The sequence below is a fragment of the Talpa occidentalis genome, unplaced genomic scaffold (genome assembly GCF_014898055.3).
Source record: "Talpa occidentalis isolate TD23 unplaced genomic scaffold, MPIMG_talOcc4v2.1 talOcc4.16, whole genome shotgun sequence".
Taxonomy (NCBI): Eukaryota; Metazoa; Chordata; class Mammalia; order Eulipotyphla; family Talpidae; genus Talpa; species Talpa occidentalis.
In genome coordinates this window covers 728,797-789,744 of record NW_023601653.1, presented here as the reverse complement: position 1 = coordinate 789,744, position 60,948 = coordinate 728,797, and the positions used below count along the sequence as shown (strand labels likewise).

Below are 60,948 nucleotides of genomic sequence, written 5' to 3'. Positions count from 1 at the left end.
TCTGCAAAGGCGGCCTTGACACTGGAGGTGACCGGCTGCATGGGGGAGACCCTGGTGGGCGGGTGTCCCCCTTCACCTGTGCCCCGCTGTGGGGTGCCGATGTCTGGGCTGTGGTCACGCCTCCCCGCTGGCTGCCCGGCCGGCCAGCGCGGCATCCCCGAGGCTCTGCTCGGCCGTGACTGACGCGGAGGGCAGCGTCAGCCTGGAGGCAGCAGCAGGACGGCAGAGTCCTTGGAGGGGAAGGGGCTCTGCTGGGGGTGGGGGTCAAGGCTGCGGCGCCCCGTGGGTGCAGGCCTTGCCCGCCCTGCAGGCTTCAGCCTGCCACCTCCAGTCACCAGAACGCCCCACTTCGTGGGGTCTGTTTATACACAGACACCCTGATTCTGTCCCTCTGGAGACCCTGACACCCCATGCAGAGGCTGCAGCACTGTAGGTGCCCCAGGGCGACCTTCCTGCCACCTGGGCCCGCTCCCCGCGGCCGTCTGCCCCTGAGTGGGGACCAGGCTGGGCCGGGGCTGGTTTTGGCCATGAGATGCCTTGAGGGAATGGCGGCGTTTTCTGGGGTTGGTCCAGGGTCCTCTGACTCCAGGCCAGGACGGGGAAATGAAACGGCGCCAACACCTCGGCGCGTGGCCCTGCCCGGGGCCGTCATGTCCGCCCCTGGGCCACGAGCCGCTCGCCCCACACAGGGACGGAGACGAGCAGCAGACGCTCCGGCACGTGCCGGAAAGTGCCGACCCCTGGAGGCCGCGGGGACACGTCTCCAAAAGCGCCGGGAACGTCCCCCGGAACCAGCACCTCTGAGCTACAGGAGTGTCTCCTGCAGTCCCGGGCACAAAGCAACGGCCGGCACCCTCGGGCCGTGACAGCCCTGGCGACCACAGAGCCGCCTGCCGCTAAACGGCTGCAGGGACGAAAGCAAAAAACGGAATGAAAGGACAGTGACCACGAAGCCCAGACTCCAGGCGCGTGCAGAGGACGGGGCCGGCAGCGAGGAGAGGCCCGGCTGGTGCAGAGGGCCGTGGGCGAAGACGCAGAATCCGGGGGAATGAATGGAGGCTGTGGGGGGAGCCGGGGAGCCCCCAACGCCAGGCTCCCGACCCCGCCCAAGGTCTCGCTCGGGCAGACCGGACGCCCGGCCGGAGAGGCCGGCAGCGCGGGGGAGCGCGGCCCCGAGCGCAGACGCAGCAACGCTCGCGGGAAGCAGCCGTCAGGCCCCAGGATTTATTTTTTAAAAGACAAAATCACTTCGCAAGATTGCAGGCGAATACAGTTAAATGCCCAGAAGAAAGAAACGATTTTCTTGAAAATCGCACATCGCCAAAGCTCGCCGCGGGGGAGGGAGCTCACACGGGCCGGCCCGCGGCCGAGGGGAAGGCGGGAGGGCACGAGGACGCCTTCCGAGGACACGCCGGCCCCGGAGCGCGGGCACAGCCTCGTGGCCGGGTTGCCCCGGAGGCCGGGGATGGCGGGAAACCCCCAAAGTCCTCCTGAGAAGCAGCAGAGCCGCTCCCTGGACGAGCTTCGCCATGAAAGCGGAGCGGGGCCAGCTCGCTGTGGCCCCTGGGGAAGCGGCGTTACCGGGAGCGGCGGCCGCGACAGCGCCGTGTGCTGGCCAAGGCCGCGTGGCCGGGGCGGGAGCGAGGCTCGACGATCGAGACGCGTCAGGGCAGGGACGGCTAAGCAGAAAGGCCATCCGGTCGCGTCAGGAGGAGGAGACGTCCCTGCACCCTCGAACACTCACGTTGACTCTCTCGACAGAACGGCGGTGGGCGGCCCCGGGAGCCGCGCGCTGCCCGGCAAACTCAGCGCCCTGGCCGGCCTGGGGGAGGACCGGCTGCCGCCCCTCCCGGCCCCTTGGCCTGGCCTTGCAAACACCAGACCGGGCGAGGGGTCTGCCCTGCGGGTCAGCTCCCTGGCGGGGATCCAGCTAAGGCTGCAGTGGGGAGGGCCCGGGGGGAGGGTGGGGAGGAGGGCCCAGGGGGGGCCCCTCTGTGGGCTGCCCGCAAACCTGACCCCAGACCCAGCGGCCCCAGAGGCGGGTGAGGGCAGGAGTGAGTCCAGACGAGCAGGCTGCAGCACGGAGGGTGGCCGGCGGCAGCAGGGCCGGGACCGTGGAAGGCCTGGGAGCCGGAGTCGGGGGGCGGGACCGCGGGGCTGCCAGGCAGGGAGGGCCCCGGACTCGACGGGGAGCAGCCAGACCCACGTTACGTTTGGCGGCTTCCACCCCCTCGACGGTCAGCAGCCTGTGGGGCCGGGGCGCTCGGGATGCCCCCGACGGCCCCAAACTCGGCTTCCCGAGGGCACCCAGCCAGCGTGGCCTTGGCCGGGAAGCGAGCCCCAGCGGGTTTGGGGGGACTCGACGTCGCCGGAGCTCTGTCCAGGGTGGACACCGGCGCGCGCCAGCGGGGGAGGGCCAGGGGCTCGTTCCAGGTCACCCCCGGGCTGACGGGGTGTTGCGGGGAAGAAAAACAACCCTGAGCCATGTGGAAACGTGTGTCTGGGCTCCTTGGGGCGGGGGGTCGCTAACACCCCCCGGGTGCCCCAGAAGGCCCGGATCCCAGCTCCCGCCCCGAGGACGAGAAACAGAAAAGCGGAATGAGCCGCGGCCGCGCAGGGGGAAGGAAACTCATCAAGGTGAGGGCAGAGGTTTAAAAAAATAGGGAAGTAGGAGAAAAATGGAAGGACCCAGCATTTGTGGGACCGTTTAAACACGGTTTCAGCTTGGGGGACGGGGGTGTGGGCAGGGATGGGGGTGCTGGGAAGGGATGGGGTGCTGGGTGGGGACGGGGGTGTGGGCAGGGACAGGGGTGCCGGGCAGGGACGGGGGTGCCGGGCAGGGATGGGGGTGCCGGGCGGGGACGGGGGTGCGGCAGGGATGGGGGTGCCGGGCAGGGATGGGGGTGCTGGGTGGGGACAGGGGTGCCGGGCCGGCTGCGCCACATCTCCCCCATCGCTGCCGTGGTGCCGGGGGTGCCCCGAGGCAGGCGCAGGCCGCGGGGGCCGAGAGCTCGTCCTGCGCTCGTGGCCTGGTGGACGCCGTGTCCGGCGTGGCTCCCACCTCGGGCCCCTGGCAGCTTCTGGCGCCGCAGGGAGCAGCCTCCTGGGGGGCAGGACCTCGGGGCTCCGATGTGCGACTCCGAGCTTGAGCGCGTCTGAGCGAGTTTTCACGTGTCCCGGGGCCATTTTAATTCAGTTTTCGCTGAGTTGCCCCTTCGTAGCTTTTCCCACTTCCCTCATTTTTCTGCCCAGGCGCTGGCCCGGTCTGCTCTGGGAGACAGTCCGTCCCGGCTGCCGGCTCCGGCCTGGCCGCCAGTTCCAGCTTCGCCGGCTGCTCCCAGCTGCTGTGACCAATCACCCCCGTTAGTGAGACAGAGTCGGGGTCCGCCTCTCCCGGGCGGCTTCATCCAGCACCTTCCAGGAAGGCTCCGACGCCCCTGCTTCCTCCTGCGCCCCCTTCAACTGTGGGCGGGCCCAGCGACGTGCTTCCAAGGAAACACCCTTCAAGGAAGGTCGGGGAGCGCCCGTCTGCCAGGACCAGGGTGCCCGGAGCCCTGCCGACCCCTGGCTCGACTGGGGGCGCCGTGCAGCAGGGGCCCCAGGAGACGCCTCGGAGGGGAGGGCCTGGGTCTGTGGCCGCCTGGGGGTGCCCCCGGGGCGCACATCTCTGCAGTCGGCCGGGCTCCCCACCCCCACCCCCATCACCTCTTTGTCCAGCCGGCACAGCTGGGCTCCCCTCCAGGCCCGCCCCGAGGCCTCGCTGCTGGATTCAGTCTTTCTGCACGAGTGTGACAGGCGGGCCGGGCCGGCCCGGGGCCCAGGGGGCTGAGGAAACGCTTGCTCCCCTCTCTGCCAAGTGCGTCCTGCTGAGATGCGCCAGCTCATCACTCAGAGCCGCTAAGTGACGTGCCGGGCAAAGGGCCGCGAGGACCCGGCAGATGCGCGACGTGACAGCCCCGTCTGTCACTCTGGACCAGCGTGAGGTTCCTGGAGTCCCTCCGGTTCCGCCCCCGCACCCCCACTCCGGGCTGCAGATGGCGCGGGGGGCAGCCTGACAAGCCCCGTCCAGCCCCCCCGCCCCCCCGGGAGCCCTCGTCGCTCCATCTTTCCGAGGGAGCCAACCACACGGAAGAGCGGGCTGACCGCAGACCGTGCAGCCGCGGGGCGGGGGTGCGTGGGCCCAGAGGGAGGGTGCCGGCCCAGGGCGGAGCTGGCCAGCGGCTGCTGGAAGCGACTCGAGCAGAAGCAGCGCCCTCAGCGCTGAGCAGGCCCGCGGGGGCCGCAGGCGCGGGCAGGTCCGCGCGTCTGTCTTCCTTTGTCTGCTGACGCCCGGTGGCTGCCCCGTCCTGTGCGCTGCGAGTGGGCCCAGCCAAGCGAGGGAGGGGGCCGGTCAGGCTCCGCGTGTGTAGGTTTTCCACGGACAAGTGAGCTCAGAGCAGGGAAGCCAGAGGCAGGGGAGCCGCACCAGGCCGGGCCTGAGGGTGCCGCGTGCCACCAGGACAGCGGAGCGGAGGGCCGGGGCGGGAAGAGGACGTGAGAAATGCTTTGCTGGTACGGCCAGCGGGCGGGGGTGACGGCCAGTGCGTGGTGGGCACCGCCGGGACAGGCACGTCCGGCCTCAGTGTCCTCTTACGATGTGGCCTCCACACCCAGCCGAGGCCGGCGTGGCCCTCACGCCGTCAGCATTTCCTGGGCCCCCAGAGCACCGGTCGCCTCCCAGGAGCCGCCCCGGCTGTCCTCGGAGGACCAGATGTGGGAGGGGTCGGGGAGGGGTGGCCTTGGGGGTCACTCACTGAGGCCGCGCGGCAGGAAGAAGGTGCGGGCCGGGCTGGGGGAGCTCACGCGGGAGTGACCTCCTCGGCCACCCCAGGGCCAGCAGCTGGCTGCGGAGCCCCATCGTCCTTGCGGTGGCCGTGGCTTCAGGTGATTTAGCACATGGAGTGATGGCCCGTGTCATCGGTGATGGACGGCGTCGGGGAGTCCAGGGCTGTGTCCAGTCATGCGGGTTACGGCGACTTCGTCGGGGGTGGGTGGGGGGGAAGGTCACCCTCACTTCATAAGCTTCATTTGAAAGCACAGGGCGTAGAGTGACGAAGGTCGTGTGAGCTGGGACAGCCGCGCGCTCGGGGCTGCGGGGCGGGTGGCGACGAGTCGCGGCGGGGTGGGAGGGAGGTGGTGGCGAGGGTGGCCGAGGCGCCGGGGGGTGAGCGGGCGCGTCCTTCCGCCCGGGCAGCCTGTCCCCAGGAAGGGCGCACCTGAGTCCAACATCTCAAAAGTCCCGGGAATTTTTCTGCACCGGGGAAGGAGTTTGCGCCCACCCATGTCAATGCTATTTTGGGTGTGAAGAGTTTGCTTGACGCCAAACATCTCGGCGACCCCCGAAGCCGCCGTCAAGCCCGCCGCGGCCGCCAGATGCAGGACGCGGGGCCGCGGGCGCGAGCGGGGAGGCGGTTTTTTCCAGTTTCCTGCTGCCGTTTGGCGCGGGCTGGACTTGGGCGCCGTCAGAACAGCTCTCGGGAGGCGCGAGTGTGCACCAGGCACTTGGAAGGGATTCAGGGAGTGGCATGTTGCTGCAGGGATGCGAGCAGCCAGGGGAATGCAGGCAGGGGCGGCGTCTGCAGGGGCTCGCAGCGGGGGGAGGGCCCCGGGCGGCTGCGGCCTCCTGGGTGCGATGCGGCCTAAAAATAGCCGCGCTCTGTGCGGCGTCTGGGGAGTAGCTTGGCTCCAGCTGCTGCCGCCGCAGAGTAATGTGCTTTGGGGGAAGGAATCAGCTGGGGCTTTGTTCTGCCGGCGCTGCCTCGGCCGTGACCCTGCAGCACGCGGCGCCGGCCGTCCTGCGTCCAGTGGGCGGGAGGAGACGGGCGAGGAAGGCCGCGGCCCAGCCGCCCCAGCCCCGCACCTGCACGGGGCGCGAGGAGAGCACCTGTGGGCAGGTGTGCACGTCCCCGGTGCAAACACAGGGCTTCTCTGACACCTTCGACGCTCGCTTGGGGCACGGAGACACGGCTGAGGTTTGCCGTCCTCTCCTCGGCCGCCGCCCCCAGGGCCGGACCTCAAACCCGCGTCCCCAGGACTAGGAGGAGGGGGCGGCACGGGGCGGGCGGGGGCGGGCGTGGGCTGGGCTCCTTGCCCTCAGCTTCGTCCCGGCCGCCACGGCTGCCCCATCAGCAGTGGCTGCCCCGCGGCAGCAGCGGGCCCGGGCGTGAGTGGCCGAGGACAGGGCCAGGCTCCCGCCGAGGACCTTCCCTGCGGCACTCGGGGCCGAGGGGCCGGCAGCTGTTCCCTGAAGCCCTTTATTATGAAGAGGACCTGAGCCCGCCTGGCGCAGGGTCCTCGTGGGCCCGCCTCGCAGAGGGGAGTGCGGGGCCTGCTCACGCGCGGCTCGGCCGCGACCCTCTGTCCCGCTGGGATGCAGCTGCGGCCGAACAGGCGCCCGTGTGCTGGGCCCGCGGTGCCCGGCCCGTCCCGCGTGCCGGGAGCGCTCCCTTCCCTCCCTGCCTCCATTTTTCTGTACTGGACAGAGTCTGTCCCTGGACAGCCGCTGGGCGCCGCGCGCAGCTGCTGCTTGTATCTGCAGATCGCGGCCGATCTGGACGGAGCTCGGGCGGCGGCCGGAATCCCGCGATAGCATCCCCCCGGCTCCGCCAGGATGGTGTGAGCCATGGCTGCCCTGCAGGTCTGGCGTGGGTGGTGGGGAGGAGCGCGAGGAGGAGCAGAGCGAGGAGGGCCTGTGGCCAGGCCGGGGTGCAGGGCGAGGCAGAGTGTGGGGGGGAGCGGCGTTCACTGCGAGCCCTCACGCGCGGGGTGAGTTTTGCTTCGCGGGGTGAATGTTGCATCACTGACGTAAAGGGACAGAGCTCGGATCCCTGGTGGCGGCTCCGAGCCCTGCACAATGGCAGGAGCTACAGCCCCAGAGTAGTCACAGCTTCCCACTGGGTCTGCAGGGACCCCGTCCCCCAGGAGAGGCACCTCCCTTCACCCCGGCTCAGCTCCCAACCTCAGCGGCCCTGGGAATTCGCAGCCGAGCGGCCCCACCAGCTCCTGTCCGGCAGGAGAGGCAACACGGCCACTCGCCCTCGCAGCAGGTTTTCCGAGGAGCGGCTCCTGGCTCCCCACTTGGGAGGATGAAAGGGCGCCACCCCTAAGAGGCAACAGCACCTCCTGAGATGACATTGTCCTCCGCTGAGTAGCCCCCCCAGTCAAGAGGCTCCTAATGGACTCCTTGGAGGCACAGCTGCCCTCCAGGTCTGTGGCCGGGAACCCTCCCAGCATCCAGCCGGGCTCCGGCAAACAAGCAGCCGCCTCTGCTGACTCCAGCGCTGGAAGGAGGAGCCTGGTCTTCGGCACTCGCGTCCACTCCAGGCCACTGGGCCCCAGCGCAGAGGTGAGTGCGGGAGCCCTGTCCACTCCCTCCAGGGGGGCCGGGGCGCCTCTCCGCCATCCATACTCATGAGGGCGCCCGGGGCGGTGGGGCGGCTCCCCTCGCCTGCCGGAGAAGCTCCAGGCCGCTGAGTCAGAGTCTGGCTGGACAGACCAGAGCAGGTTAGAGCCCTTTAGAGCCGGTTGGGCCTATTCAGAGATGGCTGGAGCCTGTTAGCTCTGGTTTGAGCCAGTTATAGCCAATCAAGCCAGTTAAAGCTGGTTGGAGCTGGTTTTAGCTGGTCTGAGCTGGCTTGAACCTGTGCAGGCTGGCTGGAGCCCATCCAGGCTGGTCAGAACTGGTTGAAGCCTGTCAGAAATGGTTGGAGCCAGTTTTAGCTGGTCTGAACCAGTCAGAACCAGGTGGAGTTGGTACAACCTGGTTCCAACTGGTTTTAGTAAGTCTGTGCTGCTTTGAGTCAGTTTGAGCAGGCTGCAGCCGGCTTTAGCTGGCTTGAGTATGTTGGAACCAGTTCCAGCTGGTTAGAACTGGGTTGAGCTGGTTTGAGCTGTTCTGAGCCAATTTGAGACTTTCAGAGCTGCTGGGTCTAGTTGGAGCCTTGAGCCGGTTCTGGTCGGTTACAGCCAGTCAAGGGAGGTGGGAGCTGCTTGGAGCCAGGCAGAAATAATGCTAGTTGGTTAGAACCAATTGGGACTGGTTTTAGCACGTTTGAGCTCATTCTTGCCAGCTGGATTCGTTTTGAGCCAGTTATAACCAGTTCCAGCTGGTTTGAACCAGTTTGTGCAGGTTCACGCTGTCTAGAGACAATCTGTGCTGATAGGAGCCAGATGGTGCAGACTCGGGCCTGGGAGAGCTGTTTGTAGTCATTTGAGACTGTTGGCGCTGGTCAGAGCCAGTTAGAACCGGTTAAAGCCAGTTATGGCCAGTCTGACCTGGTTTGAGATGGTTGGAGCTGTTTTTAGCTGGTCTGAGCGGATTTGGACCTGTTGGAACTGGTTTTAGCAGGTTGGAGCTGGTGGAGACTGGCGCAGAGCAGAGCAGTCCAGCGCCCTCTGGAGCTGTTTGCAGCTGGTTTGAGCCAGTGAGCACCTTCCAACTATTCTGAGCTGGTCTGAGGTGGTTCAAGCAGGTTAGAGCTGACTAAGCCGGTTGGAACTGGCTCGAGCCTGTGTGAGCGGGCAGGAGGCCAGTCATGGAGATGGGGTTGGGGCTGTGGGGGAAGCCCTGACCCTGGAGCAGGAGGCACAGGCGGGGGGCCCAGGGCTTAGCCGTGAATCCACCTTAAACCGTGTGACCTCCAAGGCCGCATCAAGCAGCAACTTCTTGATTCCAAAAGCCGCGGAAGGCGGTGGGAGCCAAGCGCGCTCAGAAATTCTGCAGGCAGCTTCGTTACGGAATTGCTCCTCGTCTAATCTCACACCCGCCATGCAAATGGCTTCGTAAAGCTGGTTATCGGGAAATCTAATTTAATTTCACTGTCTGATGAAGATGATGTCTAGGTAGACTCTATTCTCGACTGCCTTTATTGAACGTACGTTAATGTTAAGTGTCTGAATATCGCATTTCCAGGTACTTGGAGGGCTGCTCTCCGCCGCGAGCCTCAGGTCTGAATGCTAAGAGCTGGGTCCACGTGCGGGGAGCCCGAAGCTCTGCACCGCCGTGAAGTCCCTTGGCTTCCACATGTGGCTTCCTCGCTTACACCGTCAGGAGTAAGCCTGACTCGCCCAAAGTCTCTGGGCGCAGCAGACGCTGGGCACGGGAGAGGAGGCTGACGGTCCTGTTCTGCCGTCCCGGGGAGCCACATGCTCTGCGTCCCTGCCTGCCGTCCCGGGCGCCGTGCCTGCACCTGCTTCCTGGGAGACTTCTGCACCCCCAAGTTATTTCCTTTGGGTCCTGCCTCCCAAGAATAGGAGGAAGACATGGGGCAGAACTTAGAGGCTGTTTTCAGCCACATGGGTGAGAACAGCCTTCCATGGCCAGGCCCGTGTGTCCCCGGGACGGGGCGAGCCAGCTCACGGCCGCCCGGGGCCTGCCTGCTCCGTGGAACTGGAGCCCGGGAGCAGCGTGCGGAGTCCGCCCGAAACTCGGGCCAGAACAGGCTCCCGGTCAGGCAGGGGCCGGTGCGGAGCGCGGCCTGCCCCACGGGGAGAGCTTCCGGGCACGCGGGACGGGACCGCTGTGGGTGCGCGGGTGCAGGGCGGCTTGCCCGGAACAGCGTGTTTGACTGGGGTGGCGCCGCACCCTGAAGTCTGTCACATCCTTCCTGGTCGTGACAAACAAAAATGTCCCCCAGACATTGCAAGGTGTCCCCTGGGAACAAAACTGACCTTGATGGGGAGCTGGAGGCCGGTGGTAACACGCTGCAGGCTGTCACGTCCGCGCTCGCTGCCGGCACCTGCTCGGCAAGTTCTGCTAGAACGTGGGCAGTGAGGCCTTTCCTCGCCAGGGCTGGCCTCCGAGCTCTCGGGGACGGGTCTCCCTTATGGTTACGGAGTAGCTCATGCCAGTCAGACACACTCACACACACACAGACACCCCTCCCCAGACCCCCCCCCCACATCCACAGACACACTCACACAGACACACACAGACACACACACACAGACACACACAGACACCCCCCCACAGACACACACACACAGACACACCCACACACACCTCTGAGTGGGGGTGACAGTGCTAAGGTCGAAGCGAACATGACCCACCATAATACAGCAACATGGGGACCCGCCCAGCATGAGGCCCAGAGGGGTGCTGGGAGGCAGAAGGGACACCCCCGTGTCGCGGGCTTGGCCGCTGGGTGCAGAAGCAACACCTGAGACTGGGGAGCGAGAGTGCGGCACGAGGGCCACAGCCCCGGCCCTGAACACGCGCGGCGGCTTCCTCCCCGCGCCGGGGTGCCGGGGCGGTGGTGGGTGTAGACGAGGCGTCTGAAGGCCCCGTGCCGGCCCTCTGCCCCCTGGGATGAGCGGCCTCTCCGAGACAGGCTGCCAGGACGCCCTGCCCGGCGCGTCCCACCGCCCGGCTGATGGGGAGGCTGTTCTGGCGGAGGCCGGGCCGCCCCCCTGCGCTCGGGGACCCTGCTGGGCTCCGGGGTGAGGCGGGTGGGGGGCCTTCCTGAGCCCCAGCGTCTACACCACGTGTTCCTCTCTTGCCACCCCGTGGGGGGCTGGCTCGCCCGCGTTCCCAGATCCGCGTCCTCCGTGGCCTCTGGGCAGGCGTCGGTGCTTCAGCGCCGGTTCTTGCAGCTCCCAAAGACACATTTCCCCAGAACGTCTCTGAGTTTGTGCGGCTCTAATTGTTTTCTAACGCAGCTCCCGAGCACCTGGGGGCCGAGGCTGCCATCGAGGGGCGCTGGGAGCTGGGGTCACGCCTTCCATACGCAGGCGCTGGCGTCCTCCTTGGTCAGTGTTTTATTTTCTTTCTCTGTTTTTTTTTTTTTAAAGATTTATTTATTTATTTACGCAAGCACTGGGCACAGTCAGAAGCGCGGGAGGGTGAGAGAATCCACCAGAGCCAGAGCGGGGAGCAGAGCAGGCAGAAGGACCGAAGGACACTGCTGAGGGGAGCAGCGGGCGGCAGGAGAGGTCTGCGCGCCATGCGGGACCCTCCTCCGGTGGCCGGGGAGCAGCCGGGGAGCGAACTGGCACTGCAGAGGCTGCGGGCAGCTTCCCAGCCCAGCGCTCAACCACTGTGCCACCGGGGCGGCCCCTTGGTCAGTGTTTTGAAGCCCAAGTGGGGGTCTTTGCTATGGTTTTTTTGGGTGCACGGAGCGGGGGGAGCAGTGGCGGTGAGGCGACAAGGGCGGGCGGGATGTATATGGGGTGGGGTGATGGTAGCCGGGGGTGGGGGCGGCAGCGACACAGAACCCCTGGCGGGCAGGCGAGGGAGGTGACCGGTCAGTTCCTGGCATCTCCCTCCCCGGCAGCCAGGCCCGCGAGGCCTGGGGGTCTCTGACTGTGGGCCAGGGTGAGTCTCCCACAGGCAGCGGCTCTCAAAGGCCCCCTGGTGCGGGCGGCCTGTGCCCAGGGGGGCCGGGGCGGGCACCCTCCAGGAGGCTGCGTTATCTGCAGATGCCCATCGCAGCTTAATGATGAACAGGGATGAGCCTGCGGCGGAATCCTACCGGGCGCCGCTAAGGAGCGGAGCCACCGGCCGCCCCCTGTAAGGCAGCTGCGGGATGAACCGTCACCGCCGTGACTCCGCGTGGCTAATGAAACCAGAGTGTGTGATTGATGGGAGGGATGTTTGCCAAAGGTTAATTCGTTTGTTTTCCTTTTGTAATCAGCCGTGGAGACCACGGACGTGAGGAGACCTTCCCGGTCACAGACAGGCCTCTGAGGACCTCTGCCCCGGAGCCGCCCAGGTGGGAGGCTTGGAGGAGGTTGGTGCATGTGGTGCCAACGTGCGCCTGGCCTTCAGGGGTTCCAGGATGTTGGGGTGCACAGAGCAGCTGTAGGAGAAACTCCGGCCTCTCGGTCATGGGGCTGAGGCCCGCTCAGCCGGCGCTCGCAGGCAGACAAGGGCCCGAGCGAGCCTGGCGCCCATGGCCAGGACGGGGACCCCACTTTTTGGGCGAGGCTGCTGCCCGGGAGGGCCCATTCATGGTCTGAGTGTGGCTGCCGTCTACCCGGGCCAGGCCTGAGGATGGGGCAGGCTCTGCAGGAAGCGTCTTCAGGGGCCTGCCCGGGGCTGCCTGGAGGAGCCTGGGGCGTCCAGCGGCCGACCTCGGCACGGCCGTTTCAGCCTTGCGTTCCAGCAGGTCCCCTGCGTGGTGGCCAGGAGGGGAGGTCACGGAGGGCAGGCCAGGAGCCGCCGGTGAGTGGCGAAGGCCCCGGGCAGGCTGCCCTCGGCCTGAACTGAGCAGGGGGGGAGCGCGTGGAGCAGAAACCAGTGAATTGGGGCAAGGGCGGCCCCACTCAGATGAGCCACTCCTGGAGGCCACAGACACTGACCGCTGGTGCTCTTGGACACGATGCGGCTGCCCCTCGGGATGCATGGGGGTGGCCCTTGTGGTGACACTGTCGCTGGCCCCTGATCTGAGGGGTGGCTGCCTTCTGGGGGCATGGAGGAGGCCCCCCGAGTGTCGCCTTTGGGTCCTCGTCCTGGCCTCTGTGAAGTGGGTGGTCACGACCCATCTGGATGCTCCCGGCAGCAGCCCTTGAAGGGAACTAGGGCTCCCTTCCCCGGGGGCCCGGCAGGCGCTGCACACTGCGGAGGGCATGTACGTTCTCACTCGCCTTCCAGTTACCAGATGGTGCCCCTCGTGCACGCACAGTTTGGCTTATTATTGTGTTTTCTTGTTGGTTTTCGAGAGCTTTTTATATATTGAGGATCCTAAGTGTTGCATATTGCTAGGACTTATTTTTGTCACATTTGTCTGAATTTTATAGCAAAACCTGTTTCCTATTTTTATGCAATCTAATGTATATTTCTATGATTTTTTTTCTCTTAAAGAGCTTGTTTATTCAGAGGGAGATAATCTCCAGCTTTTGTTCTACTATAAGGCTCATGGTTTTATTTTATTTTCCTGGTCACCTCTTTGAGCATCTCAGCCCATCCTGGCTGTCTGCGAGGCAGGTGCGACTCTCACCACCGGAGCAAGTGCAGCCGGGTCTTCCGTCCCGCCTGGGGCCAGCCGCGCCTTCCCTTGGCGCCTGGCCTCGCTCTGCTCTGCTCGTGGCCCAGTCTGCACTCGCCCCGACACCACACAGCTTTCTTGGTTTTGCTTATAACGCTCCCTCAGATGATTCTCCTTTGTCGTCACCCCACTGTCCTCCTAGTTGCCATATGCGGCAAAGTGGTCAACTGCTTATCCCAGGCAAGCCTGAGAGTCTCTGTCTAGCTGCAGAGATGTCCCCATGGGATCCTGACCGCACGAGCAAGGCCAGGAGTGGGCCGGGGAGAGGTCTTGGAGGCAGCAGTGACCTCTCGGCCGGGCGGCCCTCTGGTCAGGATGAGGGGGCAGGTGGCCTGGGGCTCCAGGACCTGTGGGGCTCCCCCCCGCAGCCTCTCCTGTCCGCTGGACTGGGGTGAGGGGCAGATGCAGTGTCAGGTTCTAATTCTCATAAAGGTGTGGGGGTCGCCCAGCTCCCTGGAGTATCTTAGAACTGAGCCCAGAGCCTCCCGGCAGGAGGTGACCCAGGCAGCTGCTGGAAACGCGGGGTGGGGGCCATGAGTCCAGGCCTGGGACCTGCCTCGTGTCCCCGCAAGCACGTCCCCCATCCCAGGCCCACAGGCCACTGCCCTGGGCAGCCTCCGGAGACGGCTGGGCCCTCAGGGGTGAGTCGGGTTTGGGAGACCTTGTACCCGTTCCCCGGGGTCCACACCGCACAGGATGGGGTCCCCGTACCCCTGCCCTGGACACAGAGTCAGCGGAGCCTCTAGGGGACGTGAGGGCCTGACAGTGGACGCGTCGTCCCTGAGCGGCGCTTTGATGCCCTGACATCCAGGGCCACCCGCTGAGCTGTCAGCAAATTAAGGCTGGCCACGGCCCTGCCTGCCTGCAGAGGGCTCAGCCAGGCCAGCCCTGACCTCTGGGGCCTGCGGCTGCCAGAGAGGGCTGCGTGTGGACACCAGGGAGGGCTTGTCCTGCTTCCCCAGGGGAGGCTGTTAACACCTATTCAGAGCTGCTTTCATCCTCTCCCGGGGCTTTGATGGCGGCTTTGAAGAAGAAAGCGCCTGCCTCTGGGCCAGACGCCTTCATCCTCCCAGAGAGCCCACAGTTCTGATCCTGCCGCTAAGTGCCGTCCAGCTTCCCTCCCGCTTCCCTCCCGCACACACTCCCCGCAGGGCTGGGTGGGAGGGACTTCCTGGGGGCCAGGAGGTGCACCTGCCTGCACCCGCCTGCACCACTGGCTCCAGAACGGGGCAGTGGGGGTGCAGACTCCCCGCAGCTGGCCATCCTGGGCTGAGCGGCCGCCCCTTTGGCCTGGGGCCTGCCTCTGGGCAGGGACAACCCGTCTCTGCCCAAACTGTCCGGTGCCCCCCCACCACCTGGGGCAGGCTGCAGGCCCTCCGCCATCGTGGTCATGGGGCCGGGGCCGCATGTCCAGCCCTCGCCCGGCTGTCCAGTGTGTGGGATGGGCGCCCAGACTGGTGGAGCCACTTGGGGGTGTGTGGAGGGAGCCTGCCCCAGCCTGGACAGCCTCTCCCTGGACCGCAATCTGCTGCCGAGGGCGGCGCCTGGTGGCCTCAGCTGGGTGGCTCTGAGCGGACGGCAGGGCCTTGCCTCGCTCTTCAAGGTCGCGTCCTGAGCGGCTCCTTCGAAGCTCAGTGTCGCTGGGGCCGTGTGCTCAGAGGTCAGCCTGGGAGCTGCTTCTAGTCTCCGCAACGCCCTGACTCTGAGGCTGGAGAAATGCCGGGAATCGCCCGTCTGCTCCCGCCACTCGAATGGGGGCGTCTGAGGCCAGAGAGAGGCGTGGTCTGCCCAAGGCCACTTGGGGCCTAGAGGCTGAGTTTGGAGGCTTCTTAGAGCCACACGGCGGAGCGCCAAGGAGACCCGACCGGTCATCGACCGGTCATCGTGATCGTTGCCACCCCTGCCTGCCCGGGGCCGCTGCCTGCGGTGAGTGCGGGTGGCACGGAAGCCCCAGGCGGCGTCTCTGTCCACTCCGGGGGCAGAGCAGGGGGCAGAGCAGGGGGCAGAGCGCAGGCAGCTCCCAGCTGGGCCCCCGCGGCAGGTGGGGCGGAAGGGCATGCGCGGGAAGCGGTGCTGGGGCGCCTGGAGTGCGGTGCTGGGGTGCGGCGGGCCGGGAGGACTTGGAGGGGGGTTGAGCCGCGGACGCTTGGGCCAGGCAGGGACGGCCGCTGCGCCAGGTCACCAAATTAAAGCCAAACCCAAATGTCAGCTCGTGACGCTGGGACCTGCGCTCCGGAGCGGATATAATGGCGTGTGCCGATCACGTGCGTCGGCAACAATGTAATGGAATAAAAGGAGCGGCTCGTGTGTCCGGGGCAGCAAACCCGACCTGCAGGCCTGTCTCCGAGACCCGCGTCCGCTCTGGGCCGGGGCCGCGGGCAGCAAGTGGCTGTGACTCAAAGCAGCTCGACCAGAAGTGACGCCTGGAAGAGTGAGTCTGCATGCGTGTGCACGTGTGTGCGCGTGTGCATGCGTCTGTGCACGCGTGGGGGCTGCTCCTAGACAGGGAGCTGACGCCTGGCTCAGGCTCTCCTGGCTGCCGGGGCTGAGCACCCTGCCCGGTCCCATCTGCAGGCCTGGGCGCGGTGAGGACCTGCGCGGCTGCTGGGCTCTCCCTGCAGTGGGGTGGGCCTGGCCCCTGGGGCTCCTGGCCATGGGTGTGCATGGCACCGGCTGCCTGGGCTGGGTGCTGGGCTGGGCGCCGCAGGGCCTGAGGGCCGGTGCTGACTCACACAGCCACTGTCCACGCTTCCCCGTGCACCTCTGAGCAGCGGCCTGTCCCTGCTGTGTCCCCCAAAGAAGACGCCCTCCGGCCTCACGCTTGCTCTGTCAACAGCCTGTGAAATGGTCTGGAAGACGACCCCTCCGCTCCGGCTGCGGGAGCACGGCCTGCAGACTCTGGTCGGGAAACAGGCCCGCAGAGTCCTCTGCCCGGCTGACCCGGCCTCCCCAGACACCCGGGCGGGGCAGGAAGCCTCAGCCAGGTGGCCTGGCCCTGGGGGCCTCTCCAGGAGGGAGCGGGGCCCACCTCCCTCCAGCTGAGGGGACCGTGGGTGGGGCAGCCCAGAGCCAAAGGCCTCCAGCAGCGAGTCCCCTCCCTCTTGAGGCAGTGTCCTGAAGCCCACCTCTGGGCTAGTCTCCACTGCGTCTGGCTGGACAGCTCCCCCAGGGCGGTCTGTCCCCCTGTGAATCCTTGGTGTGTTCCCAATAAACTGTCATTTACAAAGTGCGCTGAGACCCCGGCAGACGCCGCCTCCCAGCCCTGGCCTGCGGGTCCCTTCCTGCCCCTCCGGACGTGGACACCGGCCCAGCTCTCTTCTGGGGCTTCAGCTCCCCGTGTGGAAACTGGGGGTGGCCTCGGCGGCCCTCGGGGGCTCTGCCAGCAGAGCTGGCCATTAGCAAGGCTCCCGCCTCCCCTCAGTGAGCTGAGCCCGTGGGCACCTCCGGCAGGACGCGGGACCCAGGAAGCCCGACTGCTGCCAGCACCTCCTCCAGGCTCCCATGGAGAGACCCCAGCAGGGCCCCCCAGGACCCGGGCAGGGCCTCCTCCCCAAGGACCCCGGCAGGCTGCCAGGTACGGTGGGCCGGAGCCCTCCTGCGGCCAGAGATAGCCCAGAGATAGCCGTCTGGCAGCTCCTGATTGTTTTTCCTCCTCCCTGATAAGGCTTCAGAGCAATGAAGAGAGGGCGGAGGACAGAGATAACAGGATTACTGTGGGGAGACGAGAGGGGCCAGCAGGCCTCCAGATGCCCCGATGACCTGCAGCAAATCCTTCCTTTTAATTGTCACTAAAGGGATTACACCACCTCCCCTCGAAAGTGCTGTGCCCAGAGCCCAAATTCAAGTGCGCCCCCAGGGTGGACGAGGGCTCAGGCCGTGTCCTCACTGGCCGTGTCCTCCCTAGGCCTGGAGACCAGGGGGGCAGGGGACGAGGAGTCATTAAAACAGCTTTAACTGGAAGGTTCCGCAGTGCCTCCTGCACCGAGGTGCAGAAGGACAGCTGCGCCCGCCGGCCGTGGGGCCAGACCAGGTCCCAGAGTCCTGGGGGGGTAGAGGCCCTGCCCGGGTCCTAGGGGGCCCTGCTGGGGTCTCTCCGTGGGAGCCTGGAGAGACCAGGGGGGTGGGGACCTGGCAGAACAGCCCGCCCAGCTGCCCCACGCCCAAGACCGGGCTCGGGACGCCGGCGGGCGGTGAGGGGCACGTCTCAGGAGGATGCGGAGGCAGAGCAGAGCCCTGGGGGACGCCGGCGGGCGGCAGCCTGGTGACCCCGGCCCTTCCCTCGGTGAGGCCGCCAACCGTGGCTCAAGGCCCAGTCCCCACATGGCCTGGGACAAGTCCAGCAGAGGCCCTGCCAGCTGCCCCTGGGCCCACCCCCCACGGGGACCCTCCCGGTCGCCTGGGTCACCTCCCCTTATCCTGTCTGTGCCCTGCGCCCGCCCCCCGCATCTGCAGACTCCAGGGTGCGGGGCCACAGGTCAGGGTGGGGCTCTGGGCCCAGCTTCCTGCCCACGGGCGCACTGAGGAGGAGCCAGCCATGAAGTGCCACTTGATGGGCCCGGGGCGGGGGAGGAGCAGGCGGTCATGGTCAGCAGCTGCCCGTCCCTTGTCCCTGACAGCGCCCTGGGCACACACGCACGGGACACGCCGAGGCGCGGGTCTGCTCTGGGGGCCTCCGCTCAGCGCTCAGCGTCGGCCCCGGCGCCTCCGCCTCTCCGGAGCTTGCCTCTCCTGGCGGACACTCGGCTGAGGGAGGCCCGCGCTCCGCGGCCCTGGAGTCGGGCCCCGGTGTCCCCCGCAGCGGTCAGCGCCGTCCCCTTGTCCGCGAGCCGCCCGCCCGCCCCTCACGCTGTGAGCAGACCCGTTCCCCGTCCACGCGCCCGTGAGGGCCTCCCAGAGGCTGTGGGCTCCGGCCTCACTCCTGCCCGGGTACCGACTTGGGAGCGAACCCCAGGCCGTCCTAACTCCTGCGCCCCACATGTGTAACAGGGGGGTCCCCAGGAAAGGGGGAGCTGCCAGGTTCCCTGCCCCACCCAGAAGGAGGGTGGAGCGGAGCAGGGAGAAGCTGCTGCAGCGAGACTGAGGACGGAGGGAGCGGGATGCAGCCAGGAGACCTGGGGGAGGCGCCTGGAGCCGGGAGACACGGGGAGACACTGTGCCTGCCTTTGGTCGTGGACGGGGGACACAGATGCGGGCGAGAGACCTGAGGGGAGGGGACAGTGGCGGGTTTCATCTTGATGTTGATTTTGCTCTTTTCCTTCCGGGCTTGTCTGGTTGTTTCTGACCCTTTTCTGGGGGTCCCCCTGGAAGGTGCTTTAGACTGTGGCTGCTTTGGGGCCTTGCTCTGGGCCGATCCCATTGGGATGGACTTTTACCCCCGAGGGGACGGGCAACTGTGGGTGCTGGATTTAGAAACTAGACTCTTGGCCTGTCCTGTGTGGTTTCCTACTTGCACTGAAGTTCCTTCCCGCTAAAGTCTCAGGAGTTTTGTGCTGAGCGGCGGGCGGCAGAGCCCATTCGGAGCAGGCAGGTGTGCGGGGGCTGGGCCGCCCCTCCCCGCCCTGTGACACTGGAGGAGGCGCTTTGCTTCTCACCGGGACCTGGCAAGGCCAGACCCGCCCTGCGCTCACGGGGAGACGCCGGCCGCGGCCCGCACGTCGGGACAGGGTCTCTGCCGAGGTCCAGGCGGGCCCCGGCATTGGGGGTCCTCCGGCAGTTCACCTCCGACTCCCCTGGAGACGGGGCTTCCGACGGGCTGGGCCGCGAGGGCCTTGCTCACACCCCCCCTTGCCGGCCCGCGGCGGGAGAGCGGGCGTCCACCTGGGGTGGTGTGAGGGGCCGGGGGCTGCGGGCCCCTGCGGGACAGCGAGGCGGAGGCTGCACAGGGCTGGGGCCGAGCTGGGGGGGCCGACGCGCCCGGGGTGGGGGGTCCGGCGCCGGCTGCCCTCGCGTGGCGTGTCCAGGAGACCCCGGCGGCTCCGCCCCGCTGAGCCCAGGCCACCCCGGGCCTTCCCGCCTCAGGTCCCGCGTTGATTAAAGTCCCACATTAGACCGAGCGACGTCTTTCTCCCCCGGGCTCCGCGCTGACGCCAGGCTGCTCCTCACTCTCAGCACGGACGACCCAGGCCCGCCAGGCGTTTTAACTGGAATTAACACGGCTAATGTGTTCGCCTTCCCTGGGTTTTTTTGTATTTCTATCGTCTGTCAAACGAACCTCTCAGTTTCTCCACGGCGCTGGCGAATCCAATACGCTGAGGAACAAACAGGGCCGGCCTGGGCTCTGCGGCCACCCGCGCCGGTGGGCGACCCGCCGCCCCCTGCCGAGGAATGTGAGACAGAAAATGAACGTTCATGTCGCGGCGCGGCGGGAGCGTGGGGCCGAGGGACGGCGAGCGCGTGAGGGCGGGCGGGGCCCGCAGGAGGGTAAATGGCCACAGACCTCCTCCTGGCCCCTCCGGGCCTCGCCTCTGCCCCTCCCCTGCCCCCTCCCCCCGCCCCCCAACAGCACCCAGAGGCGCAAGATGGACACTCGCTCTGGACGGTGCCCTGACCTCCCGCGGGCCTCCAGGCCTGGCTGACTCCCTCCCCCCCCGCCCCCCGGCGTGGGTAGTCGCGGTCACACATTTTAAGTAGAGACCGTCTGCGGCTTCTTGCTCCCGGCGGGAATATTGTGCTGTTCCCGAAATGTATCCCTTTTGCCTGTTTTCAAATTTATGTCTTCATTTTCCAAGCGCTCCGCTGTCGTGGCACCCGCCTCCCCTTGGTAGTGTGCGTCCGTGAGTTTGTATCTCTCTCCCGTGTATTGATCTGGCTTCCAGAAGTTTATGTATTTGGCTAATCTTTTAAGGAAACAGCTTTTGTTTTTGCTAATCTTCTCTGTTCCATTGATTCCGCCTTATCTGTTTCCTTTCCTTTCTTCTGCATCTCGGCTGCTCCTCCGTCGGCCTCCATCGCCCACTGATTTGTCCCTCCCTCCCTCCCACTTCCCGGGACGGCGTCTCCTGGACGAGCTCACCTGGCCGCGCCCAGCCGGGTCCGCTGCTGCGGGGCCACCCGCTCGGTGCGGGGCCACCACGCGTTGCAGGTGCCGGCTGCCCCCTCCAGTGTGCGCCCTCCGGCCTGTGGCAGCCTCTGTTTCCTTTGTGTCTGATGTGGCTACTTTGCTGCTGATAAACCTCCTAAATTCTATTTTGCGTTTCCCCGGCGGGGGGTGTCCAGCCGCTGCAGTGCCTGGGCAGTGGGCCGGGCCCCGGGTGTTCTGGCTGGGCCCAGAGCAACGTTTGTTTTTTAAATTTTCGTATAGTTTCTTCTGAAGCACCAACCTTTTTTACTTTTGATGGAGTCCAATGTAGCAAATTCTTTTTTATGTATCATGATTTGGTGTCATACTTAAGAAATGTGTTTCTCACCAAAGATGACAAAGGTTTTCTCCTAGAAGTTTCAAAATTGTAAAGACGGCACTCAGGTGCGGCTGTATTTTGTGTTAATTTTTCATATGGTGTAAAGCAGAGGCCTAAGTTCTCTTCTCCATCCTCTCTCTCTTTTTTCCTTTTATTTCTTCCTCCTCCACATATGGATCCAGTTGTTCCAGCACCATCTTTTGAAAAAACTATTATTTGCTCGTTAAATGTCTTGACACCTGCGCTAAAAATCAATTGACCACAAATATTAAGTTTTATATCTGGACTTTGTTTTCTTCCGTTGTTCTATGTGTTTGTCTTTATGACAAGGTTCTTGATTACTGCAGCTTCAGAGTAAGTTTTCAAATTCTGACTTTAATCTCCTTTTTCAAAATTACCTTTACTATGGAAGACACTTGCTTCGCATACGCATTTTAAGACGAGCACATCACAGTGAGAAGCCTGGCTGTGTTCTACTGGAGACCGCACCGCACCTGTAAATCAATTTGGAGAGGAATTGAAACATGAACAATACTCAGTCTTCCAATTCATCAATGTGAATGTCTTTATTTATTTAGCTCTTTAATTTTTCTTAGTGGCTTAATCGTTTTGAGGGTATAAATACAATAGTTTTCTGTTAATTCTTTTTTGATGCTATTTTTTTAAAAGATTTATTTATTTATTTACACAAGCACTGGGTACAGTCAGAAGGCGGGAGGGTGCGAGGATTCACCAGAGCCAGAGCGGGGAGCAGAGCAGGCAGAGGGACCGAAGGACACTGCCGAGGGGAGCAGCGGGCGGCAGGAGAGGTCTGCGCGCCATGTGGGACCCTCCTCCGGTGGCCGGGGAGCAGCCGGGGATCGAACCGGCGCCGCAGAGGCTGCGGGCAGCTTCGCAACCCAGCGCTCAACCGCTGCGCCACCGGGGAGGCCCCTTGTTGCTACTTTGAACAGAACAACTCTCTTGATTTCATTTTCAGTTAGCTCATTATCAGTAAGCCGAAATAATGCGTTTTTGTATACGGTAGTCGCGTACCGTGACCTTGCTGAATTTATTTATTTGTTCTGTTGGGTTTTTGATGATTTAGTGTTTTATACACGTGGGATGATGTTGCTTATGAATTAACATGAAGCAGGTAAAGCTTAGGGGAGAAATGAGTATATCAACAATCATAACTCACATAATTCAGGATGACGAATAAAAAAAGACACGAAATAACGAGGGATACGAAGATTAAAAAAATAACTCTATTGGTAAACTTGATCTAACTGGCGTTTGCAGGATACACATTCCTCCTGCTGCACAGAAAGAGCGTCATGATAGAATGACCATATGCTGAGGCACAGGCCTCAGTAAATTCTGTAGGCTTGAAATAACAAATAGCGTAGTTTTTGGCTACAATGAATTAAATAGAGGAGAAGGGAATATTTTACCGATAGTTTAGGATGCCACCATGACCATGACACCCGACCTGACCACGACAGTACAACTAATTTAGAAGTTAATAACCATGAAATGTACAAATAGTTGGCACCTGAGACACACACTCATCAGAAGTCAAAGAAAAAAACCACAGTGACGATTAGAAAGTATTTGGAAATGAGTGAAAATGAAAGTACAACATATCAAAATTTATGGGCTGAAGCGAAAACAACGTGTAGAGAGAAATGTCCGTGCTTGAAAGTAAATTTGTAATTTTCATGACAGAATAAGGAGGGAAAATGAAGGTTAATTATCTACCTTAAAAAGCTAGAAAAATAAGACCAAATTAACCTCAAAAAGAGTAGTATATTAAAAAAGTACAGGTTAGAGCAGAATTAAATGAAACGGAAAATCTGCAATTAAGAAATTAACAAAGTGAAGGAAAGTTCTCTAAAAAGGTTAATAAAATTGTAAAATCTCAGCAAGACAGAGGAGAACACACACGCGAGGAGGGGCAGGGCAAGCGGCACGTGGCCAAATGCTCGTGAAAGAGAAGCCAGCGCCGAAGGGCCTGCGGCGTTTGCTGGGCAGTAAGGGCTGTCGCGAACTGCTTTATGTTGATAGTTTTCACAAATTCAATATAATGGACACATTTCTCGAAGAAACAACATATCAAGACAAGAAGAAACAGGAAACCGGGACGGCCTGTATCTGTCACATTGAATTTGTGACGAAATACCTTTTATCACAAAAGCTCCACGCCCTGGCAGCTGAAATGATGAATTTAACATTAAACCCCAAAGCAGAAGTATCAGTGATCTCACACATGTAATTTCAAAATTCAGAGGCAGAGGGAGTGTGTGCTAAGCTACTGCATGATGCCAGTTCTTTCCCTCATATTAACACCCACAGGGACGTAGAAGGGGAGAGAATCACGTGCCAGAGCCTCTCGTGCACACGTAACAATCCGGAACACGAGACCTGGACACAGAACCAGCCCTGTATAAAAATAGGATCTGCTGTGACTCGTGGGGACTTGGCCCGGGAATGCGATGTTTACGGAGCTTTCAAACGCTCACCGGTGTGCTGCATCCCACTCACAAGCGGGGCACACCCGAGAAACACACAGCTCGCGCTGGAGAGCGGGAAAACGCCGGCTCCGAAGTCAGGTGTCCCGCTGGCCTCCCTCTATCTAATACTTGCGGGGAGCCTCACGGGGGGCTGGGGACAAGAAAATGTCCGTCATCATCAGTGTTGTAGCCCACCGCTACCTCCGTGGTAAATACATCAGCAAACTGCAAGCTGTGGACCTCCCCGGTGGCGCAGCGGTTGAGCGCTGGGTTGCGAAGCTGCCCGCAGCCTCTGCGGCGCCGGTTCGATCCCCGGCTGCTCCCCGGCCACCGGAGGAGGGTCCCACATGGCGCGCAGACCCCTCCTGCCGCCCGCTGCTCCCCTCAGCAGTGTCCTTCGGTCCTTCTGCCTGCTCTGCTCCCCGCTCTGGCTCTGGTGAATTCTCTCACCCTCCCGTGCTTGTATAAACAAACAAACAAACAAAAATAAATAAATAAATAAATGAATAAAATACATGCCTCTTAAAAAAAAAAAAAACTGCAAGCTGTTAGGTTGCTGGAAAAGTCACGATGCATTTTTGCTTGAAAAACAGAAGAGATACATCGTGCATTTTCCAACAACCCAAGAAATCCATATATTTTGGACAAAAAAAAAACGTAAATGGCATAAATATTTGCAAAGACAACGTTCCCTGTCTGCACCCAGCATTGTTGTCATGGGGCGGGGAACCCACGGATTGAGTAACTTCAGCATGGGCTCGGGAGCCCGACCCACATGAAGCCAACTGGAGAGATCAATTAGAATGATTTATAAAAAAATTAATTTATGAAAATAAATAAAATTCCTACAGAATAACTTAGAGACATGTGACTGTTTCTTGTGAACATGCAAACGTGGCTTCTAGAGGCAGAGAAGAGTGCAGTCAACGGAGAGCTTGGCCGCGTGGGCAGCGCGGGCCAGCCAGGGAGGGAGACCCCGAAGTGCCTGTACGTGAAATACACGGCCATTCCAAGCCCACCCCGCCCCCCCAGGTGGTCGTGAGGGACTCTGAGATCCACATCTGAAATAGACAGGGTGTTTTTAAGCACCGAGATGGAGGCCTGAGAACAGAATCAGCTACGCGGAGTCACGGGGCCGGGGACCCGAGCCGCGGGCGCGGGCGCAAGGTCAGCAAGAGGGTGGCCGCTGGGGAGGCCGCGCGGGTGAGGCCAGCTGACCTGTTTTGGAAGGAACATGACAGGTGCATGACAGGGCCTGTGACGGCGGTGCCCAGCGTCACAGATCAACATCTGCACATATCATATCATGTTGTCGCCAGAAATGTGGGTTCCTCACGCCACGCAGCTGAGCCTCGTCAGGTGGGTCACGAACGCCGCACCCCCCGCCCGCCGGCACAATCAAGTAATTGACGTGATGGAGCTGGTAAGGGAGTTCCAGGCACAAAGGAAAGTCTTTTCACAATTGCCTAAGCATGCAGGAAAAAAAGAAGACAGAAGCCCGACCCCAATTTCACACCCTTCACAAAAATTAATTGAGATGATAGTTCTACGTGTGAAATCTGTAACTATAAAGCCTTTAGACGAAAACCAAAGAATCTAATGTGATTTTGGAACAGGCAAAGGTTCCTTAGCAGGATACGAAAAGCAATAACCATAAAGGAAAATAAATTGACAATCTGAGCTTCCTCAAAATTAAAAGCTTTTTCTCATCAAAAGACACCATTAAGAAAATGAAAAGGCAAACCACAGACTGGGAGGAAATATCGACAACACAATGTGGCAACACAATACAAATTTTTGTGTGAAGACAAATAGCTCATTTTCTAGAAGTACAGGACACCCGGCCAGTCAGCTCGGCAGGCGTGTGGGGCGGGGCAGGGCCAGCGCCAGGCAGGGCCAGCGCCGGGCAGGGCCAGCGCCGGGCAGGGCGCCACCAGCGGGCCACGCCCGTGAGCATCAGGAAGCGCGTGGCGGGGTTCGGCCTTCAGTGATGGGGGATCTGCCCACTTGGGCGCGGCCCCTAGACCCGACATCAGGGTTGGCTGGGCTGCAGGTGGGGGGGACCCTGTGCATTGCTGGCGGGCAGAAAGCCGATGCCCAGCGGGGACGCCAGCGGCCGGTGTCCTTGGTGCCTGCCCGCCCACCATCGGCAGCTCCTGGCCAATAGGGTAGAAGCGCCCCTTCCCAGAACGCCTGCAGCCGGGGCCCTCCCGCTGAGCCGACGTGGCCGCGTCGCAGGCCGCCCACGGCCTTCCTCCGGAGCGTGGACCTGGAGTCCGAGGAGCGCGGCCCCGCGGCGCTGCCCGGGCAGGAAGGAACAGCCGTTGACACAGGCGCCTGGACGCACCTCTGGCCCGATGTGGCGAGAGAAAGGGCCTGACCCGGGGCTCAGGGACTCGGAGCCCCGCCAAGCAGGGCCGGGGCCAGGCCGGCCTCTGGGGCGTGCTCTGTGCACCCCCTCACCCGCCGCGGGTTCCTCCTCTCCTGCTGCTCTCCCCGGCGTCTCTGCTGTTCTCCACTGGCCTCTTCCCTAGTGACACCCCGTGGGGTTTTCTTCCCAGAGAGATGGGAAGTCAACTGCCTCTGGCAGGAGCAGCCCGTCCTGCTGCGGCCTGACCCCAGCCAGCGCCAGCGCCTCGCCAGAGCCGGAGCAGGAGCACAGGCAGAGCCCGGGGCCGCCGAGAGGCGCAGAGCCCTGGGGGGCTGCCCGGAGCCCGCGGAGGGGCGGCCGGCGCTGCTGCGGGAAGACGCTGTCAGCTCCTCGTGGGCCAGGCTCTTGCCTTTGGGCCTGATCAGGCTTTTTAAAATAGAAAACATTTTTTAATCGCAAATGAATTCTAGGAGAAAAATGTGAACTTAAAAGCCTCCAAGCAGTCGCCTGAGGAGAGGAGAGTACCCCCCAGCAGGCCCTGCTGGCCCCCCGCAGCCTCGGGAGCCCCTCCCCGGGCCGGCCGCCCTGGCCAGCGTGGGCGCCTCCCAGCGCCGGGTCCTTCCCGCCCTGGCCGCCTAAACGCTGACCCGAGGTTCCCCTGATCTCCTCCCCAGGGGCGCCCGCCCCGAGTGGGGCCCAGTCCAGTCGCGGATGGGCCCAGAGGCTCCCGGGCTCCCTCGGTGGCCGAGCCGGCCTCTCCGACACCCTCGCTCCAGAGCCCCCAGCTGTGCCCTCCCCACGCGCCTCCCCCGGCTCCGCCTCCAGCTCCGTCGTCCGGCGGCCCTGGCCCAGCGCCCGGCTCCCTCGCGGCCCTATTAGGCAGACCCGGCCCCTCGCGTCCTTCAGATATGGAAATTCCCCGCAAATGCCCCCGCAGGATCTGGGAAACCCTCGCTCTGAAGAAGTCCAGCAGAACGCGCGTGCCACCCGGTGAATTAATTTTAAAGCGTGTGATTTGTGGACTCGGCCGAGGAGGGCCGGCCGCGGGCGGTTTGCTCCGTTTCATTTCGAAAGAGCAAAGCAGGAGGCGGCTCTGGGCCGCGGGGCCTGCGGGGCTGGGCGGGCGGCGAGGACACGCTGGACACCCACGCCCGCCGGGGGACGGTCATGAAGAATGTCCGCTCCGGAGGCTGTTTGACGGACGCGCTCGGCCCCGACGCGGCCTGTGAGGAGACGGGAGGCAGATGTGGTGGTGACGGGCCACGCGGCGCACGAAGTGTGGAAACAAGTCTTTGAATATTGAAAGAGAATGTAAGAATTCACTGTCATTGTTTCAAAACGAAACACAGAATCCGGAAGGCACGAGAAACAGAAAGGTGTGGCCTCATTACGTGGACGCTCCAAGGCCACAGCCAGGACCTCTGCGCGGGGAGAACGGACGTCTCCGCCCCGAGCGCCTGGCGGGCTGCGGCTCAGGGGGCCCGGGCCGAGGCGAGGAGGGGCTGCGGGCGCCCAGGAGGCTCAGGGGCCAGCGGGCTCGCTCAGACCTGCGTGGCCGCCGGGCCGGGCTCAGGTGAGGGTCGGGCCGACGGGACACAGAGCTTGCCGGTTGGAGCCGCCTCGGAAGCCGAAGGGAAGGCGCCGCGCCGCCCACTCCCGACGGTTCCCGAAGAGCCGGGAAACCCCGCCGTGGAGGGGGCAGCGGCCAAGGCTCAGCAGCCAAGGCCTGGGCCCCACGGCCGCTGTCCCCGGGCGAAGCCTGTGCCCAAGGGTGGGGCTGGAGGTGACGCCCCCGGAAATAAATCAGAAAGTGGAAGACGCTCGGGAACGGGCCCTCACGGGGATGAAAATACTCAAAGCAAATGAGCTCATAAATCACCACAAAAGCAATTCTTAACCCAGGGAGATATGGAGGTGGCCGGAGGGGCAGGGCGGGCCGCGGAGCGTCCAGTGAGCCTGGGGAGCGGGGTGGGTGGGGGCTGATGCTAACAGGGAAGAGACTGACCAGGCGTCAATTTAGAAAAGAAAGCAGAGAAACTCAAGCTGCCTGCAGCCCTGGAGGGTGTGTCCTGCGGACGCGGGCAGCGGGGGCACTGCCCCTCCTGCCCCTCCTGCCCCTCCTGCCCCTCCTGCCCCCCACCTGGCTTGGATGCTGGAGCCCAGCGCCCCCCCCCTCCCCCCCGGCTACAGGGCCTGCTCTGGTGGTGAAATGGGGTGGCCCTGGCCAGCCGCTCCCCTGCAGGGGATGAGGACGCTGACTGGGAATCCGTGGGCCTCAGGCGGCCTGGGCCTGACTGCGGGTGGGGTGCACCCCTGGCAGCACGGTCCCGGCAGACACCCCGGCTGGGGCCAGCGGCGGCAGGGGCCCAGGGAGGGCTCTGTGAGCTCCGGCTGGCAGGTGGGACCCCCGGGCCGCTGTCCTGGGGGCCGGCTCCCTCCCCCTCCCTGGGCTGGGAGCTGTCACCAGGCGTGCGTGGGCGTGTGTGCGTGTGCACGAGACACTCTCCATGTGCAAACAGGGTCAGTGACAAATGCCTGCACAGCAGCTTCCAAACCCTGAGCTTCTCCAGGGGACACGCAGAACCGCCGTCAGCCCGCGGGGGTCAGGAGGCTTGAGCCCGGCCCCCGCCTCGCAGGACACTGGTCCCCCAGCAGCTCCAGGGGACGCGCAGGGCGGAGCCCGCGGGCAGGAAGGGGTCCGGTGCGGGACACGGGGGGAGGGCAGACCGCACCCCCGCACCTGCCCTGCATCAGCCTGAGGTCCGCCCAGCTGGCCTGCTCCCCGGGGCTGCTGGAGGCCCCGGGGCCCCTGAGGCTGCCCCCTCCCCCTGCGGCGTTCACTATCTGGCGCTTTGCTTATTCCGAGGCTGTCGTGCTCCTGACCAAAATAAATTTTCTTTGCTTTTCTCTATTCCTATTAATTGTGATTTATATGAACTTAAAAGTCCTCCGTAGCAGTATTTATATTTAGAAGCTATAAATCACAGAGAATAGCTTTCTGTAGGACACACACCCTATGGGGCACACCCACTGCGCCAGTCACCTCTGCGCACACACACGCACACACTCACACACACGTGCACGCACACGCTCCCGGGCCCAGGGCCATCCCGCTCTGGCTTCGGCCACACCCGCTGCCTGGCCCGCGGCACAGGAAGGCCGCGCCCTGGGTCACCGCGGGGGTGCTGGCGTCCCCCAGGCCCCCCAACTCTCCGCCTCTCCCTTGCCGTAAGTGGGGAGCACCGGCTGCCGGCGCTGGGCGGGCACCCGACTCCCTCTGGCCACTGGTGTGCGGGAAGGACAGCGGCGGGTCCCCAGCAAAGGCGCGTAGGGTCCTCCCGTAGCGACTGTGGCCAGTGACAGCGGGGGGAGGAGTCACCCGCCGGCCCGCAACGCCCCGCTGCCCCCCGCATGCTCCGCCAAGCTCTTGTTGGCATCACGGGCTGGCGGGCGCGCCCCTGACCCCAGACCCGGCCTCTGCGGCGCCGCCGCTGGGATGAAGTAGCTGTTGTCTCCAGCTGCTCGGCCGGCCGGGCGCCTGCTCAGTGGCGTCGCCTCGGCACGTGAGAGGTGACGCGGGGCCGCCGCGGCGGGCAGGACCCCAGCAGGGCGGGCGGCGGGCCGGCTGCTCCGAGCAGGCAAGGCCCTCGGGCCTCGCGGGGGGCTCACAGCGGGAGCTGAGACAGGCTTGACTCAAAAAGGCTTGAACTTCAGTCAATCATTAAAAAATAATGAGATTGAAATGCATAAATTGTGGGGAATGCTCTGAAGTGGGTCACTTAGCCGCAGTGGACAGAGGTGAATGTCAAGCAGGAGGACGTGGGGGGTGGACAGAGCTGCAGCCGAGGGCCCGGCACAGGGACACCCGCCCCCCGCCCCGCGGTCAGCGCAGACGCCCCTGGAGACCGGCCCGGCCTTCCCGTCAAGGTCAGCACCGTCTCGTGTCAGACCCACTCGTGAAACTGAACGTCCGGCTACTGCTCACCCCCCGCCGTGTTGGGGGGCCTGCCGACCCCTGGGGGGGACCACCTGTGCAGGGGCCATGGGAGCCACCCTAGGCTTGCCCCAAGGTGTGGCTCTGTCCAGAGAGGACCTGGAAACCAGGCCCGACTCAGGGTAGAGGCTGAGCTGCTGGGGTGTGGGGCCAGGGCCCGCCCGGGGGACATGGGGGCGGGTGCAAGGAAGGAACGTGATGGTCACCCCAGGCCTTTCCACGCCAGCCTAAGGGACGGGCGGATTTGCTTTCCTTTCCACGCCTGCTGGGAGGCACTTTTGGGGGGTAGCGACGGAGAGCCGTGTGGGCCATTTGCCGGCGGGGCAGCAGCCAGGCTGACCCTTCAGTGACTCGAGCTTGGGGCAGGGCTGGGGCCGCGGCTGTGGAGCGGACTGGGCAGTGTCGAAGGGCAGGAAGAGATGAGGGAAGAGGGGGCAGCCGTGAGCAGGAGAGTCAGGGCGACCCTGAAGAAGGGGCGTGCCGGCCCAGGTAGAGGCTGAGCTGCTGGTGGGGAGAGGGCCGGACCCGCCCGCCCGCCCGCCCCGGGGAGGGCCGCAGGACAGCCAGGGACAGCGACCCGGACATCTCCGGGTTTGCTCCCCAGTGCGCCTCTCCCGCCACCCGCTGTCCTCCTGGGACAAGGTTTCGGGGAGACCAGAGCGTGCAGGACCCAGGACGTGCATCCTGAGCTCGGGCCAGGCCTGTCCCCGCAGGAAGGCCATGATAAGGCAGGAACCTTCATTTTTTTTGTATTATCAAATTCATCTCTTGTGATTTATCGATTTTCTTAAAAGGAAAGTAAATCCATTTTTTTTTATTTTTTCTCTGCTTATTACCAGACACTTGGGTCGGGACACACTGAACAAGAAGCTGTTAAATGTGTTCAAACAAAAAGCCTTCCGAATCCAGATCGATACGACTACATGGATATAGCTCTTAATGCTACAAAGAAAAATGTAGAAAATTTCATCAAAACACGCTGCGCGACGCCTGCGGGGGGGCCGGCCGCTGGGGGAGCAGATGCCACCCGCCGGCAGGGCCTGAGCCCTGGGCAGAGGCGCCGCCGGGCAGGGCCTGGCTTCTGGCCAGAGCAGCGGGCGCCGGGGACCCTGGGGACTGCGGGTTCTGGGGTTCACACCCCGCCTCCCGCCTCCCCGGCCGTGCCATGGCCCTCGCATTCAAGCAGTTTGAGGGCTAAGCTCACAGCGAGACGGCAGGCTCCGTCCCAGACTGGCCGCTGCTGCCCTGGCGAGACACACGCAGACTGGACAGCAAAGGCCGGGCAGAGGCGGGCTCCACCCTCGCCGCCCAGACGGGCCGGGACCGCAGGCCAGAAGGGGCTGCAGCCGCCAGCATGAGAGGGACGCGGCTCCTCCCCGGAGGCCAATGAGCCCTGAGCTGACAAGCCGGGGCGTGGGCTCCTGGGAGACCCCTGGGCACCACCTGGCCCAGGCGGCCACCGACAGGGGGCGGCAGCATGGGGGGTGCTCCTGCACGTGGACGCAGGGACACTCAGGTCCGGGACAGGGGCTTGGAACGCTCCCGGGAGCAGGCGGGCGGCGAGGAGGGCCTGCTGGATCCTGCCAGGGACACGCCGGCCGGACGCAGAGCAGGAGGCTTGGAGAGCAAACCCGGGGCCTGGGAGAGGCGCCGGAGCCCCACGTCAGCGCCAAGGCGGGCAAGCGTGACGCCGAGAAAACGTCCACAGAAAACTCTGCAAACACGAAGGAGACACGCGGACCAGCGGCCCCAGCAAGCGCAGCGGCCGAGGAGGAGACCTGGAGCGCGTGGCCCCATGCGGGCGAGGCCGCGGCGGATGGACGGCGCCTACGGGAAGCTCCCACGGGCGCCACGACACGCTGACCAGTCCGCGGGGGCCGGTTCTCCTGCGCACACCGAGTCAAACAGTCTGGTCGTCTGTTAACACCAGACAAGCGACTCCACAGCCAACAGAGGCAGCGGCCGGAGCAGGGCGTCGCGGTGGGCACGGAGCTCGTCCCGCAGGTGCGGCTGGCGCGCAGGGCAGCCCCCGGGCCGTAGCCGGCGGCAGGACGGCCCGGGTGACGGGAGAGGGAGCGACCACGGCGTCGTCGGAGCCGGCTGCGCCCCGTCCTCCTCGGGCGGGCGAGCAGGTGCAGTCGGCCAGCATGGAGCGGGGCCAGGATCCGGGCCCTCCTGGGGCTCACCCAGCGGGAGGAAGACGCACACCCAGGCCCATGCATTTGCCCAGACAGAGCGCCCAGCGCCCGGGCATGCTTGCTGATAATAATGGAATTAAGTCCCAAATCAATAATGGAAAGATAACAGGAGGCTCTCCAAACAGTGGGGAATTAAACAAAACACTTTTAAACACTGCTCAGGTTAAAGAGGCGGCGTCGGGGGAAATTAGCAGCGGGCGCCGGGGGAGCAGCGCATCGGTGTTGTCCCGCTTGTGGCGAGTGGCCGGGGCGCTGGGGGGTCAGGGCGCCGACCGCCACGTTAGGGGCGAAGGAAAGTCTTGAATGATTCATCTGAGCGTCACTTTAAGGACCTGGAAACTGAAGGGCAGATAAAGCCACAGCAGGAGAAGAAAGGGAATTAAACAGACAAGAGCCGCCTCGATCAATCTGGAAACAGAAGATGACAGAGAATGGAAACGGGTCCTTCGGAGCGATCAATAACATTGACAAGCACGAGCCAGGCTGCCCAGAAATAGGAGAGGTGTAAAAATGACCAGCTTCAGGCATTTTCTGGGGACACCAAAGGGTAGGAAGGGGCGCCACACCTCCGTCGACACGGGTGCCCAAGCCCACACACGCGCGGCACCCCCAGCTCGCCACGCAGCCAGCGCCCTCGACCCCGCGGCGGGCCTGGTCAGCAGCCGTGAGCGCGGGGTGAAGGGTCACCAGCTCGGGCGAGCAGCTGCAAGCGTTTGGCCGCGCCCTGTCCACACCGCGCTGGGGACACCGGGGCAGCTGCCCCCCGGCGGGCGAGGCCGATTCCCGCTGGCTTCCACGGCCACACGGGACACGCAGATGAGGCCAGGGCTGCGGGCGGCGGAGCTCGGCACACCCCTCCTTGCTGATGCACCCCTCAAGCCCACCTCCCCTCCGCCTGCCCCTGCCTTCCGGGGCCTGCGACTTCAGGCCTGGGGGCCAGTGTCCAGCGAGGGCCTGCCTGCCCTCATGGCCGGCTGGGAGAGGAACCCCCGCCGCCTGGCTGGAAGGGGCGCCCCGGCAGGCCTGGAGCCGCCGGCCGAGGCGGAGGCCCCGTGGGGGGCCGGGAGGGCCCGGCGGGGTGTGCGGTCTTTGATTTGCTTTATTGTTGGGCTTCACCCAGCTAATGGGACACACACGTCTTCTCACACAGGAGAATCACTCTCCTCCTGCCCCAGGAGAGGAAGACATCCCCGGCCGGGAGACAGACAGTGTTTTTATGGGACTTTTAATGCCTTTGAGTATTAAACTTTCATAATGTTTTTAAAAATTCAGGAGGGAACTTGGAAACGCGATGAATCCTGTGGCCTGCCTGTTGGCCGGCGGCGCTGGAGCCCCAGGGCTGAGAGCAGCCCACCCCCAGCCTGCAGCCCCGCACCCCCGGCTCCCCAGCCTGCAGCCCTGCACCCCTGAACCCCTCAGCTGGCAGCCCTGAGCCCCTGGGCTGCGTGGGGTTATGTCCTCCGGGCTCACCCACGAAGCCGCAGGCGGCTGGAGCCTCCTAAAGACCGAGTACTGTCTCTTGTCTATGTACAAAGCTCCAAAGTTGAAGAGGCTCCCCAACCCTTGAACAGCGCCCCGGGAAGACACCGGTTCCTGAGACAATGTCTGTAAAGACCCGAGAGCCTCTCAGATGCGTCATTCTCTGAAAAGTGGGTCTTCAAGCAGCAGGCGACACCCAGCCATCTCGTGCGTGGAAATTCCAGCTGCTTCTCCGCTTACCGCTGAGGCCTCCCCCAGAGGCTGCTGCCAAGGCCGCCGGGGCCATGGTGAACAGGGCAGACACGTCACTGAGCCGCCAGCCACGTTTCCCGGCTCCACCCCAGGAGAGGCCGCTGGGCTCGAGTTGTCCGAGGCCAGGCCCCTGGCCCCTGGGGCCCACCCTCTGCCCGCGCAGGGCCCCTGCCCACCGGCCTCGGGCTTCAGCAGCGACCGGCCCCACGCCCCGCCGCCCAGCAGCACCTCATCACATCCTGGGGGTGACTCCGACTTCCTTGTACCCTGCTGGCCGCTGTGTGTCTTTTTAGGAAAACCGTATCCGTTCAAGCCCCTTGGCCACTTTTAATCGTTTTATTTTTCTGCTGTTCAGTTACATGAATTCATGCATCTTGGATTTTAACCCCGTCTCAGATACGTGGCTTGTAAGTATGTTCTCCTAACCCCCGGGTGCCTTGCTCCGCTGTGCAAAGCCTTTCTAGTTTGATGTGAACGTACGTGGTTATTCACGTAATTCTGCTTTTGTTGACTGAACTTCTGGCATCGTAGCCACATATTCACTGCCAAGAGCAACATCAGGAGCTTCCCCCCTTGTTTCTCATATGAGTGTTGTGGCTTCAGTCTGATGTCTGCCTCTAACCCAGTTTGAGTTGGTTTTTGTGTGTGATGGAAGGTAAGGGCCCGATTTCTTTCTTTTGTGGATAAACAGTTTTCCCAACATCATTTATTAAAGAGACCACCCTTTCTCCACGGTGTATTCTTGGCACCGCTGCTAATATCTGGTTGACTGTACGTGCTCGCTCAGTCTATGTGCCTGTTATCCTGCCCGTGCCATACTGTTTTGACTGCCGTTGCTTTGTAATGTAATTTGAAGTCAGGAAATGGGGCGACTCTAATTCTAGTCTTCCTCCTTAGACTTGGTCTGTTACTTGAAGATTTGTGGTCCCATCTGGATTCCAGCTGTTTTTTCTATTTCTGTGAATCCTGCCATTGGAATTTTGATAAGGGTTAGGCTTGCACTGAATTGCTATATCACTTTGGGCATAACTTTATCAATATGATTCCATGGACATGGGTTAGCTTTCCATTTATTACATCTGCTTTAATATCACTCACCAGTGTTTACAGTCTGCAATGCGTGTCTCTTTCCCCATGTTGGTGAATTTATTCCTAAGAATTTCATTCTTTATGACAGTAGCATAAATAGGACTATTTTCTCATTTTCTTTTCTCGTTGGTATAGAGATACAGCTGATATTTCTATGTTGGCTCTGTATCCTGCAACTCCTGGATTTGTCTATTCATTCGAGTGGTTTTCTTGTGGTCTTAAAGGTTTTCTACCTATAGATCAAACTGAATTCAGCAACACATCAAAAAGCCCAGACACCACGACTCGTAACAGAATGAAAGATAAAAGCCACGAGAGCATTTCAGCAAAGGCAGGAAAAGTGTTTGACAAAGTTCAACATCTGTTCACGATAAAGTCTCTCAATAAAATAGTTATAAAAGGAAGTATCCTCAGCGCAATAAAGACCGTCTGTGAAGAGCTCACAGCTGATGTCGCAACCAAGGGGACAACCTAACACTGTGCCTCTCGCCTGACCCCAGTGAGGCGCCTGCCTCCCTCTTCCCTTCAGGGTGGAGCTTGAGGCCGGCCAGCGCTGTCGGATGTGACCAATTACTGAGTGACCTCCAGGTCCAGCAGGGAGAAGCAAGACGGCCTGTTTCCTGGGGACGGGGCCCTGCAGGGAGCACGCGTGATTTTAAATATGAAAACAGGCTCTCGGGCGGGGGCGGCCCACGCCGAAGGGCGTCTTCCAGAGAGAACAACCACCCGCTGCTCACGACGCCTGGAGACGGACCAGACTGGACGCGGGTGCCAGACACTAATGGCCTCTGATGGTGCTCGGTCGATCGCGTGTCCACTTTAAGGGGAGAAAAAAGGATCTTAAGGACTACTTTGCGCCTTACTCGAAAATCAATTCTGGCGAGATTGGAGACGTGGGTTTGAAAGTTAAAAGTATAAATCTGTTGGAGGAAGCACGGGAAGAGAGCGCATAAACTCTGGGTGGGCAGCGTTAGCAGTCATCATCGCGGGGGCATCGAGGGTATTTCGGAAGCATATTTTAAACAAAATAGCACAGACTGAAATATTCTACCGGAAAACCTGCATTCAGGGAACTTCTGGTCTAAACAGAAGCAGGTGCGCTGGGTAGGGCCCCCGCAGGAGGAGCCGCGGCAAGGAGCAGGGAGCGCCGGGCCGGCCTTGAGGCGGACGCCCAGCTCGGCCACGGAGCAGAGTCAGCGTGAGTCCCGACACCCGCTGCTAGCGCCGGGACGAAACAGAAAACAGCCCCGAAGAGGAACCGCAACGTTAAGGGAGAAATGGTAAAATCCTGGAAGTTGTAGAGAAGACGTGCGAGGCCAAGGAGGCTGCAGCAGAGACGCAAAGGGTCAAACCTTTGGGAAAGCGATGGATAAAAAAGGAGAAAAATAACAAGTGTTCAGAGTAAAACAGCTTATCGATGGGGTCGGAAAATATAATACTGTCTTGGAGCCAAGTTTGTGCCCATAAATTTAATGTCTATGATGAAATGGGAAGTTTATAGAAAACTATAAAGTGCCCGAAACCCGCAGCAGACGGTGAGCCCGTGGAAGCCGCAGGCCCCGTCCGCAGCCTCTCGCCCCCCAGCCCGGCCCGGCGAGGCTTCAAGAAGGGGAGTTTGGGGGAAGGTCTCCCCAGCCCGGCGGGAACAAGTGTTTGCTTTCAAATCCAGGGGTGAGGCGAGGGGCTCCCCGTGCCTGCGTAGGGCTGGCGTGTCCCTGACGCCAGAGCCGCAGACGCCGCGAAACGGCGGCCGAGTCTGCCGTGCAGACAGGCCCAGACGCCCTCCGTGGAGGCGCAGCTCACAGGCCCGTGGCCGCCGAGGACTGACGCCGCGAGGACCTCAGGAACGCGCCGCCGTGTCGGCCCTCAGGAGAGGGTCCATCCACGGGCCCGACTGCCTGCAGGGGCGCGGGAGGAAAAGCCCGACGCAGCGCGGGAGGATGCGTCGCCAACGCGAGCTGTAACTTCCAGCCAGACAGGGACGCAGCCAACCACCTCGGGACCACGCTGGCCCTGGCGCCCAGCAGAGGGGCGGAGAGAGGCCGAGTCCACGCCGGGGCGTCTGGGCTGGGCCCTCACACGTGGGAGGGAGCGAGGCGCCGCCGGGCTGTCCAGGCGAGGCCGCAGGGGCTGATGGCGCTGGAGGCAGAGCCCGGGGATGCGGGCACCGAGGCCCGGCCCTGCCGCCAGACCCGGGGTCATGACACAGCGCGGAGGGCCCGAGACTCAGCCCGAGCCCGGGCGGGGCGCACCCAGTGTCCCCTGCTCAGGTGCGGGCGCGAGAGCCGCTGCGGAGGAGACCGGCCCCCGACAGCCGCCGAGGGGGCCCCGCCAGGCTCCCGCAGGCCCGGCTGGGCAGAGAGGAGGACGGCCAAGCTCCCTCCAGCTCCCCAGCTGGGACGCCGCGCTCCTGGCTGCCGGGCCTGGCCCGGCCTCCTGGTCCTGCCGGCCGCTGGCCCCCAGCCGGTTCCCAGGGCCCCCGCCTGCATGACCCAGATCCTCTGGCTTGTTCCTGGCCCCGCTGGAAATCGTAACCACCGCAAGGCCAAGGAAACCGTGCTGCGTGTCCCCCCGGCCGAAGCCAGCGAGGTCTTTGAAAGAGAAAGTGAGCTTCCGTGGACGAGCTTCAAGGGGACAGGACCACGCCTGCCCCTGCCGGGTGGCGCTTTCCAAGACAATGACCAGCAGCGTCGGTGTCCAGCAGAGGCCGCGGAGGCTCAGCACCGGCCCGCGCCTCTGAGGACGTTCGTCCGAAAGACCGAGCGGGAGGCACACGCCTGGGAAAGCCAGGCCGAGTTACCAGGGCCCCCCGGGACGGAGCCCAGAGCACGGCCGGGCTGGGCGGATGCAGTGGGGGGTTGGCAGTTGCAGGAGGGAGGTGGCTGCTCCAGGCTGTCCCTGGGGGCCAGTGACCCCGGGCAGGAGAGGCCTTGAGTGTCTCGGGACTGGCCCCCACGCGAGCACATCCCTGGGGGCTATGCGGCCGGTAGAGGGGCTCCTCTGAGCTCTGAGATCCACGGGGGACCCCCCCAGCAGCTGGACGAGCACACCCCCCGCCCCGGACGTGCCTGACCCGCGGGGCGCCGGCCTGGCTCAGGTCAGACACGGGCCCATGCGGGGCCGGGCGAGGGGCGCTGCCTGGGGCAGAGTCCGGCCAGCCCGCTTGTTGTCTGCGTGGGAAAATAAACGCCTGCAGGCGGCGGAGCACTGAGGCCGTGGAGCACCGAGGCCGTGGGAGCACCAGGGACGAGCCCTGCTGCAGAGTTTGGGCTTTCTCGGCAAGAGGCCAAGTGTGTCTCCGTTGGCTGCTGGGGGGCGGGGGAGGCTGCAGCGAGCCGGCCGCACAGGAGCGGGGGGCGGGGAGCAACACAGAGGTGCCAAGGACAGACCGGGCCCCTGCTGGCTTGCTGGAGGAGGCTCCCGCTGTCCGGAGACCCCAGGGTCTTCCTCCTGCCTGGGGCCTGAGGATGAAGGGCAGGAGACACCCCCCGGACAGACCCCAGCAGCAGCAGGTAGGGCCCGAGCGTGGGCTCCGCCCGGCCGGGCACCCCTGGATAACGAGGCAGCAGAGCCGCGAGTCCCGCCCGCAGCGTGGAGGGGGCCCCGCCGCGAGGGGCTCCATTTGTCAAGAAGCACAGCTCAAGGTGACCCGGCCGCTTCCGGAGCCGCCGCTCCCGCAGACAGGCCTGCGGCTGGGCCGGCGGAGACCTGCTTCGTCACCGCGGCGCGTGGAGCTCGGCCGCGGCTGGCAGGGAGAGGGAGCGGCGGCTCGCACTGAGCTCAGCTCCCAGGGTGCAGGATGTTAAATCAATCAAACTAAATTAAAAGCGCCGGCCATCTCTTGAACCCAGGGTTCAGGGACAGCCCTTTCTTCTCGTTCCAGCTGCTTCCCGGGAGGACGCCTGCCTGGGGGGGTCTGCCCGGGCCTGGTGATTTCAATTATTTAAAGATGGAGCCGGCGGGCTGTGGGCAACGTCTTCCACCCCAGGGCTGGACGGCTCCCTGGCGCAGGGCTGGGGGACGTCCTGCTGGCTGGGAGGGCCGCACGGGTTGTCCCCACGGGCTTAGGAGGGCCCCCGGCTGCAAGCCGGCTCTGGTGCCCAGGCTCGGGGCTCACCCGCCCAAGGCAGCGCGGCACAGGAGGACCCACGCTTCCCAGCCCAGCCCACCCCACTACCAGCCAGGGGTGCTGCGGGGGCCGGCTAACCTCCCCGGACCACCCTCCACTGCCACTGGCCCGCCCCAGCCGCTCTCGGGGCCTGGTCCCTCGGGCATGGTGCCAGCACCCACCCTTCCGCCCAGTACTTAGGTCGAGGGGAACAAAACACCCCTCGCTCAGGGAGGGGCAGCCAAGAGGCAGGCCTGTGCCAGTCGTGTGTTTCCTCCTAAGGACAGAGCGGGGTGTGCACCCAAAGTGAGGCGGGGGCACCTGGAGGGCTGCTCGGAGGAGGCATGGAAACTGAGACCCGTAGAACCAGGAGCTGAGGGGCTCCCGGCCCAGAGAAGGGGCCCAGAGGCCCCAGGCTGGCCACCCACTCCCTGGGATGGGGGTGGAGACAGCAGATCCCAGGACCGTGGTCGTGAGAGGACGGTGGGCACCAGGGTGGGGCCCCTGCAGGCCCGGGGGCCGTGGCGGCCTGGCTTCTCCTGAGGCCGAGCAGAGCCAGGTGTGGGCCTTGATCAGCCGTGCAGGGCCCGTCTCTGTAACAGGCCCCCCGGCGCCCACGGGCACAGGTGACGCTCGGCCTGCGCCCCGCCGCTCAGCCGCCCCGTCAGCTCCACTGGCAGGGATCTGGCGACGCCCCCGGCCGCTCACCCCTGTTTGACCCACCTTTCCGAAAGGCCGTTTCTAACTGCCGCACTGATGGCTGAAGCCTCCTCTGCACCCCGACAAAGGGGCGGCTTCTCCAGGAGGACAGAACAACCCTCGCTGTGGGCGCCAAGCAGTGTGGGGAGAGATGGCGCTGTGGGAGGGCAGGACGAGTCCCCTGCTGCCGTCGTCCGTCGTGCACCCTGCGTCTGGAAACGGACGCTCCAGTAGGAAGGACGCGGGCGAGGACGTCGCTGCCCTGAACACCGTCAACCACCGGGGCGTGACGGGCAGCCTCATGGCTCATCAACAACAGGACACGCGTCCCCTCCAGCTCACACGGCGCACAGCCGGAGCCACGGCGCCGGGCCACTGATAACACCCACTTAACAAGTTTAAGTGAGAAAAAACCAGACAATGTCTGCTTGCTGAAGACGTTGGAAATGGATGGAAACAATACAAAAATATGACTAGAAAGTTCTGAAACACGTGGCGATTAAATAACATATGAATTGAAAAGATCACAATATCAATTAAAATATTTCCAATGCGGCCTCCCCTGGTGGCTCAGGCGGTTGAGCGCCGCGCTGTGAAGCTGTCCGCAGCCTCTGCAGCACCAGTTGGATCCCGGTAAGGGTCCCACACGGCGCTCAGACCTCTCCTGTCTCGCCCGCTGCTCCCCTCAGCAGTGGATTTTGTCAGTCGGCCTGTTCTGCTCCCCGCTCTGGCTCTGGTGAATCCTCTCACCCTCCCGCGCTTCTGGTCTGTACCCTGGTTCTTGTATAAATAAATAAATAAACAAACAAATAAATAAAATATTTCCAACGAAAGGAAGAGAGAATACAAGTTATCAAAATGCGGGATGCAGCAACAGCAGCGTTGGCAGGCCCGTTTCCAGCCCTGAATGGCTCTACTAGAAAAGAAGAACAGACTAAAATCTGTCGTCTACGCTTCCTCCTAAGGGAGCTGGGAAAGCAGGCGCAGGCTGCATCCCACGGAAGGAGAGGAAACAAGTCACGAAAATCAAATCAATGAAATGGAAAACAAAATTGTAGAGAAAATAAGCAAACCCAGCGCCGATGCTTTAAGGAAGATCAATTAAATCAATGTCTCTAACCAGCCAAGGGGAAAAAACAGACAAATTGCAAAGAGGAAGGAAGGGGGTGGGGGCGCAGCCGGGCGACCACGGGCCTGAGGTCACGAAAGCCTGCGGGGAGCGAGCCGCGCCGCGGATCTGCGAGCTGAGGCGAACCGGAGCCAGCTCTTGAGAGGCAGCGTCTGAACCCCACGAGGAGAGACGGGCGGCCTGCGGGGCCGCGTCCACGTCCACGGAAGGGAAGCGGGAATCAAGGACTTTCCGGAACGGAGCGCCCGAAGCCCGTGCGCTCACCCGCGCGCCGCCAAGCAGTTAAGGAAGAAATGGCGCCGTTTCTCGCCCGTCCCTTGCAGACGCTGGAAGCAGAGGCGCCATTTCCTCTATGGCATCGGGCACTAGGCTGGCATCAAAACTGGACAAACGCGTGACGAGAAAACAGAGCCATCGCCTGTCCTCCCGTGCCCCGCCCGCGACCTGACTGGGGTGGGGGGTGTCCCTCTCCTGGGGCTCAGCCCGCCTGAGCACGGGGGGGCCTCCACACGGGCAGCACCCTGAGGCGCGTGAGGCCGGGGCCTGGGCTGCTCCCGTGGGACCTGCAGGTGGCATCGCCCCCCACATTTCCCAGGCGATTCCAGCACCTCACCAGGGGCGTCATCGGGGTCCTTCCCTGCCCTCGGCCTGCGGACAGGGTGACAGAGACTGCAAGGAGGGGCTGCTCACCCACGGCCCCTGTGTGGACAAGGCGGGCGGCGGAGCAGGCGGGGAGGGGGGAGAGGAGCTGGGCTGGGCAGGGAGGTGGCCTCGGAGGGGGTGTCAGATAGTGGGTGCCAAGGGTCAGCCCTGTGAAGGCCCCCAGGGGCCTGGCGTTTGGGAGGAGCTCGCTTGGAGCGGAGGCCTCGGGCCTGCAGGGGTGGGACGATGTGAGGGGTGCGTGGGGTGCGCGGGGTGTGTGGGGTGTGTGTGGGGTCATGTGTTTGCGAAGATGGTCAGAACAAATCCGGGGCGAGTCTCTAATGAACACACACCCTTGGCGGCCGTGGCGACGGGCCCTGGCACGCTCACAAACGCTTACTCCTCCGCTCCTGCCTGTCATCTGCAGCGCTGCCCCGAGCGTGTGCATGAAATGCCACTTCATAGGGGGCAGGCCTGTCAGCCGGGGCTCTGGGAGGGCGTGAGAGGAACGGCCCGAGGTCAGCCCTGGGGGTGGTGGGACCTCAGGAGGGCGAACGGGGGCGGGTGCTGGGAAGCCCCCAAGCCCAGGGCCGTGGCCTGAGCCAAGGCTCCTGCACCTCCCCCTCGGCCCACATCCCTGAGCTGCCCCGTGATGGGTGTTGGAGGGGCTCAGACGGCACCCCTGGGCTTCAGGTGCCCCTGAGTCGCCGCCAGGAAACACTCCTGCAGGGGTCAGCAGGGGCTGCCTGACACAGTGCAGGGGTCAGTCTGGAGGGCCTGCTTGGGGCCAGTGCCAGCCCCTTTCAGACCCGGGATTCTGCGCCTCCCCCCGCCCCGTCCCTCCTTTCAGCATCAGCGCAACCTCCCTGGGCGCCCCCAGCTGCCCCTTCCCCGTCCCCTCCCCTGGACGCGTCCTGGGCCCAGCATCAGCTGAGATGCCCCTGCCTGGCCTGGCACGCTGTGGCCAGTCTCCCGGGCAGACCCGGCGTCCCACCCGCTCCCCGCCCCAGCGGCTCTGAGAGGGCTCGCTCGCCGGCCGCGCCGGGGTGGAGGCTGGCTTCTGTCTCAGGGTGGCTGCCCCGCGGCCGGGTCCCCCGGCCCATCCTGGCATCTCAGCTCCGGTCTTTCCCCAGCTCCGTGGGGGAGCAAATCCCGGGGATGGTTTCCTTATGGACATCGCCCAGAGCAGCAGCTGCCGGGGCACAGGCGGTCAGCAGCTGGCCAGCGTCTCCAGACCTGGGCACCGCGTGCATGTCTGCCCTCATCCTGGCGCGGAGTAGATGCCAGTGAGCATGCCATGTGCATCGGCGCACACTGCACTTTGCACGACAAAAGCTGGTGGAGTGCAGTGATCGGGACCGGGGCGGCCCCGGCGCCCACTCCCAGCGTGGCTCCCGCACCAAGGTGGTCGGTGCCCTGCTCGCGTCAGCGGGTGAGTGGGGGCAGCCTGAGGACCGCAGGCCGCCCCACAGCCCCCGCAGGCCAGGGCTCTGGCACTGGGGACCGGGTCCACTTCTCCTAGCCCCCGCGCGCCCCGCAGACAGGACGCCGCCCCGAGGTTTATCCGCGTCCTTGACATCTTCCCCGGGACTTTCTGGGTCGAGACAACCCTCAGCCTAATAAATCGAGCTGAGTCTCAGTCTTTGCCGATTCCCAGGCACCCCGGGCCAGCGGCCAGCGCCAGCCGGACGCCCCGGGTGCGGGGTCGGAGGAGACGCAGCCTCGCCTCTGTGAGGGAGCAGGTGCGGGCGCCGCGGGCCAGGCCATCACGCCAGCACGTCCCGGAGAGTCGTGTCCGCGAGGCTGATGCCCCTGCTTTGAACATGAAGAGTGTGGTTGTGAGTTTGCATCATTTAATTCTTAATAACGCCTCTTTAACCTCTGGCCCGCACGGTTCGAGGGGCCAGCGGCGGAGCTGTGTGTGCGGCCCCGGCCAGCGGGCGGTGTGGGCGGGGTGACGCTTGAACTTGACCTCGCTGTGGGCGCCGAGCGAGCAGGCGGAGCTCAGCACCCCGCCGTCGAGAGTCTGCTGTTATTATTACTTTTTAAAGCTGCCTGCAGGTGCAGGAGAATGTTTTATAGAACAAAGGGCATTTGAACTGGGTCCGGAGGGACAAATGGGGACGTTTTAGGCCAATAATCCTATAAAAGGAACCCAGAGGAGCAGGAAGGAGAGTAGAGCATCAGCTGCCAGAGCCCGGCAGACCTGCCTGTGCCAGAGCACACCTGGCCTGGGGGACACCGCACCTGGTCTGGGGAGGTCCGCACCTGGTCTGGGGGGGTCCGCACCTGGTCTGGGGAGGTCCGCACCTGGTCTGGGGGGGTCCGCACCTGGTCTGGGGGGGTCCGCACCTGGTCTGGGGGGTCCGCACCTGGTCTGGGGGCGAGACCACAACAGGCTCCCGGTGGCAGACACGTCCAGCCTGGAATGCCAGACCATTCCGGGTCACTGGTGTGGGGGCAGCGCCAAGGTGCAGCAGAAGCCAATGGACTGCAATCGGGGGCCTGCTGGAGGCCCCGCCCATCCCGCTGCAGGTGGCCACCATGGGAGTCTTGAGGGGCGGCAGGGAGGGCCTGGGGGGCGCCGGGGCCACGGTCAGCGTTCTGTGTAAAGGCTGTGACCCAGGACGGCGCGCCACACGCCACACCCCCACGCGCCACGCCGCCAGGCCGCTGTCTTATGTCATGACTAGGACACGCAGTCCCCATGATGCTTATAGAAATAAAATTATAGGACAGTATATAGTACGATCTGTGATCAGTTATAATACATTATAATTACATTATAATTTGCCATCAACAACAGCCCAGGCATGTGCGCTCAGATGCATGAAGGAAAAAGCCACAGAACCGAACGAGGCAGCTGAGTTGCCCACCTGGAGCCCCAGGTGCGGGCAGGGAGGGCAGGGCAGCTCCCTGGTGGGAGGACCCACCTGCCGCCTCTGCTCGGCCGGGCCCCGCCCCGCCCCCATCCCGCAGGTGTAACTGGCCCCGTGTGACCCGATCTTCTCCCCTGTCACCTGCCGCACCGTCCCGCCCGGAGGCAGCGGCTCAGCACACGGACTGTCCTGCAGGGTGCCGGGTGGTCCTGTGCCCCCTCCCGAGGGGGCTGCCTGGACACGCCCCACCCACCCTGCCCGCGTGGACCCCGTGGACACGCAGCCTGGACAGGCCGCCCCCAGGACACAGCACCTGGGCCTCCTCTGCATGGGGGCGGTGCTGCCGTCGGGAGCCGCTGGTGCCCTTGGTTCAGGCGTTTATCCCGCACTGAGTCGTCCGGGGTGGGAGCCAGGGGGTCTGGACATCCCTGGTTTACAACCTCAAGGAAGTGACTGCTCAGCGACGCTTACCCAGGGCTGATCCCAACAGGCGGGGTGGATGGACTGGCCGGACCCTCAAGGCGGGGCCCTCACAAAGGCAGGTCCAGACGTGAGGCTCCCGGTTAACTTCCGGCTTGCCGCGTCCTGGCCCGTCCGAGTGGCGAGGCCCTGCTTCTGCTCCTGAGGAGGCGGCCTGAGGACACGCAGGGCAGAGGACGCCTGAGTGGCACCTGCTGGGCACAGGGCCTGGCCTGTGGGATGAGTCAGCACCCAGGACGGCAAGGGTGTCCAGGCGCAGAGACCCAGTGGCCGCCCCTGCGTCCCCTCATCTGGATTCCGATTCCCAGTGACCCTGGGGAGCCCCTCACGGCCGGCGCTGGGTGGCGCGGGCGGTGTCAGCGGGCGCTGATGGCCAGGGGTGACGACGGTGGCATCTGGCTATGAATGAAAAAACCCAATTTTCAAAGATACGGACAACAAAGAGCAGCGAAACTTTAAAATCTCTCGCGCTCACAAAAAAAGATAAGAAAAAGGAAAAAGCTGTAATTAAATAGATGAAACAAATATGGAAATCCCGGCCCTCCTTGCTTTCAGGCTTGTTTGAAATCTTCCACGCGGAATTACAAGGACTGGAAATCACCGCGTCTGAAGTGACAGAATCAGCGAGTGAAGCAGCTTCTCCAGCTCGCGGCAAACTTCCCACCAGCGGGGAGGCAGGTCCCCGGGACCCCCAGCCACCTGCCCGCGGCCAGCCCGCACCCCGGGACCCGGCAGCGGCGGCCGCCTCTGGCCCTGGGAGCCGCGGGGTCTCCGCTCTCCGTCCGCGGCCCACACCCGCGCCGGGGCCAGGCGGCGACCCGGCCTCCCCACGCGCAGAGCGGCCGCGCAGCGGCTTATGAATGAATGGAGGAGGCTCATGAAAAGCCCATGTTCGCCGTGAAATTGCTTCACGGTCCTTCTGGGTCCAGAGCCCCTTTCCGTGGACTCTGTGTCTGTAAATCCCTGTCTGCCGTGCCAGGCTGCGCGCCAGCGGCTCGCCGGCCCCCGCCACGGCCCCGCCACAGCCCCGCCACGGCCCCGCCACGGCCCCGCCACGGCCCCCGCCACGGCCCCCGCCACGGCCCCCGGCCCCGCGGCCCCGAGACCACTGGGAGTCAAAGGGAAGATTATCTCCCGGGGGCCGGAGCAGGCAGCGCGCACACAACCCGCCAGGCCCGCGCGGCCCGCACCACGCGCCGTCCCGCCTGTCACTCAGGTTCTGCATAAATAAATACAGAGAAACCAGAGGCGCCGCTTGCATTAGAATCTCATCATCTGCCATAAAAGCCAGGCCGGAGCCGGCATCCAATTTCAGAATTATTTCTCAATTTTATGTCTCCATCCTGCCTCTGCCGCTCTCTGCTTATTGGATTCTCGCCTCCCGCGCCCTCCCTGCTCCCCGCGCTCCCGCCCCCACCCCTTCCGAGCAGAGGGGGTCCCCACCCCACGGCCGGGCTGCCAGGCGGGCGCGGGGCGCGCCCACACCCGGGCCTGGTCCCCCGGGCCGCTGTAGCAGGGCAGCTGAGACAGGGCTCGGCCGAGGTCCGGGCGCTGGGGCCCGCGGTGTGGTCCGGGCAAGGCCAGCGCGGCCAGGCTCGCCCTCCTCCCAGCCCCGGCTCCGCCGCCCGTGCTCCCCCTCGTCTTTGCCCCCAAGAGCCACCACCCCACGGCTGGGAAAGCCCAGGGTGGCGCCAGGGGGAGCCGGGCACGGCGGGGTGCGGGGCCTGTTCCTGCCCGCCCCATCTGCCGCCGCCCGGCCGCCTCACCCTCCTCCCGGTACTCCCCGGGGTGCTCTCAGCGGCCCCCAGCGCCAGCATCCGCCCCCTCGCGGCCACCCACGGGCAGGAGCCAGCACAGGCCGCGCGGCCTTCGGTGGGAGACGCACATTTGCAAACATTTAAGGGAAAACTCCGGGCAAGCGTGCGGGCCTCGAGCCCCCCTCGCGCCGCAGAGGCGTCCTGAGGGGCCCGGGGCCGGGAGGCGGCGGCTTGACTGAGGAGATGATGAGCAGAGACGCCCAGACGACCGCTGCGGGGATTAAGCGACAGCATCCTGAGGCAGGGGTCGCGAAAACGCACCAACAAGCAATTACAAATTCTCTTGACACAAAAGAAGGAAAAGAGAGAAAAACCTCAGCGGAGGAGCCGCCGCGCGAGCAAGCGGAGGAGGGGCCGGGAGAGGGCGGTGGGGCCCTGGCGAGGCCGCGGGGGAAGCGGGGCCGCCGCGTGGCCGGCAGAGGACGCGCGCAGAGCCGGCCCCGGGCCTCAAGGCGGTGGCCGCCGGGACCCGCGCGGGACCCGGGAGAGTGGGGAACGGCCCAAACGCGGGGAGACACGTGACCCCGAGCTCGAGGGGGACGCGCGCACCCAGAGCGAAGGGGCAGGCGCCGGCCGCTCCGGGCCCTCACCCCCGTTCCGGAAACGGCAGCCGGGAGGCGGCGCAGCCCGGAGCCCAGCCGCGGCGAAGGCGAACGGGAAGGAGGAAAGGCCGTTCCGCGTGTCCTGGGCCTGTTCTTCCCGCGATGGCAGGAGCAGCAGGTCAGAGCTGGCCGGGGGGTAAATCCCGAAGCTGAACCATTGTGGGTGCCCCCTTGAGAGGGGCTCAGCGCCCCGAGCTCAGAGCAAGAGGGAAAACCCAGAGCAGGAGGAAGAACGTGGTGAGCGGGAGGGCCGGGCCGGGCGATCCGGTGGTCAGCGGGAGGGCCGGGCTGGGCCATCTGGCGGAGGTGCAGATCCACGTCATCAGGCAGACTGGGGCTCACCCCCCAGGGCTTGCAGGCCCACTGTGGGAGCCGACAGAACCTCTGGCGCGGTGGCACAGGCTCGGCGCTCTGAGCTCGCCCCCCGTGCCGTGGCTGAGCCAGCGGGAGGGAGGGACGGGCCTGCCGAGCGACAGGCTGGGAGCACCCAGGACGCAGCCCAGGGCCCGCCTCGCCTGGAGATGGCTCCCCTGGTCCTCACTGTCCGCCTGGGGCCCAGAGCTGCGAGGGGCTGGCGTTTGAGGATCTCTCCGGCTGGAGGCCTCCCTTCACCAGCAACCAGCAACATCTGTGGCAGACCTGCGGCCCCGAGGACAGGGCGGCGCCGACGGGCAGGTGGGCGCGCAGGAAGGAGCCGGCCAGGCGGGGCCACGGGCCTGCACACTGGCCCTGGGACGCCGGCCTCACGCAAAATGACAGCGCTTGGGCCCACCTCACGCTCACGTGCGAGCCCTTCAAGTTCGTGAAGTTTTGTTCCAAGCCGCGAGAGGCAGGAATTCACGATTTGTCGGAGCAGGTTTTCTGGAGCGTCTCCCCACGGTGGCCGGGAGCTGACCTGTTGGGAAGATGAACCCCGGGGCTCCTGGGGACGCTCTGAGAGTTATCCCCGGGGTCGTGGCCGCGGCCTCAGGTGCACGCTGGCACCGGGCCGGGCACGGGGCAGCGGCGGGAGCCCACTAGGCCTGACAGCCGGCCTGAGCGCCCCTCCTGGCCTTGCAGACGCGCGGCCCAGAGCCCTGGGGACCCCGGCCAGAGCTCACCAGCTCCAGCCACCCCTCGGGCTGGGCTGGGGTGGCCCCAGGGCCCCGGCTGAGCCCCAGGGATGGGAGCCTCCTTCCGAGGCTGGCCCAGCCACTCATGCCCACCCATGCGGGGGGCGGGGGGAGTGAGCCGGGCTGGGGAAAACTGAGGAACAGGCCTCTGCCCCCCGACCCTGGTCCCGCATCTGAGGGCGAGTCTGCGGGCAGCTGAGTTGCTGCTGCCCCTTATCGTTGGCTTTGAGGTGTCCTTGGGCGTCACGGGTCCCCCCGGAACATCGCAAGACAGAGCCCCAGTTACACGCACGCGCTCCCTCCCTCCTCCCGCCAGCAGCCGCCACGCCTCCTGGTCTTACCCTGCCGGAGTGGGTGCGGGGGGCCGGGGGGGCGAGGGGGGCTGGTGGAGTGGGTGCAGGGGGGCTGGAGTCATGGAGATGACTCATGGAAAATGGGGCTCCAGAAATGCCAGCCAGAGCCCTGGGGTGCAGCCGGGCAGGGCCCCCCAGGAAGGCTCTGCACCCCTGCTGGAAACGTGACAGTTTGCAGGGAGGAGGCACCGGGGCCCGTGGGCTGGAGCCAGCTGGGTTCCTGCCTAGCAGCGGGGAGAGGCCCTTCTGGAACCTTCCCCGAGCGGGAGGCAGACCTCTGGGCTGAAGGCAGGGCCGCCAGCGCCTCCGTGACCGAGGGGGCAGCGAGCAGACCGGAGCCCGCCCATCGGGGATCCCCGCCGCAGGGCCAGGCCCGGAGCCGCCTGGGTCTCGGGGTCTGGGGTGGGGCCGGATGCCGAGGCAGTGACCGCTCCCTCGTCGGGGGGGTTGACCTTCAAGTGCTTTTTCCAGGGGGAGGAAATTTAATTTAATCTTGTCTTCTCGTATTTATTCACGTCGGAGCCCATGAAATGAGTTATTTTTAATCATTGCTCATAAATCACGGAGAGGGAATGGCCCGAGGCACGAGACATTTGCATAAAAACATTAATTGCGGCTCTCTCTCCTTTTGGGGGCCAGAAATGAGGCGGATGTGCAGTCAGTCACGGCCACAGGGGGTGGACAGTGGACGGGCAGGGCGGGGCGGGCCCCGCGCGGCTTCAAGGCCTCCTGACAGGCCCTGTCTGTTCCCAGAGGTCCGCTCGGAGCTCCCGGAGCCGCTGCAGAGGCCCCTCTTCCATGAAGCCCGCCTGGGTTTCTCCGGGCGAGAGACCCCTCCTCGCTCACAGGAGCCGTGACCAGCCCCTGGTCATTCAGTCCCCCTTGGCAGGCCCTCAAGCAGACGGGGGGCCCTGCATGGCGGACGAGCCCCCTGGCTGGCTGGGCAGAGGCCCGGGTGGTGTTCCTGGGTCCCTGGCTGGTGTGCAGCGACAGGCGTCGCCCGCACGGGCCTCAGGAACGGCCCTGGGGTCACCTTTGCATGCCTGCTCCTGTGTTCCGGGGTTTCCCTTTGACCCACACCCCTGACCAAGACCCCTCGCCTCCCGCCGCTGGGCGCAAGGGCCCTGCTGTGCCCTGAAATCCCAGCCATTAGAGGGGAACTGGGGCGCTGTCCCCCAGTTACAAGCAGGCCCTGAGCTCCAGGGCCACGTCCCCCCACTCTCTCCCCCAGATCCCCCTCCTCAGTCCTCCCGCCCGGACTGTGGCTCTGCACCGAGCGTGCCCTGAACCCCTGGGGGCACCTCCCACCCCCTCCTCCCGGCCTGTCCCCGCGGGCGCCGTCAGGCAGCCTGTCCCCCGGCCTCCCTGCGCCCCGCGTCCAGCAGCGCACCAGCCGCAGCCCCGGGACCCGCTCGCCGGGCACCGGGGCTGGAGGTGCCGGGCTCCCCTGCTGCTCTCAGCCTTCTCTCAACCCCCACGGGGCCCCGAATTCCCGGCAGGGAGGGGCCGAGGCCGGCAGGGGGAGGCCCGGGGCGGCGCCAGGCTCCTGGAGGTCAGCCCGTGGGTCTGTGCGGCCTGGAGGCTCCCGGCCCCGGCCCTGGCTGCCACAGATGCCAGGCCTGGGCGCTGACTGCGGGCCCCTCCCTTCCCCTGCCCCCCCCCAGCCTCCGCGCCTGGGTCTGCAGGAAGAGCGAGGGGTTCTGGGGACCCAGAAAATCAAAAGCCCCCCTTCCTCTCTGCTTGGCAGGGGTGCTGCCGCCGAGGCCCCGGCACAGGCGCTCTCGGGGTGTCATTGCCCGGCCGTGGCGTGACTGGGGCTGGGCCGGGGCTGGGCCGCATGTGGCTGGGGCCAGGGCTGGGCTGGGGCTGTCGCCGCCCCAGGAAGCGCCTGCTGCTTCCCGGCGGCCCCCGTGAGGGCCACCTGGGCCGTCAGCCCCCGCCCAGCCAGGGGCGAGGACGCCAGGGCCGCCCTTCGCGGGGACAGCGCTTACTTCGGGGGCAGTGGCCCGAGGACGGGGCCCCCCGGGGCGCTCTGCGGCTGGCCCCCGTGTACCCCGCGTTCCCCAGGCCGCCGCCTGCGCCGGCCCACCCTCGAGCTCCGTCCCCAGCCGCCGCGGGCCCGGCGGCTTCCTGGTAGACACAGGACATTTGTGGCGATGCCAGGAGATTTCCTGCAGGCTCCGCGCTTTCAGTCAACAGCCCCAAATTAACAGCATTCATGACGCCCGCCCGGGGATCAAGCCCGGAGCCCGCGCGCCGCCGGCAAATCTCTGCTGTCACCAGCGGGTGCTGCTTCCGTGTCAGACGCGAAATGAGACAGATGCCAGCCCCCCACCCTGTACCCGCCTGCCCCTGCAGGGGGCATCACCCGTCCCTGCAGCGGAGCACCCCCCCCCCGTCCCTGCAGTGGGAGCACCCCCGTCCCTGCAGTGGGAGCACCCCCGTCCCTGCAGTGGGAGCACCGCCCGCCCCTGCAGTGGGAGCACCCCGCCCCTGCAGTGGGAGCAGCCCCCGACCTGCAGCAGAGCACCCTCCCAGTCCCTGCAGTGGGAGCCCCCCCTGCCCCTGCAGTGGGAGCACCCCCCAGTCCCTGCAGTAGGAGCACCCCCAGTCCCTGCAGTGGGAGCACCCCCAGTCCCTGCAGTGGCAGCACCCCCAGTACCTGCAGTGGGAGACCCTCATCCCTGCAGCGGGAGCACCACCACCTCAGGGAGCCGGCCAGGAGTGCAGTTATCTGCCTCACTCGGGGGCCAGCCCGGGCCTGGGGTTCCTCCACGGTGCCCCCTTCTCAGCTCAGGGCTGGCTCACGTGACGAGGCCCACGTAGCCTGTTCTAGGTCCTCGCGGGCAGGTGGGCCCTGCAGAGCTGCACCCAGGAGATGGTCTTTGCATTATTCTCCGTGTTGCGTTAGTGATCAGGGAGGATCAGGGAGCACGCGGCTCTGTGACACTGCGGCGGCAGCGCTGCGTTCAGGGCCGGTGAGGACCCTTCATGTGCAGGAAGGAGGGACTGATGGGCCAGAGACAGCCCCGCGGGCTCCCCCCTCCCCGCCCCCCCGCGACTCCCCCACCATGTCCTATGTGAGCCCCTCTGTGCCCCCACGAGCCCCCTGTACCCCCTGTGAGCCTCCCTGCCCCCTGCAAGCCCCTTGTTCCCCCATGAGCCCCCCCGTGCCTCATGCCATGAGGCCCCAGCTGGTGACGGCCGCGGAGGCGGAGGTGCTCAGACGGGAGTGGCTGTCCAGGGGGGGCTCTCTCAGGTGCCAGCGCGAGTGGAGGGATCACAGGTGACAAGGCCACGTGCACTCACCACCTGCGGAGCCCAGTGCCCGAGCCCCAGTCTGAGATCTGGCCCTGGGTCAGTGGAATCAGCGGGTCTTGGCAGGAAACAGCACGTCCACGGCTAGGGAGGAGCGGCCTTGACCAAGGAGCCTGCACCACAGAGGAGGCGGTACTGAGGCGGAGGCCACGGGGGCCAGTGGTCAGCGGCCTCAGGCCCCTCTGCCGCCTCCAGGGCCCAGCAGGCAGGGAAGGGGCGGGCGGCCGGGGCCAGGGGACCACAGGGGCTCCGGGCTCCAGTGTGGTGCAGGAGGGTGGAGGGGGACAGGGAGCTGGGCCCCGGCCCCAGCCCCTTTGGGGAACCCTGGCCCGGCAGCTTGAGCCTGGGCAGGGCGGGCGGGCCAGGTGGTGGGCGGGCAGGACCCACGGAGGGGTCACTTGCTCATGTCCTGAGCAGGCCGAGCTACAGAGTCCGTGGCTTCCCGCGTCCTCCCGCTCTGCTGCCAACGGCCGGTCCTCCCCTCTGCTGCGCGCAGGTCATTTCTTCACAGCTGGATCCACGGTCTCCTCTTGTTCCGTTGTTCCTCAGAAGTGTCTGAGCAAACCAGCTTTTTATTTAAAATTGATTTTTCATTTACAGCAAGTCTTCAATGCTGGTTAATATTTTTTAAACTCAAATTCTGCAAATCGCACAAGGGAGGCTTTGGTGCCTGGGGGCGTCCCAGGTGGACACAGGCCTCCAGCGCCCCGACACCGGCCCGCTCGGCCCTCTGCCAGGAAGGCTGACACTGCTTGCCCCCAGCCCCAAGCCACCGGTGGCCAGGACCGGCCTGCAGCAGCCCAGCGGTCAGCAGCCTGGATGTGCCCTCCAGTCCCCACCTTCACCCCAGAGCCCTGGGAGCGCGCTGGGGCAGGCCTTCCCACGGCACCGGCCACGCGGGCTCACCTGGGTGCCGGCTGCGGGGCAGAGCCTGGTGTGGGGCCCCGCGGCTCCCCTCCCCCGAGAAGTCAGGGTCCAGCTTCAGACAAGCCTCGGGGTCCGTGCCCGGCGTCCAGCGCACACGGCCCCTTGGCTGCTCCGTGTGAGCCGCGCTGCACCTCCGCAGCGGCCCCTCCAGGCGTCTCACTGTTGCGCGCCCGTCCTGCCCCGTCCCGCACCTGCCGCGGCCAGACGCTCCTCGCTGGGAGGCGCTTCTCGCTGGGCTGAGGCTGCAAACGCAGCTCCGGGAGAGGCCTCACGCACTCGGGGTCACGTCTGTGCGCACACGCATGTGCTGTGTGCGTGTGCCCCTGCGTGAGACAGACACATTGCAGATGCGTCCTCCAGCCTGATTTGTGTAAAATTTTAATGGCATTTTTAATAAGCAGAGTGTTCCTCTCGATGAGCAGGCTAATAAATTTGAGAGTTTATTGCTCTTTTTGTCGCCTCTAAGAAATCATGTCTGAGATCTGGTCGCGTTATAGATACGGCCTCTCCCCACGTCTACGAAGCCGCTTTAAATTTTTAATTATGAAAACATTGAATCTATTCATTAAGTCGGGGAGCACTGACAGGGTGAGGAGGAGGCCCACAGCCCAGGAGCCCCCGGCCGGCCCGGGTGGCCTGTGGGGGCCGCGCTGCTGGCAGCGGGAGGGGCTGGTCACGCCGTCCAGCAGCCAGGCCGCGGGGCCTCCACCTGCACGGCGGCGCGGGTGCTGCGGAGCCGCTCCCCAGGCCCGGCCCGGGCCCCATCCTCCCCGGGGGCCTCCTGGGCCAGGCAGCAGATCGATGGCTTCCGGGCGCGCCTCCAGCAGAACACTTAAGCCTCTTTCCGCAGCCCGGGGGGCCAGCGCGCCCTCCCGCCGACACCTGTGAGGACCCCTCGCTGCTGCTAAGTGAAGGGCACTGAAGGTTAATGGCGGCCGACCCGCTGGGGCCGGCAGCCAACTCATGCCGTGGGGGTGGGGGAGACCTTCTAGAAGCTTCTTTTAACGAGTGTGGGTATCCGTCTGCCCGCCTAAGGTGGGGGGTGGACTATTCCCCCAAGGACCGGCTTTGCCAGCGGCAGCGGTGACATGCACCCACATGCGGCCGGCTCCCGCCACCCCACTGCCCTCCTGGACGGCAGGACGGACAGGACTGGCTCGGAGAGGGCCGGTCACCAGCCCAGGGCAACCCCGCAGCCCGCGTTTCCCCAGCCGGACACCGGGCGGGTCCCACCGCCTGCCCGCCTTCCTGTCCCAGCTGTCTGGGGCCTTCCACGCCTCCTGGACGGCCGGCGGCCGGTGCTGGACACGTGTGCGTGGCCGGCCGGGTGTCGCAGAGCAGGAGGTGGGCCACTGACACCTGTGGCACGGGCCCTGGCCTGGCCCTGCTGGGCACACACGGCTCCCTGGTGTCCACGCTGTGTCCACTTTCCTCTCCCCGGCCTTTGCCCTCCATCTGCCCAAGCGCTCTTTCCTCCGCCCTCAGCGGGCAGTGACCTGTCCAGGACCAAAGGAGGGGGCTGAGCCTGGGGCTGTCATGGGCCCAGTCCCCAGTCGGGCGGGGCTTGTGCAGAGAAGGAGGCAGGCGTGGGCGAGGGCAGGACCAGGGAGGCGCAGGGGGCAGGGCAGGGCAGGGCAGGGGCCAGGCGGGCACGCGCGAGGCGGAGGGGTCTGTTCTCAGTGGAGGGTCCATCAGGGCCAGGCCAGGGGGGTGGGGGCGGCGCGGGGGGCCGCCGGGGATCGGGTCAGTCGCTGGGCCCGTTGCCGTGTGCCGGCCTCTGCGGACCCCGCTGCTCCGGATGCAGCGCGGGTTCCTCCCCTTCCAGGAGTTATCGGTTTAAACCTGTTATCTCTCTGATTCGAGGGAAAAATGTACCTGACAATCCTTTTAATTTCTCCGTTCATCTGTTGCCACAACCCGCTCTGCGACTTTATTTTTCTCTTCTGAAGCGGCCGGGGAATTGTAGATTTAAATCAAACACCAGTCAGTGTATTTACTTCCTTTCAATGCTATCATTTTGCCATTATAATTGATTTATTTTGCGGTGACTGGTGTTGATTTATTCTTGTTTATGCTTACATTTCTTCTTCTTTTATTAACTGGTGGAGTTGAATACACAGTATATTTATAGCATATTTATTTTATTTTTTACTGGTTCCTGAGATGCGATCCCTTCCGAGAGGACTCATTCATTTTGTCTGCTCCGCGCGATGCCTTGGCTGGCTCCGGAGAGCAGGTTTTCTTTCATGAGGAGTCACTTTCTGCTGCCCGGCCCCTCCCCCACGAATGGGCACCAGCCCCCCCAGATCCCCCGCTCCCCGCTCCTCCCCTGCTGCCTCACCCTCCGGTCACCCTGCCACCCTCTCTCTGCCCCGAGGGACCTGCTGCCTGTGCGCGCCCTCCCGGTCCCAGTGGCACCTTCATTTCAGAACGTCGCCTGCCAAGGCAGCGGATGGACTTGGCGCCCGGCCCCTTCCGCCCTTTCTGTCCAAGTGGCTCAGGTGAGGCCGGGTGGGGATCAGAATCCACGGAACCACGGCTGGCGCTGGCGCTGGGAGCAGGCGCTGGTGCTGGGAGCAGGCGCTGGGAGTTGGCGCTGGTGCTGGTGCTGGTGCTGGCGCTGGGAGCTGGCGTGGGTGCTGGGAGCAGGCGCTGGTGCTGGGAGCAGGCGCTGGGAGTTGGCGCTGGCGCTGGTGCTGATGCTGGCGCTGGTGCTGGTTGCTGGCGTGGGTGCTGGGAGCTGGCACTGAGAGCTGGTGCTGGGAGTTGGCGCTGGTGCTGGAGCTGGAGCTGGGTGCTGGCCGGCTTCAGGGAGACCCTGGTGGATGCAGCCTCCGCTGAGTGAGCATGTCGGCCTGAAGCCACCCGTGGAAGAGCATCCGTCAGCGGGATCAGCATCTCCCCAGGATTCCGGGAGGAGCCAGGAGGCGTGAAAGCCGATAAACGGAAACCAGGCCGACGTGGAATGAACAGTCTTCAATTAATCACGCAGCACAGCGTTCCCGCCAGAAGTAACGGCAGTGGAGCAGGAGAGCAAGAGTAGCTGGGAAAAAGACAAAAATTCTCACCACGCTCTGTACAGGAAGGAGCCAGTCCAGTGCTTTCGTGCCGCAGATCAATATAGAAGCGTTGCAGCTACACGGCTTATTTGAAAGGTCAGCACTCACGGAATAAAAATAAGCGTGAACAGAATATTCTCCTTTATCTGCTGTGTGGCGTTCATTTGTGCTGCCTAACAAGTTTGCATTTTTACTTCTTCTCTGTTTGCTCAGCTTTGCAGGGGCGCTTGATCCAGCCATACCTGCAGCCGGCATGGAGCACTTCGCATCCCCCAGGCCTCTCATTGCTCATCCCTGTCAGAACTGAAGGTGCCAGGATTCGGGAACTCAAGTAGAGGGCACCGCGGGCCGAGCTCCCGGCCAGCCCCGTACCTCTGGCTTCCCGCGGGTGACTTCTCAGCTCACGTGAACACCAGAGTCACAGCTTTCCGCCTTTATGGATTTTCTGCCCTCAGGAGCACCCTTCCAACGGCAGGAAGCTCTTCTAAGGGCTCACCCCCCCTCCCCCTTGCAGACTAGACAGGTCTTCCACAAGCTGCAAACCCCTTCTCTTGGACTTTCTCTTCAGTTGCCTTCATTCCCAGTGGGCACTGTGCTCCTGCTGGTGCCAGTGGTGCCGGGAGAACGGAGCCAGCCAGAGCTTTCTGGGCGGCACCTCAGAGCCCCGCGGGTCGTGCAGCGCCCCTGGAGGTAGGGCCGCTCTTCAAGTGACCGTGGTGGCAGAGTGGGGACTCAAGGGCAGAGGCGGGCCGTGGCGCGGGCCCAGGGCCCCGGGCAGTGGGGGCTGGTCGCCTCCCAGCCTCGTCTCATGCTTCTCCAAGGCAGGGGTGATGCCGGGAAGGGAGCCTGGTTGTGCACAGCAAAGGTGGCACAAGCATCACTCGCCCCACACAGCTGGGGGCTCAGCCGCCCGGCGCGGCACTGGGCCCGTCGCCAGCATCACCCCTTTATCACTCTGCGTCCTGATAATATCCCTGAGTCAGGGTTTATTGGAAGTGGCGCCCCGGCCCAGCACGCTGGCGGCTCCCCGGGTGCAGCTATGAATCGGCCAAGCTTGGAGGCAGGCCCGGGCCTGCCCACGCCAAGGCTCCGGCCGCCTGTCCCACCGCTGCCTCGGCTCCGTTGTGAGGTTTTCTGTGTCACCCTCAGACTCCACCGTCGTGCCAGGCGGCGTCGGCCCCAAGCCAGGGGCGCCACACCAGGCACCCCCCAAGCGCCCGGCAGCTTCTGTCGGGGCTGGCCACGCCCTCGGCCTGGCTGTGGCTGAGGTACCCCCGGACGGGGGCTCGAGGGAGCGGGGTCTCGGCCCTGCAGAGCCCCCCACAATGCTGGCCCTTGTGTGCTCGTGAACGGGCCCTGGGGGGGCTGGAGCCGCCCTGCCCGACCCCAGAGCCCGGCGCCTGCGCCAGGGGCTGCTCTGGGGACCGTGAGGGCCGAGCACCCCGGCCTTCCTGGGAACACTGCCCACCGCTCCACGGCACTAGTGCCGGCTGCAGTGACCACTCGCATGTCGCCCTCACCTGCTCGCGAGGCCGTCGCTGTGGCCGAGAGCCAGGCCCAGCGCCTGGCGCCCCGGGGAGACCCGCCGAGAGCTCGGCTGAGCACCTCAGGGAGAGGAGAGGGGGCCATGCCGGCCTGGCTTCTGCCCACTGGGCGGGGGTGGCCGCCTGGCCAGCAGGACAGTCAGGCTGCAGGCTCCGGGCAGGGAAGGGTCCCCGACGCCTGGAGGCCGGCTGCTGGGAAGGGTCCACTCCGTGCCGGCTGCCCCTCGGCCCCCAAAGACCCCAGACACACTCACAGCCTCACACTCACGACCTCACACTCACGACCTCACACTCACAACCTCACACACACAGCCTCACGCTCACACAGCCTCACACAACCTCACAGCCTCATGCTCACACTCACAGCCTCACACTCACACTCACAACCTCATGCACACTCACAACCACACACTCACAACCTGACACACACTCAACCGGACACACACACGACCTCACTCACAATGTCACATTCTCAACCTCAGGCACACACACACACACACACACACACACACACTCGTCCCAGGGCAACGGGGCCCGTAGATCGGCAGGACAATCCTTCCACGCCGCGCTGCCGTCCCTCCGTGTTTGTCCCACACGCTCTGCCCCCCACTCTGTCTCTGGGGCGTCCTCTCAGCCCCGCCCCTCGGGCCTGCACCCCAGCTCTTGTGTGCATAAATATATAAACCTTTAAAAGAAAAAAAAAAAACAATTTAAGGGCAGCCTTTGATTCAGTGCTAGCAGCTGAAGAGAAAGTCAGAAAACGGGAAGCCAGGCCAGGAAAGCGCTCAGCCGCCGCATCACAATGACAGGATTTAATAAATGGTCGGTGCGAAGAGACGGGTGACGAGGGACAGAGGCCCCACGGGTGCGACACTCCGGCGGGAGGGGAAAGCAAGCGAGGGGGCAGGATTTGAGGACAAGAGCGAAGCTTCTCCAGCCTCCCTGGACGGGCCGAGCCACGCCTGCCCGGAGCCCGGCGGAGGCGGGACGGGGCGGGACATCGCAGCAAGGCGCAGCGTCGAGCTCCTCTGGACACGGGGACTGAGGGTCTCGGGCGCCGGGAGGGGGGTCAGATCTCCTTCCAAGAAGCGCCCATAGCTGACATCTCACTTCTCGGGAGCAAGCTGGGGGTCAGAGGAGACGGGGTGACGACAGCGCTGGCCCTGGAAGACGACGGAGCAGACGGTCAGGACGCGTTCCCGCGGGGAAACGAAACTGCACGTTGTAAAACAGAAGTTTGGTCCAAAAAATAAGAGGAAAATCGGAAACTATGTTGAACCGTATCCTCGTGAAACGACGCAGCGGGAAGCGCCGCGATGCCGCCGAGCCAGTCCTCGGGGGAAATTTATCTCATTGACCAGAAACCAGCAGCGAGAAGCCTGAGCGGCGGCGCCTGTCGGCTCAGGACGGGCGGCGCGGGTGGCGTCCCCCCCGCTCCGGTCTGCGTCCCTGCTCGGCGGCCGGGCCGAGGGCGCTGGCCCCACGGGCGTCCTGTCCCCGCGGCGCCCGCCCGGCGTCCCGAGCCCGCGTCCCGCGGCGGCCATTTCTGAGTGAATCGGGACGTGGGGGATGTTTCCGCCCGGAGCGCGGAGCCCTGGCCGCGCAGGAGAGCCCTGGCCGCGCAGGAGAGCCCTGGCCGCGCAGGAGAGCGCTGGCCGCAGGAGAGCGCTGGCCGCGCGCCGCGGGTCGCTGGTGCGCTTCTTCTGGAGAAATGGAGCGAGCAGGCCGGTGGGTGGGACGTGGGCGTGACCAGGCCTGCGGGAGGCAGAGGCCTGCGCGGAGCAGTGGTCAGTGAGTCGGACCCGCAGAAGTAACTGACCCCGCAGGGGGAGCGAGACGCAGCCTCCACGGCGGGGACCCCGGGCGGGCACATGGGCGCACGCACGCTCGGGACCCACAGACGCCCGGGAGTCTCCGCGGTCCTGGCGAGGGCCCAGGCAGACCCGGCCCCGGGGGGCAGGTGGGGAGACCACAGGGTCACCGCAGGGTGGGAGGGCAGCAGCGATGACCCTGACCCTCCCCAACCCCCACCCCGCCTCCCCGCTGTGCCTGGCGTGGCCCCTGGCGTGGTGTTCTCAGTCGGGAGCTGAGTGTGCCCCGGCGCGTCCTGGCCGGCGGGCAGCATGGAGCAGCCGCCAGCAGCCACGGGTCAGAGCAGCACCCAGAGGTGGGGGGGGGGAGACATGAAGCTTCTGGCCCCTCATGCGGGTGCGAGAATACAGACGCTTGCACACTCGCGCGTGCGTAGGTGTGCGGGCAAAGCCGTGTCTACTGCCAGAACCCAAGACGCCGCGTCTGTTTGGGAGGAGGGTGGCGGGGACGGCGCCAGGAGGTTCGGGGCCCTGCGGGGTGGGCGCCGGGCCTGCCCGTCCGTGACCGTGTAAGCGGCCACACGATGGCATCCGCCGGCCCCTGCGTCAGCGCGTCACGGAGGCAGCCTGAGCCACGGGGCCGGGAGAGCCTCGCGCCCGGGTCACCTCGCGCGCACGGCGCCGCCCGGGGCATGAGAAGTGACGTCGGGTAATGAGAAGAGTCTGTCTCACAAGAGAGCAGACGCGACTCTGCGGAGCTGCTGGAAGCCCGGGGACCCGGCGGCCTGGGGCTCTCGCCGCCGGCCACATCGCCGCTTCTCTAGACCCGCGACGGTCGGGCCGCAAACGTGCCAGACAGCGCCGCGCCAGCCCCGGGGACCCCAGGGAGGACGCCAGGCGGCGCCGCCCCCGGGACGGTGAGAACCAGCCCGAACCGTCGCACCAGCGATGCGGGAAGGGGATCCTCAGCCGGCGCCCCCCCAGCTGCGCCCCCGCCCGCGGCCTCAGCGAGCCTGCGCCTGGCCTGCTCCCGCCCTGCTCCCGCCCTGCTCCTGGCCTGTGCCCGCCCTGCGCCCGCCCTGCTCCCGCCCTGCTCCTGGCCCGCCCTTGTGCCAGTGGCATGTGGCCTGGGCAGACCCTCTGGGGCTCATGTGCCCCCAGCCCAGGTCCCCCAACAGGTGTGTGGGGGGGAGGGAGCGGGACAGGTGGGTCCCCTCGCCTGGATCTTACCGCATGGTCACCCCCAACAGGCGGGAAGGGGAGAAATATCCTCCCTGTGTGTCCAGGAAGAGGGGAAAGTGTCCGGGACACGAGCTGCCGCCCAGGACAGGGCTCAGCGCTGTGAGCGTGGCCCCTAGGGGGACCCTGCCCCGCCCCCGCCGCACACACAGCAGTTCCCAGGGGTTCTCACGGGGGTGTGTGGATGGAGCGTGGGGGGAGCTGCACGATGTTGAGGGGCGGGAGGAGGGTGGGGGCTCCCCCCAGGGGCCGTGACTGTGGCATGATGAGGCAGCACTGTCGGCAGGGGCACGGGCGGGGGACACCCCAGGGTCACACATGCCCAGGCCCAGCGCACAGAGCCTCCAGGTAATCAGGTGGCGCCTGAGCCGTGGGCCTGGAGGAGCGTGAAACCGCCTCGCTGGGCGAGCCGCCGCCGCTTGCTGGGAGGAGAGACGCCCTGTGCACCCACCTCTGGAGAGGCCGGGGCCAGCATGGCATGCAGGGGGGGTGAACTGCGGACCCGTGCCTGGGGGCGCACAGCTGGGGCCACGGACACCCCACCGGGGCGGAGGGGCCCAGCCCGCGTGCCGCCGCGGAGTCCCTGCCCCCTCGTGGCTCCTGCCTCGGAGACCAACATCGGGTCCTCGGCCCACAGCGCTTGCGCCCGGCCCCACTGGCCCAGCGCGCTGCCATCTTCATCACCCTCGCTCGCACCACGGGCCCCGCCGTTCCCACGCTGGCCCCGAGTCCTCCCTTCTCCCTCTGGCCCGCCCGCCGCCCCCGCCTCGCAGTCTCCGCTGGCCGGGCGCTGGGCGCTGGGCGCTGGCGGGGCGGCGCGGGGAGGGTGGGCCGCGCGGCGTGGCCGGCAGCTGTCCTGGCGGAGCCGCGGGGGGCCCGTGGGAGCCGCGGTCGCTCAGCCAGGCCCCTCCGCATCGGCAGTTCCAAGTGACAAC

The 60,948-nt window shown here is 64.8% G+C and overlaps 1 protein-coding gene across 1 annotated transcript; it reads right to left on the bottom strand.

The window, feature by feature from the left end:
- Positions 1 to 648: 648 nt before the first annotated feature.
- On the bottom strand, positions 649 to 31,498 carry LOC119248167 (putative uncharacterized protein ENSP00000383309). Its single transcript, XM_037515144.1, has 7 exons — positions 31,108 to 31,498; positions 30,481 to 30,766; positions 26,889 to 27,041; positions 25,056 to 25,210; positions 11,950 to 12,148; positions 2,212 to 2,445; positions 649 to 904 (listed from the first exon to the last, which is right to left on the bottom strand). The coding sequence occupies exons 1-7, from the start codon at positions 31,496 to 31,498 to the stop codon at positions 649 to 651; spliced, it is 1,674 nt and encodes a 557-aa protein (XP_037371041.1).
- Between the last annotated feature and the right edge of the window lie 29,450 nt (positions 31,499 to 60,948).

Bases quoted from the DNA above. Each gene is read 5' to 3' on its own strand.
- LOC119248167 (XM_037515144.1), bottom strand. From the start codon at position 31,498: ATGCATGGGCCTGGGTGTGCGTCTTCCTCCCGCTGGGTGAGCCCCAGG. The intron at 30,767-31,107 runs GTAGGCGCCGTC...GTCCACGTGCAG, and splicing joins GGCGCCCGTGGGAGCTTCCC to GAGCACCCCCCATGCTGCCG. The intron at 27,042-30,480 runs GTGAGCTTAGCC...CCTTGGGCACAG, and splicing joins ACGGAGCCTGCCGTCTCGCT to GCTTCGCCCGGGGACAGCGG.